This window comes from Protopterus annectens, chromosome 1.part1, assembly GCF_019279795.1.
Source record: "Protopterus annectens isolate FY-2018-M chromosome 1.part1, PAN1.0, whole genome shotgun sequence".
In the NCBI taxonomy this organism is placed as follows: Eukaryota; Metazoa; Chordata; order Ceratodontiformes; family Protopteridae; genus Protopterus; species Protopterus annectens.
The window spans coordinates 210,707,591-210,779,679 of NC_056726.1; the positions used below are offsets into that span (position 1 = coordinate 210,707,591).

The following is a 72,089-nucleotide window of genomic DNA, read 5'->3' on the forward strand; positions in this document are numbered from 1 at the left end:
ACCAGTCAGAAGAATCATTTTAAATTAACACTCATGAAAATATTAAGAATTATACAGTTTTACAGTTTGCAAATCAATACAATTATTTCCTTTACAAACGGTTAAAATGCATTTTACTGTCTTAAAAAAATATACAGCTTAAAATTTCTTAGAATACATCACAGCTTCTTGTTACAATATTGGAAATATGTCAAAATGACACAAATAATACATTAGCTAGAATAAGGCACATCAACAGTTTTTCACTTGTATAGCAATATCTCATTTACTGCTTCCAGTGGACAAAATTCAACATGCTGAGGATTAGAATCCTCAAACTGCATTCACAAAAAAAAAAAAATGTAAGTGTTTTTTTACAAAGAGGGTAAGCCCCCCTACACCCCCTGATGTGGGGTAGAACCCCCCCCACATCCCCAAACCTATATATACCATCTCAAAGAAGGAAGAAATGTCCCTTCCAGAAGGACATCACAGCCAGCAGCACTTCCCGAGTTGAACTTCTGTCCAATGATGCTTGAGAGCTCAGCCTTCATCCATCTGTAGATTAGTCTAATTTACCATCACAGAGCTTAACAGGAAATATATACTGAAGACAATTTGTATTAGTCTTTACTTTACAAAACTCTGGCTGGCCTTCAATAAAAGTGACGTTTATGTAAGAGAACTTGTTTACTGGTTTCGTAAGGGTTAACCACCCAGTGGGATGCATAGCTAGGCTTAAAAAGACCCTTATGATCAATAACCTCGTAAACACCTATGAACCTATGAAGTGATGTAAACTTTGGGTCTCGATGATTGTCACTGTTGAAATGATAGCCCGACGCCATGTGCATAAATGGGAAAAAGAGGTTATGGATGGATGGATGGATTAGTACCTTTCAAGTGAACCTCATTATGTGGAACATACCTCATTTTGGGTCTTAGAAAGTTCATGTTCCTCGAAGTTCTACATTGAAAGGGCCTGTCGCACATTCAGTGATGGGAATGTTTTAACTGAGATCCATGATAAATAGAAGAGAATCATATTAGTTCACTAAAAGAACTTTTTATAAGTAAAACCAGTGCGTTTTAACCATTCTTTGACCTTCCTGGTTGAACTTGTTAGTAAGCTGTTAGTATGTATTCCGCATTTTGCCCAGTTATTCCACATTATCAGGGCTAGTGTTCCTCATTTTGGAGATGGAAGGTTGATTCCTATGGTTCCAACACAGTGATTTATTTCAAGCACATCCTTCAGTGACTCTTAAAAACTTTCAGCACAATTCAATTCACCTCATTACCTGGAAAACTTTCCATATTAAAAATATACAATTATAAAGTGGCCACTTCTCTAGTTATTCCACCACTGTTGCCCAATGAAATGCAGTGTGTTAAGGATATCGTTGTTGTTTCAATCCTGATAATTATTAGCTACTTATGTACTCGAACCAGCTCATACTGTCTTCCTTGTCTCAAGCCTGAACAGCTCAGTTTCCCATACAGACTCTATCTCTTTCTGCTTCTTTCCTTGATGAATCTGTTTGTTTAATTACTTGAATATGGACTTTCAACTATGTATATTGACTCATCCCTCAGACAACATATCTGCTACATGTGATCTGTATTAGGTGTGACATGACAATGTCAAGTTAAATTTATGTCTTCCTATGAGCACTGTGCCCCATGAATCAAGATGTAGAAAGTACTGTGTTCTAGGTCCTTTTTCTGTTTTACAGTTGCAACCACCATCCTTGGTTAATTCATCCTCACCTTCCTTTATACCAGATTCACAATGCTCCAGCTCAATATTTAAGATTTTGCTGCGTTTCCCCTCTCTCAGTGGAGTGAGTGTACCTTTATTCTGGTTTAAATGCTCTGTTTCTTAAGATTTGCATGTTACATTTACCAGCTCTATTTGGAATGAACAGCACTGATTGCAACACAAGAACTGCATCTCCGCAGCTTCTGAAAAACTAATGAAGGTTAGTTGACTAGAAAACACTGCATCCAACAGAGAGGACCAGAAGCTTTGTTTATTATTAACCACTTGGTTCTGCATCCGGTCAGATAAAATGTATCTAGAACCAACGCAATAATGTAGTGAAATTTCATTGATATTAATATTAAATCTTTTACGTGTTATTTAAAAAGTTAGACACAAAAGTTATGAAGTTACTCAAAAGAAAACCGTGGTACTTAATAAAAAGACAGTAAATTATAATATGCAATAAAAAGACAGTAAATTATAATATGATAAGACGATAATTACCTACATCCCAGCAACTGCACCATCCTGTTCTGTACCTGGTGGTGTGCAAGAGTCATTTTTGGAATAATTACTACAGTTTGTAGACTTTCTTTTACAAAAACTAAAGTCATAAAGCCCTCATTAAGACAGCAGACTACAAGTTCCATCCCTGTCTAGCTCAAAGCTCTGACATCCCTGTTTACAGTTCTGCATTTGCCCATTATTTTAATTAATGTTGTAAACCCCTGGTTAAGACAACAGACTACAAGGTCCATCCATGTCCAGCTCGAAGCTCTGACACCCCACATAAAAGTATACAGTATAACAGCACATAATTATAAAGGACAAAAATATTTTCCAGATCATGAAGAAAGCATCCTATAAGAACGGGTTGGCAAAAGTAGCTGGGATGTAGAATGGAAAAAGATGACATGGAACACCAGCAAATTGGATTTAAATGCCTCAAGGTACCATGGGAGAAGCAGAGTGAAAGTAAAACTCAAGTATAATGCTAGTGCTATGTTTTTGGAATAATTACTACAGTTTGTGGACTTTTTTACAAATATTAGGGTATACTTAACTGCTTTTGTCTATTGGCTAACTCATGCACTCTCACTCGAATTAGAGATGATAGGCATGATAGCAACATGCAAGTGACTGCCTAACAATAGAGGGCTTTGTATTAGAACATTACCACACCTTGATTTTCATGCAGGAATAGGTGTGGCCTGTGTGATTGACAGGGCAATCCCGTGTGATGTTGCATGGTAATCATGGGTGAGTGACAAGCCATGCAGATTATCAAGTGGCCTGGTGAATATTCATCATATGATCGTTTTTTGGCGCATACCTCTCAACCTGTTAGAGCAAGAAATCTGGAGAAAGTCACCAATAATGGGGGGACAAAGGCCCCCAAATAGGGACACTTTTTAAATATTGCTCTTACCAACTTAGAAAATTGATAGAATAACAGGTTTTGCATCAGCATGAATTTTCTGAAGGGTATGAAGTCTGAAACTGAAATGTCTGTCATTATTTTCTGACACTAACCCTGAATACTTTGCCAGAAAGCCACAATTTTATGAGAAACAGAACAAAAGTATGAGGCAAAAATCTGGACATTCTGCGAAAATCTAAACAGTTGAGAGGTATGCTTTGGCGTTCTTCAAATAGGGCCATTCCAAGGGAGTTTTTCAGTATGGAGTTAAACTCAGTATGTACTATATGTTTGTACAGGAATTGATTTAGCAGGGGGGGGGGGTGAGCCCCCTGCACTCCCAATGTTTCTTTACTACATTTTTTTTTTTAGGAATTGGTTTTGCCGGGGGCCAGGCCAGCCCCCTGGCCTGCTCCGCCCATGTTTCTGTAATATACTGTTGAGCAGTTATTGCTTTTGTGTGTGTGTGTGTGTGTGTGGGGGGGGTGGGGTGCTTGCCACATTACACAAGCAGCATGAAAGTGCAGTTGTCTACCAGATGTCACAGCTGCTTAGGTTCATGCCTCGTGTGAGTTGCATTCAGGTTGTAGTCAGAAGCGTGAGGCATTTGGTGCTTGCAATGTACAGTATTGTATAATATCAGTGCACACTGAACGGTGATAGAATAGCAGATGAATCATTGTTAAAGTGTACTTTTTATAATATATTGCATTCCGTTTCTGTTTTTTTTTTATCTTTTTGTTATGTAGGTAACACTAACAGCTAATATGCGCATACTTTTCAACATTCTACCCTTTGGATTTACGTACCGCGCATATACAGCAGCGCCCACTTTCAACTCTTTAGAAAGTCTTGCATATTCATTCTGATGGCGAAGGTTTCACATGTTTATTCAGAGTAATACTAGCAAAAACAGTCATACGCAGGGTGGTGGGCGGAGTTTGGGCGGTCCTTGCTACTGCGCATCTGGTGGGGTAGTGTTCTAATACAAAACCATTAATTCACTGCCAGAACCAACTCCAGTTTAAAAGACATATGCTTTCCATAACTGGCGGGAACTGTAGCCATAACACTGGTGTGCATACTGTTGTTTGATCCAAGTTAATTACCATAGTCTAACCAGTTAGCTGTGTTAGTTTTTCTATTAAGATTGCAGCTAGTGTCCTACTTTTGTTCTTTTTCTTTATATGGAAGGCATAAATAACAGCTATCATTGAAATTGTAGCATTCTATGCATACATGTACATAGAAATGTATAGCAAACAGAGATACAGGTTATATATTCTGTTAAAGTACCGCATTGTGACATAATCTGTTAACAGTATTGGCTTATTTGCATAGCAACTGTGCTGCTTCATTGAATACCTGATGGTATACTTACACTGAATGATCATTGAAGATATAAATGTGTTCATTTTCTAATAGTCTCACTCCTTTTTACTATACTGCTAGATTTTCTGCCCAGCTCTTAGCATTCTCCCTTTCCTTACCAGCCTTAAGTGGCTTACTCACTAACACATATTGGCAAGCTTTTCTTTCTTTCTCCACACTTAGATATCTCTTCCTCTGTCTCTCTACCTGTTTCTCACTTTCTATATATGAGTTGTTTCACTGTCATAGTGGTCTCTTTCACCTAACACAACTCATTTCTCCACTCCTTTTATTCCTGGGTCAAAAGCCCTGGTTACGACAACAGACTACAAGCTCCATCCCTGTCCAGCTCGAAGCTCTGATACCCCTGTTTACAGTTCTGCATTTGGCCATTATTTTAATTAATGTAGGTTATTCACTTAACATTTAGCTGCTATATATCTGTTATTTTACTGCTGCCTGCATACCACTGAAGCACATATCTGCTCCATTCACACCCCCTTTTCAATTTGGCCTCTACTTTATGTGTACTGTCTCTCCTGTTATTTTTTCTCTACTTTCACATCTGTTCTTCTTGTCTTTACACTGAAGCCTAGTTCCATCCCAAATATATTTTATTGTTTACATATTGCTCTATCAATTTAGACATTGTTCATCACACTATTGATAAGAGTCATAGAATTTTAAGTAGTTATTTAGCTAGTAATATGATTAGTCTTGACTTATATAATTATTTTAAAATTACACATCCTATCATACCTGTTTTGAACGGTCTACCTAAAATACATAAATCAATGTACAGACCCCCTATGAGACCTATTGTTTCAGGTGGGGGATGGGCCACTGAATCTATATCCATTTTTGTTGAGAAAGAGTTAAGAAAGTTGATAGACAAATCTGAAGTGATCCTTAAAGATACTAGACATTTTATATCCTCTATGTCTTCGTTTCTAGGTTCTTGTCCTGATTTGAATGATTTTAGTTTTATTACGTTGGATGAGCAGTCACTTTTTACAAGCATACCCAATGAACAAGGTTTAAAAATATTATATGATGTTATAAAAGGGATAGTAGTTTTACTGATAGTAAGAATGTTTTGCTATGTGACCTACTTGGTATTATATTAGAACATAACTTGTTTTGTTTCAATGGACAGTATTATTGGCAACGGCAGGGGGTAGCCATGGGGACCCCCTGCGCCAACAGTTATGGTAACCTGGTTATGAGTGGTTGGGAAGAGAAACATATTCTTAGTCAACATATATATAGGAAACATATTGCCTTTTTCAAAAGGTTTGTGGATGACCTATTTATTCTTTGGTAAGGGCCATATGAAATGATATCATATTTTGTGCAATACTTGAATACAACCACTGACTTTCTCACATTTACCCATCACCACTCATATACTTTTATAGATTTTTTAGATGTTAAGATATATAGAACATTAGATGGCCAGATAGCTACACATATGTTTAGGAAAGAATGTAGGGTCAATGCTACCCTACACAGGAATAGCATGCATCCGAAGAGGTTTTTTAAGAATGTATTAAAGGGTCAGGGCATGCGGATGTCCAGACTCGATAGTGTTCAAGAGGTTTTTGACACAGATCTGTCTAAGCTAAAAGATGAATTTAAATTTAGGGGTTACAAACATAGTGAGGTAGATCAATTGGAACGTGAGGTTGCTGAATTAAGAACTACGAATGCCCGTCTTTTTCTTTATGCCAATAACTTTGTCTCTCACAATGAGAATATACAACAATCTAATGAACATCTAGTGAATTTTACGATGAATTATATTAGTGATCATAGAGTTTTTTGCAACATTATTAAGAAAAACTGGCCCATTCTTATGCCACATGAAAAAATTAGTCAGATTGTAGGATCACGACCAAATTTTGCTTTTAAAAATAAGCGTAACATTAAACAGGTGTTATGCTATAAGTATGACAATTCACGTAGTTCTACAAATAATGGATCTACTACTATGTGTGGCAAATGCAATTATTGCTCATTTATAGATACAGCGTCTAGCTTTATACATCCTATCACACACTTTAAATATACTAGCAATTTTCATACTAATTGCTGTAGTACATATGTGGTTTACCTAGCTAGTTGTTAATCTTGTCAAAATTTCTATGTAAGAAAGACCAAGAGACAGTTAAAGGAAAGGATACGTGAGCATCTATTAGCTATTAGGTAGAATGATTCAACAAATGCCCTAGCCTGTCATGTGAGGGACACAGACTCTACACACACATTTATGTTTAGAGTATTAGAACAGCTAAAACGTGGTAGCAGACTGGGAGATCTCAATAATATTTTAGAACAGAAAGAGAGCAGTTGGATTATTAGGCTACATAGCAATGCATCACCAGGTTTGAATACTTCCATCCCTTTAAAACCTTTTCTTAAGAGGCGGAGATTATTTAAGTGATTTTATTTTGTGATAGGTTAGTTTGCAATACTATGTATTATATAAGCAGTGTATGTGAATTTGTATTTTTATATGGTCTGAAGAAGTGCTCAGGAGAGCATGAAAGCGCTTACTGTCTATTAAACTGGTTTTTATCACATCTGCCTTGGTTTATCCTGTGGATTTATTGGAACTTTTTTGGATATTTTATTGTTTGTCTGTCCATAGGCACTCATTGTACCTACAATACTACCATTTCAGCTAATAGAACTATTTCCTAACCTACCTACTTTAACTCCCTCGACCTGTACTGGATTTATAAGTGTAGATCCCTGCCCTTCAAACCAGCTCCTCCACAGTGTTTCTTAAAATTAATTGCAAAAGCAAAGTGAGTGCTTTAACTGCCAATGAAAACTTACTGCTGCATTGATTGTTTCCTGTAGTCAGCTGCATTCTGGTCCAACAAATACGCAATACTAAAAATTTCTTCACAGATGCTTTTAAATAACTGCTCCAGAACTGCAACTTGACCTCATTAAAACATCTCCCATTAGATGCATCAGTCCAATACTTCAACAGTAAATTTCTATACATACTAAACACCCTGACCCCTATAAGCCACATTAGAACTAAAACAAATTACTGTCCAGCTGACAAAGGAAATTAGACAACTACAAAAACAGAGACAAACTCTGGTACCAACATCAGGCCAATAAAACCAAAGCATCCCTAGATAACTACCACCACATAAGAAATACTTGCAAAAAAAAAATCAAAACAGATAAAATACAGTACTACTCAAACATGCAGCGCAAACATCAGAATAACCCACAAAACATCTGGGGTATTATCAAACAACTTATACATCCAAGCCATACTTCAACCCCATCACCAAATACTCATAATTCAAAAGAAGGTATAGCATCCCAGTAAACTCTATATTCTCACTTATAAAAAACAAAAATAGTTCCCAAAAAATCACTCATCCTGTAGCCAATGACACCATCCAAATAGGCAAAATAAAGAAATTATTGAGCAAGCCAAAACTTGCAACTGTTGCTGCCGACAAACTACCAAATGGATACCTCAAACTAACAGCCAAAGCCATCTGGTAACCAGTATCTATCCTGATTAATAGATCCATCTCAGAACAGTACATACCTAAAATTTGGAAAATCCCCTACGTAATTCCTCTCCATTAAAGGTGCCTGTTCATTAGAACTCTCCAACTATAGACCAATATCAATACTGTCCCCTCTTTCAAAATTTTAGAAAAATGCATCCACTCACAGCTAATGGACCACCTACTAATTAATAAGCTCCTTGCCAACTCACAACATGGATTTCGGCCAGGCTATAGTACCACCACTGCCCTGTTTAACTTCACCAATACTGTAAACCAACTAAAAAACAATGGCCAAATGGTCTCCTCAATATTTCTAGATATGTCAAAGGCATTTGAAACAGTGTCCCAAGAGCAACTCCTACAAGAGCCAGCATCACTTGACATATCTAAAAATACTCTCTCATCGTTCCAAAATTACCTCTCAGATCACTAATAGGCAGTCAAGTGGCAAGATTACCTCTCTTCTCTGCTCCCTGTAACAGTAGGAATTCCTCAAGGCTCTATACTTGGTTCACTACTCTTCTCAGTCCTCACTGATAATCTCCACACCACCACAACTAACCTTGCTGCCATCATACAATATGCAGATGACTCAACTGTCATTTGCACCGCACCCTCCCTGCCACAGCTACAAGATGTTACCCAAAGATCGTTCACGGCCATTGAATCCTTCCTAAATAAATATCAGCTCATCCTAAACCCCAATAAGACCAAACTATTGTTATTCCCCAACAACAATCACAAAACAAACAACCTCATCCAGGACATTAAACTCACCTCATCCAACCACACACTAACTGAACCAATATCAGAAACTAAGCTACTAGGTGTCACTATTGATAATAATTTAAAATTTAACAAGCCTATACCACTTGCAATTAAAAAGGCCCACATTAAGTTAGCTTCTCTTTACAGGATTAAGGTTTATCTAACAAACTCTTGCAGACAAGCGATCAGCAGGACCCACCTACTATCCACCCTATTCTATGCCTCCCCATACTCATAAATCTTAGGAAATCTGACTTAAACAAAAATGAAACATGCTACCACAAGATAGCAAGATTTGCCACCAACCTACCCCACAGAACCTATCACTGTCTTGCTCAAAACATCTCAAATGGTTTAAAATTCCTAACCTGTTATCCTTAAATCAATTTACCCTAACCCACTCTACAGTATCCCTACCTGACAAATGTCCAGACTTACACAACCTAGTACAAATCCACCTGAATAACAGGACCCTGAGATCATTGAACAAACTACTACTAAAAGTTGCAGAATCTAACAATAGCTTTGGAGACTGTCTTTACTCTAATCAGATCTCTAAAGCAGGGAACTCTATCCTTCAGAACCGACCCAGCACAGCTCACAAATGTGCTGAAGATCCATGTAAATGATAACTGGTCATGCTCCAGCTCCTCACCAGGCTGAACTCACTTAGTATTTCCCAGCCTCAGCCCACCCTCAGACCCTCCTCCCAGTTACTACGCTGAGGTGTATATAACATCTGTCACAAGTATTGTATCTGATTGGACAAACAATATTGCATTGATTTTCCTTTTTAAGCTTTGCTTTCTTTAAGCTCTGCATAGTTTATTTCACAAACAATATTGTATACTGTTCCGTTCTATATCATGCTGTCTTTAAGATCTGTATAATTTTCTGTCCACCTTCTACTCTGATGTATATATAACTTCTGAAAATATTACTGCAAGTTATTTAGACAAACATTATTGAATGGTATTGTCATTGTATAGGATGCTTTCTTCATAATCTGTAAAAGTTTTCTGTCCTTTATAATTATGTACTGTTATACTGTATACTTTTATGTGGAGCTTTTCTCCCTGGGCCTCCACTAAAATGGGCAACTAGCTCAGTCAGACTTCTCCAGTAAACAAATGTTAAATAACTAACTAACTAAACAAGTAAATAAATCCTACACACACACACACACACACACACACACACACACACACACACACACTGACATTGAAAAGGATGTGTATTAACAACTAAATTTTTATTTTTAATCGAATACTGAAGCATATTTCACATTTGTGATATAGCAAGTCCTGTCGCTTGAATAAAAGTTCTAATCTCACCACTTGATAAAGAAACATTTCAAATAGTATTACCTTTAAATTACATGACTGTTTCCTCAAAGTTACAGAGAGATTTTTTTTTATTTTATAGTTGGGGAAATCATGACATGGACAGACAAAACCATACTGCTTCTCACACACTAAACATCAGAAATGAAAAAAGATGTTGCTTCTAAATGAAAAAATAGTAAGAAAACAATTTACAGAAGTCTGAGCCTTTATGCATCCAAAAACAAAAAGATCATTTATAAATAACAAACATTTTAGGGAGCATGTTCAGTGTACTTTAGCCAAGGCATTTACAATACTGTTGCTGCACAATAGTAAATCAAATTCTGTACAATGAATTTACCCTGCTACTGAATAAATAAATATAAAGACAGCAAATACATAAATTCAGATTCTGTTTTCATGTAGTATTGTTAACTAACAATTACCTTATTGATAGGTAAAAATACATTTTCACATTTCTGCAAGCCGTGAAACTGATAAATAAAACACTTTTTTGCATTGAAAAGGTTGAGCTATGTTCAGTTTGTGATCCAGACAGCAGCAAGACCATGTGAATATGGACACCAGCAAACTAGGGTGTCTGGTGGCGAGAATTTAGGCCTGCGGGTATGAGCTGCATAATATTAAGGTGTGTACATTGTCCTTCACATTTTCTAGTTAAGGTAGTTCCAGATATTTAAGTGCATTTGCGTTTGATCTTCTCTGTTGTTTCTACCACTTTGTTTCTTCTTTAACCATTTCTTTACATGTTTGCCTTCAGGATCCACACAGTAGAATTTAGTCTTGTAATGAAGCCTTTTGAGAGAAAGAATGGACTTTATCAGCATTGAGTAGAAACTGGACAGCACTACAAAGTCAGTATGTTATTACAAGGTTTATTTTATAAATATGTATGAAATATGGTTTATTTCTATCTATAGCTGTATATATATATGAAATGTATAGAAAAAACACTTTTTTTTTGGCAGGAGAGCGACCCCCCCTTCACCATCCACACTTCCTGCCAATTTTATATACAATCTGCGGGACCACACGACAGTGGGGAAAGGTCAAATTCACTGATTCCTGCTGTTGCACAGTCTCACACAGAAAAAAGCTGGTAATGTATCATCATTTTTCTATCAGCTGAATTTGCTTTTTTCTGCTTGACCACCTGAGTTTTTGATCACATGTATCACATCTGCGTGTGTGTGTCTGTAATATATATATATATATATATATATATATATATATATATATATATATATATATATATGTGTGTGTGTGTGTGTGTGTGTGTGTGTGTGTGTGTGTGTGTGTGTGTGTGTGTGTGTGTGCACACATTATTATTGCATGTTAGTTAGATTTCAAATTTAAAATTTTGCATTTTAAAATAATAATGGTTTTGGACTCTGGAGGGTTACTCATCCTAAGAAGCAATAAGAGGCATAGATATACATGTTCTTGGTTCTCTGGTTTGATTCGTAGCTGGAGCACCTTCTGTAAAGATAGATGAGATACATTTTGGGATAGAGGAGGAAGAAGAGGTTTTTTTAGAAAACCAACCTCCGTTAAGACGGTCAGACAGATTGAGGAACCGAGACAACCCACGAGATCAGGAGGTTCAGAGTCCACCTCAGGGACCAGGACGGTACACAGGGAACAATTGGAGGGATGGGCGACAGAGGAGGAACAACTCAAACTTGAACCCCACCTTCCACAACACCAACAACTGGCGCAACAGATGAACGACAACACTGATAACACTCCCAGTATTTTCTTACCTACTGATTCTCCTGTATCTTGTTTTGATTCATCTACTGATTTATGTCAGCATTCTCCCACCAGTATGTTAAATTCTCCTTTGGCTAACATTACTAAGGAGGGTCCTACTATTTTAGGAGACAACTCCTTTTTTGTTTACAATTTTTCTAGTTTGAAGATTTTAGACAGTCATCTTAGCTTATTGTCCCTGATTTCAAATATGACATCAGTAAGATTCTTATTAATTTAAAGCTCTTTACAAGAAAACTGAATTTAAAAGTATTTTTAGTACTAAACACAGGGTTGACAGTGAAGCTCAATTATTTACAATTAGAAGAAGTAGCACATTTATACCCCCACACCATCCTGCTGTGTTGACTTTTGAACGTTTATGTACAACACAAATTAGGCGACTTCTTGACAATAGACAGATAACATGTGACAACAACATAACACCTGCAGAATTATTTTGCTTAAAGGAACTTTCTGTTAACAAGGACTATAGGGTTATGAAACTGGACAAAGGTGGAGGAGTGGTTATTATGACCAACACTGATTATTTAACGCAGATGCAGAACATTCTAAACGACTCTGACACGTATGAGTTAGCTTCTAAATTTGATGTCCAGAAGGCGTACACCAAAATAGACTGGATGCTTTATGAGTTGCTATGTGAAGGTATAATAGATGCTGAGGAATATAAATATTTATCGGTAGAACACCCGGTCATGCCCACCATTTTTGGCATACCCAAAATTCATAAAAATTTAGTTAACCCACCTTTTAGACCCATAGTTGCAGCCAGATGATCAAAAACTGAACCTCTAGCTTCCTACATAGACATTATGACCAAGGACATCCTGGAAAGGTTGCCATATATCTTAAAAGATTTGTGGCACTGTTTGGACTGCCTCAGAACTTTGTCTCATGATGATCTGGGGGATTTTTTTGTTGGTCACTATTGATGTTATCAATTTATTTTCAGTGATTTCCCCCATGATTGTGGGCTCGACTGGTTTAGGAAGAGCTTGGACAAACATACCAACTTGCACCGGACCAAGAAGGACCTATTGGTGGATCTGTTGCAAATGGTACTGGAGAACAATTTTGTAGGTTTTGAGGATGAGTATTACAGACAGTCCACAGGGGTGGCTATGGGTGCTAAATGTGCACCCATTTATGCCAACCTTGTTTTAACAGAATGGGAAGACCAGTTTGTGTTGACATCTGATTATAAGGCTAAGATGCCTATCTATTTTAGATTTTTGGATGACATTTTGCTTTTTTGGAAGGGCACACTTGACAAACTGGAAGAATTTATTTTATATTTGAACAACACAACAACATTCTTAAAATTTACACACAAGGTTGGCAAGCTGTGTATTGATTATAGGTTCATAGGTTCATACTAGGCTATCTGCCCTAAGGCATTTATAAGCCTAGCCCAAAGTTATGTGGCTTACGCCACCCCTTATGTTAGAAATAATGTGCCCATTAGTTTGTTGTGCCTCTGTCCAGCAGTGACACAGAGATGATTCCCAGGGTAAACCTACGATCTCCCATCCACCGGTCAAGATTTCTCTTGAACAGAGCCAGGGAGGTGCTCTGCCTCACATGGACCGGGATTTTATTCCACAGCATGGGGAGTCTCTGGGTGATAAATCTATCCCTCCAGCACGTCCTATTTATATGCGTGCTAAGGTTTAAGTCACTTGCTCTAGTGGTTCTGGTGGATTTGGATTTTTTGAGGTGGAGCATGTCCATTAATTCCAGGTTGGTCATGGCCTTGTATGTCAGGCACAGGTCACCTCTGAGCAGACGGTATGCAACTGAATAGAGTTGGAGTTTCTTCAGTCTGGCAGTATATGACAGGTTTTGGAGTCCATTTATCCTTTTGGTGAGGAACTTTTGGGGTCTCTCCAATTGCTGCAGGTGTCGGGTGAGATACATCCCGAACGGGGCATTGTACTCGATCATTGGTCTGATAAGTGAAGAGTACAGGGGAACAATGACCTCACTTGACCTGGATGTGAATCCCTTCATGATCAGATGGGCAATGTAGAAGGTCTTTCGAACCACTTTAGCAACGTGAGTGTCAAACGAGAGGCCACTGTCAACCTGGGTACCCAGGTCCCTGATAACCTCTTCTGTGCTTAGTGGGTTGCCATCTATATGGTAGCTTGGGGTTACCTTGTTTTTCCCGAAGGGTATGACTATACACTTTTTTGCATTTAACTTCAGGCCATGGCTCTGGCACCAGCTATCAGTTTCCGTGAGACCCCTCTGAAGGATGTCTGTGTCCGATGTACTATCAACTATGGCACCCAGTTTGCAGTCATCCGCAAACTTTGTCAGCCATAGTCCTCCTATGTTTGCCTGTACTTCTGAGAAGTAGATGCCGAACAATAGGGGCCAAGGACTGAGCCCTGTGGGACACCACTTGTAACCGGCTTGGAGTCTGACATGGCTCCAGCAACTCTAACCCTGTGGGTTCTGTCCTTTAGCCAGTTTGCAACCCATCTTGTGACATATGGGTTTACATTTAAGCTGGTAAGTTTCTCTATGATACCCGAGTGGGGTATTGTGTCGAAAGCTTTTGCAAGGTCAAGGTAGGCTGTATGGACTGCCTTTCCCTCATCAATGGCCTTGGTAACTGTTTCGAAGAAGTCGACCAAATTCAAAAGGCAAGATCTGCCCTTGACAAAGCCAAACTGGGTTGGGTCCAAGGTCTGCAAGTCCCCTATGTCCTTGTTTATGAGTTCCATTATGATCCTCTCCATAGCTTTGCAGACCAGGCTTGTTAAGCTTATGGGGCGGTAATTACCAGGGTCCGTAGAGGCACCGCCTTTGTGGAGTGGGACCACAGTTGCCGTACGCCACTCCTTGGGCACATGTCCTGTGGTAAGGCTAAGATTAAACAGCTGCCTTATGTGCGGGTTTAGTTCTTCATTGAGTTCATGTAGCACACAGCCGGGGACACCATCCGGTCTCATTGATGCTGCGTTTTTAGCTTTAGAGAGAGCAGCTTTCACCTGCGCATTTGAGATGTCTGGGAGGCTACACTCTGTTGGGATAGTTATCTCTCCTTTTGGGGGGGAGAGGGGGGTGAAGTTTGCGCTGAACCTGTCTGCCAGTATGTTGGCAATGTCTGTGGGTTCAGTGATTTTTGTATCATTTTGGACTAATTCTGAGCATCTGGATTTACAATTATATACTAAAAATGGTAAAATAGAATCAAGATTATACAGAAAGAAAACTTACAGCAATTCATTTCTACATTATAGTAGTTGTCACCCTGCCTATGTTAAGAGAAATGTTGTTAAGGGCCAAATGATCAGGTTGTCTCGTATTATTAGTGAGGATGATGTCTTTAAAATTGAACTGGATATATTGAAGGACTTATTTGTCCAAAGAGGTTACCCCACTGATATACTTTTGTCGCTTCAACATGAAATATTTAGAAGAAGGTCTACTGACTTTGTTCCAATTTTGCATGACACACACAGGTTATGTGACAAAGTCACCAACCATAAAGATGTGCCTGATAGAAACAATACGCCAACAGGAATGGTATTACAACACAATAGGTTAGCACCTGAAGTTAAAGATGTTATTTACGGTGCTTGGGAAAGCCTCATCCCTGCAGACTTACACAACATACTTGGTAAATGTCCCACTTTTATTAATAGTAGAGGTTCAAATTTAAAAGACCTACTAGAGAAGACCCCTAGATCCTTTGGACAAAGACCAGCTACTATGGCCAAATGTGGCAATTGCAAGGCCTGTAAATTTATTAATGACGGTCCCTATGTTTGTCTAGGTAATTTTAAGAGAACTTTGAAGAGCCCTGGTTACTGCAACTGTAACACAAGTATGGTCACTTATGCTGCCACTTGTTTATCTTGCCCAGCGTTCTATATAGGTATGACTACCAGGAAGTTGAGACAAAGAATATTAGAACATTACAGGGACATAAAAAACAAGAAAACCACTAATTCATTGTATGTACACACAAATCATTGTTGAAACTTTAAAAAGTTTTTTTTTTTTTTTGTTATTGACAGACTATATACAAAGGATTTTGGGGGGGACTTTAAAACCATGTTGGAAATAAGGGAATGTCTTTTGCAACTGAGACTTGATGCCAGCAATGCTCCTGGTATCAATGATGCACTATCCCTAGCATGTATTTTAAGATACAAGGCAGCTTGTATATAATATAAAACTATGTAAATTTAAATATTTTAACAGATATGTTTTTTGTTTTATATGGAATGTTTATTACTGCACACACTGCTTTTTATGATGTTTTATTTTGGTTTATTTATTTATTCTGGGTAGCTATTACTTACTTGAGATTCTAGCAAACAAGGTATTGTTGAGCAGGACTTTAAGATTTGGTGAACAGGAACTTTAGGAGATAATTGTTTAATTTAACAACCCTCCTGCTTTTTCATCATTGATTAATCAAGCACTAATTAATAGCTGTATTTAAAGGTTGTTTTTACTGAAGTTAACTGACTCTGAAGATGCCCATGAGGGTGAAAGCGCTTAGTCAGTTCAAGTTGCTGTTTTTATTTTGTTTTGTTTTTTTTTTTATTTCTTCATTCATCAAATTGTGGATTCATAAAGGTTTTGTGAGGTTACCTGTTATGTTACCTTAGTGCCTTTTTGTTTACTAGTTGTTTTACACTCTGAGTACCTTCTGTAAAGAGTCTACATGTCCCTCCTGTGCCCATATGGGTTTTATGCAGAATCTCAGTTCTCCTTCTACAGTCTAAAGACATACCGATAACTAATAAGTGCCATTATTAAATTATCAGCAAGTCTGTGTGTGTATGTATGTGTCTGTATATTGCAAGACAGATTGATATCCTATCCATGGCTGGCTGTCTATCTTATACCCTTATTTTTCTTGTGGCACAAACAACACTGTTACCCTAAACAAGAAAAAATGAGTATCAGAAAATGAAGGAATTATTCTATGGTGCAGATGTATGACATCAGAATGGCCTCTATGTACTTGAAAACTGTACCATGTATTTTGATAAAGTATGATACAGAAAAAAGTGCATTGTTAATAATCTTATTTGAATTTATTGAGCATTTGAACTTTGAGTCAGTCTATGCAAGTAAAATTGGTTTACTCAATATCACAAGTGTTGGAATGACAATACGTACTAACCAATTCAGCCATGTAGCCATCAGTTCAAAGCTTACAAGGTGCCCTTCAGTAGGAATATTTCAATGTCTGTTTCATAAAAAAGCAATTACTTATGTTTAGATGTCTAATTTCAACTGTTCATGCTTCGAAAAAGCACAGAGACCTGATGCTGGACAAAGAAATATAACATTAAGAATTTGAACCTAAATGCACTCTGGCCAGTGACAAGTAAAACTGTCCATTTCTTTAGTCAAGAATAGAATGCAGTGTGGGATATAAGTGAATTAGTGCTAAAGGTAGTATGATGTGACATTTTTCATGTTATAACATATTCTGCTGTGTACGATGTAGCAGCAAACTTCAGGACAGGCTTCAGAAAAAAATATCATGAAGAACTGAAGCCTGCCTTTGGGTGATACTCTATAGATTAGGTAACTTAAAATCTACCAGTCTAGTGCCATTTAACTGGTTAATTTATTTTATTTTTATTTATTTATTTATTTGACATTTGTTGACCGGGAAAGTCTGACTGGGTTGGGAACCCATTTTCAGCAGAGGCCTGGGGAGAAAAGCTCCACAAAGTTTAACAATTGAAAATACAAATAAAGATAGACAATAGAAAACTATTTTAAAAAGATTAAAAATAATTATACAACAATAAAGACGTTTTACAAATTGATATGCAGTGATAGTTACAGTTCAAAGGAATCATGGTTTGCATAATATGGGTGGCTGTAAAGGCATAATGCTACTTAAGATTCCATCAGCATTGTGTCCTTCATACAAGAATAAAGGTTACTACAGGTAGTTCTGGTTACAGATTTGGAAAAGGGGTGATAGAGAGCAAGTATACTGAAGTTTGTGCAATGTAAGAAAGGGAGTCTACTGGGGTTTTCAGACAAACTGTAACATCTTAGAAGACAAGAAGAGATTAGAAGGAAAGGCTTTGGTAGGTACATCAATAACATTAGTGGTGAGTTTATTGAGAGAAAGAAAATTAAGTGGTGGGGAGCTAGGTTGAAAGTTATAGGGGTTGCTATGTTGATATGGAACAGGGGCAGATGTTGGTGTTTTGCAGATTTTTTTTAGTTTGAGTTTGAAATTTTTGTGGTTAGGAATTGTCCTGATACTGCTCGGTAGGGCATTCCAGAGTTTTGCTACAGTGTAGGAATATAGACATTGACTAGCTTTTTTGATTGGTCTGTGTAGGGCTACTAGTTGTTTGCCTTCAGAATGGAGATTTCTGGTAGGTGTGTAGATTTGGAGGAGTGAGTTGAGAACTGAATATTTATCAGATTGCTATATAACGTTGTGTGCCAGATTAAGTTGTAATTGGTCAAGGAGGGAAGGACGTTTTAACCAGCTGAGGGTTTTAAGAGTAGCCCAGTGGTGTGTGCTGTGTGGGGCATTAATAGCAAATTTTGCAATTTTATTGTAGCATGATTCTAGTTTATTTTTAAGGTAATCTGAATGTTAGTATGGGAGCACCATAGAGAAGACAGGGAAGCAGATATGTAGAAGCCAGAGTGAATTTGGTGGTTGGGTTCATTAAATTTTTATGCCGGTATAGCATTCCCAGTTTGCAGTGAGTTTTTTTGATAGCATTATGAGTATGTAGATTGAAGGAGAGCTTATTGTCTATGGTAAATCCTAGCAGTTTGGCATGAGTAACAACTTCTTGTTGAGTATTGTTTAGAGAAGTGATGCTGACGTTGGCTGAGATACTCGGGTGTGAAAAGGAGAAGTTTTGTTTTATTAGGGTCCAGCAGGAGCTGTGCCTTGTTTAGCTAGGTCTCGATGGAAGTAAATGTGGTTTGGGTTAGATGTTGGAGGTGATTTATGTTGTTGGAGGAGAAAATGTGGTAGAATCATTGGCATACGGTTTAAGGAAACTTTGGTTGGAGGCAATGTGAAGGTTGTTAACAAAGATATCAAAGAGTAATGGTACAAGAATGGGAAATGTTATTGAAGACCTTGGACAGATCGAGAAATATTACAGATGTTAGTAGACCAGCATCTCTGGCTTTGTTCACTACATCTGTGAAGGAGACTAGCGCAGTAGTTGTACTATGTGATGGTCTAAAACCATGCTGGGTAGGGGTAAGTAGTTTGCTTTGTAGGATATGATTAAGTAGTTGTTTATGTATGCATTTTTTTAATAGTTTGGCTAGGGGAGATAGGATAGCTATGGGGTGATAGTTCATAATATCATAGGATTTGCACCTTTGTGTAGGGGGTTATTATGGATTTTTTTTCCACAAGGTGGGAATGTAGGACTCAGAGACGGAGCAGTTGATGAGAATACTGACTGGATAAGCTAGGGCATCTGCGACAAGCTTTAGATATTTTGGTAGGAGATTGTCTGCGGAGGGAGAACAGGGTTTTAGTTTGAGGAGTAACCTATGTATGTAATGAGTGGGTATTGCTTGGAGAGTAAGGACATGTAGATGTTGGAGAGTAGTGAGAGAGTCCTGAGAGTGATGGGTAGATAATGAGGGTGTTTTAGATGTAGGTTGAGAGGTGATGGGCTTCTGATTAGTGTGGAAGTTTGAGAGCTGGTTGGAAGAATTGAGTAGATTAAAAATGCTGTTAATAAAATGTGAGTTGATTGCTTCAGCTATTTGGGATGGGGTTTTATCAGTGTCAGGGGTGGGTTTTCTTTGGTTCCAGGATTAAATAGTTGAGAGATAGTATGCCAGAATTTTTGAGGATTGTTTTTGTTGGAACTTTGTTGGTGTGTGAAATAGTGCTTTTTGTCTTTGTTAACCATTTTTTTGCTTGGTTGCGAAGTTGTTTGTAGATTGGGAAATTTGGTTCACTTTTTGTTTGTTGCCATTTATGCCAGGCTTTGTCTCTAAATATGAGTAGGCTTTTGGTGTCTTTGGTTAGCCAGGGAGCATGGTTTGCTTTTATTCTTTTTCTGCAGATGGTGCCTAGACTGTTAAGAGTATCTAGGAATGTTTTGTTGAAGTGGCTAACGGCATCATCTAATGGTAGGGATTTTAGTGGGGACCAATTCATAGATTTTAGTATTGAATTAAATTGTTGTTGGTTGAAGTTAGACACATTATGTGAAGTTTTATAAATGGGATTTTTACAGGCATGGGTTATGGTTCTTTTTTTTTTTTGTGAATTCTTTTTTATTGCAAATTTTCAATCTTACATAACATGACAAAAACCCTTACAGACAATACATCTAATTGAGAAATACATTATGCAACTTGTGTATAGGATAAGAACATCGAAAACACCAACTATGTACAATTCATACCGTGCCCATATCAAATCCTATATAATTCAAGTACAGCGTGCTAAGGACTATTGGTATCTGTAAGATAACCGTACTTATTTAAGTATATGTTCAGATAAGATTTCCCAAAATTCCTTCATACCTGGTTTGTGTTTAATATTGTGGAACAGGTATTTATGTGCCTTGAGGTAATTAATAGCTATGTGTTTAAATCCTTCCCATGATAGGGAGTGTCTGTTTTTCCAATTCAAGGAGATGTAATATTTGATTAACATAAAGATAGGAATCAGTACCTTGCATTTTCTTTCTGATACTCCAGGGGGGGAATATGAAGAATGGTAAATTCCCATGACAGGGTGTATTTTTCATAACCGATTTTTTCGAGAATCACCCTCAAGGCACACCATAGCTTGTAGGAACATTTGCAGCTCCAAAACGAGTGCAGGATATCATCCGATTGTTTCGGGCAATATTTACATTCAGGGGATAAATTAGGGAAAATTTTGTTCAGGGTCATGGGGGTAAAATACGCATTGTTTACGATCATCATTTGGGTGTATTTCATCTTCTTAAAGGGAATCGATTTAGTGCTTAGGTTTATAGCCTTTGCGAGTTGGTTTTGGTTAATATCAGGGTTGATTTTTGACCAGAATTTCGAAACAATTAGTTTATTCTGGTATCTAAGCGTCATAATGACTTTGTACACACTTGAGGTCATTTTTTCCCACTTAGCAGGAGATTTATTAGTGTTTTGCATGTTAAGATATCATTGTCTGAAACTAGTGGATGTTCTAGGTATTTACTTACTAGTTCTCTAATTTGTCGTAGTATCATTAAGTACTTATATGGTAAACCGAGACTAGTTCTCATGTCAGGTATTGATTGGTGTCTAAGGGGGAAAAGATCCGAGATAGAGGTATTTAGTAGTAGGGGGTATTGCTCCAGGTTTAGCATGTAACCGTTTAGCTTAAGATTAGGGTTTAGATGAAGTGGTTGTAAAATAACAAACGAGTGTGAAAGGTTCAGAGATTTAAAGATTGCCTGTAAGGATTTTATGCTAAATATTATGTTTTTTGTGTGTTTTAGGGTCCCTAGGTTATCTTCATTTAAAAATGGGAGAGCGGCAGGGTTGAATTTTAACGTTTTAATATAGTTATTATAAAAAGACATCCAAGGTGGGGCCCATACCAGTTTATTCTTCTTGTAGGATGCTATTTTAAAGATTCTACTAGCGTTAATAATCTCATAATAGGTTTTAAAATCAGGTAGGCCCAGTCCCCCCTGTTCCTTAGGACAGATAAGCTTTGAATAGCTAATCCTGACCGATTTAGGGGCCCAGATAAATTTAGAGATAGTTGTTATAATTTTTTTAAAAAAATTGTTATGGAGAGTGTTAGTAGTTGCTTGAAATATGTAGAGAAGCCTAGGGAGAATATTCATTTTAATCACTGTTGTTCTGGCCAAAAACGGGAGCTTGAGCTTAGACCATCTTATGATATCATTTTGTACATTTGACCAGTACCTGACTACATTTTCTTGATAGTAACTGTGGTTACCTTGCAAAAATTGAATACCTAAGTATTGAATTGTATCTTTGAATTTGATCTCTGTAGATGGTGTAATGTTAGGTAACCTCGAGTGGATGTTTAAAGGGAGTATTAAGGATTTTTCCCTATTTATCTTATAGTTTGCTAGGTTAGAGAATCTTTTGATAGAAGAAAGTATTCTACTTGGGTCAGAGCTGGGGAGGGTGAAATATATGTTCAGGTCATCCGCGTATGTCTATAGGGAAATCTTTAAGTTATATATATTAGGGGGGTGGTGAAAGGTAGCTTGTTTAATAAGCATGAAAAGTGGTTCCATATATAAGTTAAAGAGGAGAGGGGAAAGAGGGCAACCTTGCCTAACCCCATTAACAATTTTGATTCTGTTAGATATGTGTTTATTGATTTGTAGGGTGGTATATGCCGTAGAATAGAGAATTTTTAATTTGTTTATAAAAGAGATTGGGATATTAAAACATGGTAAGATAGCAAATAAGAATTTAGTACTTAGTCTATCGAACGCCTTTGATGCATCTACTACTAAAGCATATATCGGGTGTTTTTTTAAGTTAGAATGATGTATCAATGCTTCTAAAAGTAAGGTCTGATCATTAGTTTGTCTACCTGGAATAAAACCCGATTGTTCAGGAGAAATAATATATGAGATAACGGCCTTGAGCCTATTGGCAAGGATCGTGGCTAGAATTTTCATGTCTAAGTTAATCATGGAGATGGGTCTGTAGTTCCCCGGATTTTTTGCGTCTGTATTATGTTTGTGGATGAGGACGGTTCTAGAGGCGTTTAAATGGATATCTTTAAACCCATTACAGATAATATAATTATACAATAACTTTAAGATTTTCGCTATTTTCATATTAAAAGCTTTATAAAATTCTGCCGTAAAACCGTCTGGGTCGGGGGATTTATTGGGTTTGAGGTTTTTTATGACAGAAATAATTTCTTGTGTATTAATATCCCTCTCTAGAAATTTATTTTGTTTCTCTGTTAGTTTGGCAAAGGTTAGGTTATTAAGAAAGGAATGCATTTCTGTTTCATCAATCATATTCTCAGAGGGTCCATATGTTTGGGAGAAGATATATTCAAAGATTTTAATAATTTGAGTAGGTTTCTGTTAATCCTTGCCTTGGAATTGTATTTCTGGTATAAAAGTAGAGGATTTAGATTGGTTGATCACTCTGGCCAAAAATCTAGAGGGACTATGTATTACATCTGCGTATAATGCTAAGGATTTAATCTCATGTAAACTTAGGTTATCTGCTTGTAAGGAGATAAGTTCTTTTTGTAGCCGGATTATACGTTCTTCCAGTATTGTAGTGTGATTCACTTGGGACTGTTCTTCTGCTTTATGCAGTTAGGCAGTTAATTCCCTTTCTTTTTTGTTCCGAAGTTTTTTATAATATGCGGCTTTATTTATCAATGAACCCCTAATCATTGACTTAACTGCGGCCCATTCACAATCTATGGGAGATTGGAAGGAGTCCTTTGATTAGAGAAAGCTATCTAGATATTCATTAATTAGAGATTTTATTTCCTCTCTCCCTAGAAGGTTGGGGTTCAACTTCCAACTGATATCTGTTCTGATTGAAGGGTCCTTGGTATATTGGTGAATACTTATAGAGATGTTTGAGTGGTCTGAAAGTGTTCTCGGAGATCGGGTGAACGAAATGTCCATGTTATAGAATGCCAGGGATATAAGGAAAAAGTCCAGTCTAGACCAACTTTTGGTACAGCAAGAGAAAAAAGTGTAATTTTTCTTTTTCTGTACCTGGTCCGAAAATATATAGGGGTCAAATAAATTGAAGTCTTCTTTCAATTCAATAATGGTTTTGTGGGCTAAGTAGTTAAATCTCGCTTTGGGATTTGATCTGTCCGTTTTGGGGTCCTGTACTGAATTCCAATCTCCTCCAACAATATAATAGTGGTTAGGAAATAAGGTGATGAGGTTGTACAATTTTGTGAAAAAAGTTTCTTGGGATGTACAGGGGGCATATATGTTTATAATTAGAATAGGTTTAGCTAATACAGGGTGTTTTGTAGTGAAATAACACCACCTACCCTCCTCATCTGACCCCACCTTTTCTATATCTGTGCCAAAATTGTTTTTAATAATAATGGCTACTCCTGAACTATTCATAGTGCCTTCTGACGCTATGATCTTTTTGATCCATGGTCTTGATTTTTCTTGTTCCCATTGCTGATTCATCAAATGAGTCTCTTGAAGAAAGGTAATATTCGAGGAAGATTTCAAGGTTAAATGCCTTAAGTAGTTTTTTTTTTGGTGATTGTAAACCCTTAATGTTCCATGATTCTATGTTCCACATCATATGAGTGAAATAAGTACCTTAAGCTCTAGGGAATATCTTACAGAAAAGAAACAACACTGTATATTATTAACACACTGTATTATGAGCATGAGGGCAAGTATGCTAAGTCCTTCCCGTTTAATCTCGGTGCCTATCCACCTCCCCCTAAGCCCGGAAGGGTCTGGGAAACTAAAGTAACATGATTTTGGAATCACCAAATAAGATAAAGGTATTGTTCCCAGATAGTACTTTCTAACACACCATATACCAAAATGCATAGCAAAATCCATGCAGTGTTTAGCACATATTTAAACCTCTGCCAAATAAAGGTACAAACATGCAGAGTTACATATTTCGATTATCTCTATTCAGATCATATATAAGGGTGTTGTATATTGTTAGTTAAGGTATTGATCTTCTTACGTGAAGCTCTCATTAAATATACGAGGGGGGGGGACTTTCCCAATTAGGGACTATATGTAGATTAGGCAATTCGCCCAGTGATCACAGGTCAGTGCCATAGATTCTGGGGTCTTTAATGACTATTCCCTTCATGAAAGGGAATCTCCACTAACAAGTTTATGTATGTCCAAAGAGTTAATCCTGTGTAATTATTCATTAGTTTCTCCTCCTGCAGAATCGAAGGGTGTTTAAGGGGAGAGAGAAGAACTCAAATCACCACCACAATTTTATGAAAAATGGACCAACAATAAGAGACAAAAATCTGGACATTCTGCAAAAAACTCTGTACAGTTGAGAGGTATGTCCAGGACATCAGGTTTACAAACATCAGCACACATTTCAATAACTGATACTGACCCTATCTGGCACATATGCTTAGAAACAGCAGAATGCAGTATGAAAAGTAGTTACAGACACCACATAGTGTGTGTAAAGGCTAGAAAGCACAGTATGCAATGCAATAAGTGGTTAACGACATCCTCAAACATGTGACCATTTGTAGTTATTGACTCTTTTTCAGTTGGTTTTGATAATTAATACTTAGAGGTATTATGTCTTTCTGTCAGAAAAAATACTGCAGTATAAGAATACCTCTGTATCATCATGTTTTCTTGGCTAATTACTGTACATTGAGATGAAGCCAATGAAAACTGCTAAAGACTACTCTGCACTGTCCCAATTTCTGTCTAAATATGTGAGCATAGAAAAGAAAGCCAATATTACTGAGTGTGCATTAACCACACCCTATTGCACACTTATGGTGCACAAGGCATGGGTTATGGTTCTGTTGGTATAGGTGGGTAGGTGGTCACTTAAATTATTAGGTAGGGTTCCAGAGTTGTGGAGTATTTTTGGGGATCTGAAACAAGGATCCAGTCTAGTGTACATCCTTGGTCTTTATTTGTAGAGATTCTAGTTGGGGCAGTGATAAATTGGATAAACCCACAAAGATTTATACTGTTTGTGGAGTGGTTGAAATTTAGACTTTGCCAATCTAGCTTGGTATCTCCTAGGATGATTGTTTCTTTGGAAATATTTAGTGAGATCCAGGAAAGAAAGTATTCCAATATGAGGATGTTATTCCCTGGTGGAATGTATAGTACAGCAATGCATAGTTGTTTGGAATTATTGAGTTTTAAAGTAGCTAGGAGAATTTTGGCAGTATAGAAGGAGGGGATAGACTTAGGATAAGGGAGCAGGGTGAGAGTATAAAAATACATCAGTACAACACCTCTCCCTTTTTTGTGTGTTCAGTCTGCTATAATTATATTGTAGCCTGGTGGGAGTAGTTCTGTGTCTTTAATACGTGGCTTGTGCCATGTTCCAGTGAGTGATAATATATCTGGGGAGTGCTGGGTTAACCATGCATGGAGCTCAGTTGTTTTGTTACAAATGCAATGCAGGTTAAGGATGATGAGAAGGAGATTCTTAATGAAGTGACTGTTAGAGGATGAGGGTTTAGAGGGTGGCCTGGGGTTGAGGTGGATGTCTCCACATAGGGCTAAGTAGGAGAATATTATAGTGTGGTGTCTAAGCAGGGTTGTTTTAAATGGATGCTCTAGTTTTGTTGTCAGTGGAGGTGTGGGTTTAGGAGTGTCTTGAATAATTTTAAATTTGGTGTACAGTGCTATGCTAGAATTGTAAAGTGAGGGTGATATATTAGGGAAGGAGTCATTTTTTTATTTGTAGGAGGGTGTTGGTTGTGGAGTGTTTATATGGTGTGAGAAGGGTCTGGGGGTTTAATGATATAATGTAATAAATTTAATATAAAAATTAATTCATTTACTGATTTTTTGATTTTACTCAATCCTGATAAGGATCATAGGGAATCTGGAGCTTATTCAGTGTAGAAAAGGTACACAGGCACATACACACACTCACACATGCACACATGCACTCACGCACATGCGCGTGCACACACACACACACACACACACACACACACACACAATCCCATATGTGCATGCTCTCACACATAATACCCACCCACACAATCCCACACACACACACACACACACACACACTCACACACATGCATGCACACACAGACATACGAGCACAAAGCATATACACACACACACTCTCATAGACACGCTCACATGCATACACATGCACACACACACACACACACACACACACACACACACACACACACACACACACACACACACACACACACACACACACACATATGCACATATTGCATTCATAACCATGGACAATTGGAAGGCATGGCAACTTACTTATGATCCAAAAAATAGTCGGAAGCAGGTCCACAAAGTAGGTGTACGGAAATCTGTCAGCTCACAATAAGGCACCAGGCTCGAAAGATACTAAAACTTGAAATTTATTACAAAGCAAACGCCAACAATGTGTAACACTCGTTTTCATCAAAGTATGACTTCATCAGACAAAACAATCAAAGGAACCCACAGGTTTAAATACTCAAAAGTTAATCACACAACTATTGTGAGCTGACAGATTTCCGTACACCTACTTTGTGGACCTGCTTCCGACTATTTTTTGGATTATTGGTCTTTTTTGTAGAGCTTTTGGTGTTTGAACTTACTTATGATATTGTGATGTGGCAGGACACAAGACCACCAGCAAAAACTCTCACCATCACAGGAAGAACATGCACATTAGGCTAGGAACCAGACTCTAGCACCAACAACTGTGAGATAACAGTGCTACTTGCTGTGTCACTGTGCCACCTACACTTTAAAATGAATTCATGTTCTTTTTCAGAAAACTGCATCTTACTGAAGAGCCTGTAAGTTATCAAGCTGATTAACAGTTGCATAACAGTAGGTATAAGACATTCTCTATAACTTACACAACAGCTTTAATGTCACAGATGCCATCCTGTTTCTGTATTTCATATTGTTTCACATGTCTCAGCTGCATTGGATTGAAATCTTTGGCCACCTGAGTGCAACAGCTGATGCCGATATACATAGCTAGTGGAGAAACAGAGAAATATTACTTCTTTCTGGTAATTTTTTCAATGATGTCCAGGATTACACATTATTATTTGGCAGTTAAAGAATGTTTGGCATGGTTAGTCTGCCCCTCTTCAAGTCTAAATGACAAGATGTTAACCAATATCTTTACTTCTTGTATCCCACTATAGCTGTTTTATGTTAATCTTCTTTACTTACATCCTCCACAATAAATTTAATCAACATACCTGTCATTTTTGTCTGTTAAAAATGCTTCCTAACATAATCTCACTGCTATTTTTTCTTCATAGATTCATAGGTTCATAGGTAGGTACTAGGCTATCTGCCCGAAGGCATTTATAAACCTAGCCAGAATGTGTTGGCTTTCGCCGCCCCCTTAGATTAGTTCCCTGTGCCTCTGTCCAGCAGAGCCATTGAAGTGATCCCTGGGGTAAACTTTCTGTTTCCCATCCACTCATCAAGGTTTCCCTTGAAGAGGGTTAGCGAGGAGCTCTGCCTAATGTAGATTGGAATCTTGTTCCAGAGCATGGGAAGTCTCTGGGACAAGAATCTATCCCCTCCAGCACGTCCTATTTATTGCTGTGGTGAGGTTTAGATCCCTGGAGCGTGTGGCTTGAGGGAATACGTTTTTCTTTAGGTGGAGCATGTCCATCAATTCTGGGTTGGACATAGCATTGTATGTCAGGCAGAGATCACCTCTGAGTAGGCGGTATGCAACCGAGTAAAGCTGGAGTTTCTCCAGTCAAGCTGCATAGGGCATCTGCTTGCAGCCAGTGATCCTCTTAGTGAGGTACTTCTGTGGTCTTTCCAGTTGTTGCAGGTGTCTTGTAAGGTACATCCCAAATGGGGCATTGTACTCTATGATGGGTCTGATGAGTGATGCGTAGAGGGGCCCAGTGACCTCTTTCAATCTGGATGCAAACCCTTTTGTGATTAGGTGGGCCACATAGAAGGATTTTCTAACCACTTTGGCAATGTGATCATCAAAGGAGAGGTTACTATCTACTTAGGTCCCCAGATCCCTTATTATGTCTTCCATATTTAGGATGCTACCAGCTATGTGGTAGTTTGTGGGTACTTTGTTTTTTCCAAAGGGGATGGCTATGCACTTTTTGGCATTTAGTTTGAGGCCATGGTTTTGACACCGGGTATCTGTCTCAGTGAGACCCTTTTGGAGGATGTCTCTTTCAGCCAGAGAGTCAATTATAGCCCCTAGTTTGCAGTCGTCTGTGAACTTTGTCAGCCATAGTCCTCCTGTGCTTGCCTGTGTCTCTGAGAAGTACATGCCGAACAGGAGGGGTCCTAGGACTGAGCCTTGGGGAATGCCACTTGTAACCGGTTTAGAGTCAGACCTAGCTCCCGCAACTCTTACAATGTGGGTTCTGTCCGTGAACCAGTTGGAAACCCATCTCATGACGTAGGGGTTTATGTTCAGGCTGGTGAGCTTGTCTATAATACCTGAGTAGCAAATGGTGTCGAAGGCCTTTGCGAGGTCTAGGTAGGATGTGTGGACCACCTTTCCCTCGTCTATAGCCTTGGTAACTGTCTCAAAGAAACCCACCAGGTTTAGGAGGCATGATCTTCCCTTAACAAAGCCGAACTGGGTAGGGCCCAGTGTTTCGATGTTCCCAATGTCTCTGTTAATGAGATCCATGATGATGCACTCCGTAGCTTTGCAGACCAAGCTAGTCAGGCTTATAGAGCGATATTTCCTGGGGTCCATTGTGTCTCCATCTTTGTGGAGCAGAATAACCGTTGCTGTGTGCTACTCTGTGGGCACGTAGCATGTGGAGAGGCTGAGTTTAAACAGTGTGTTTAGGTGAGGGGTTAGTTCATCTTTGAGCTTGTGTAGGACGCAGACTGGGACACTGTCCGGTTCCATTGATGCTGTGCTTTTGTCTTTGGAGAGGGCTGTTTTAACCTGAGTGTCTGTGATTTCAGGGGCACTACATTCTTCTGGTGTAGTTATGGGCCCTTTTGGGGGTGAGAGGGGGTGAATTTTGCACTGAACCTGTCTGCCAGGATGTTGGCTATATCGGTCATTTCAGTGTATTTTGTGCCATTCTGCACTAACTCTGAGCAGATCTGAGAATTGCCACTTAGATTCTTGACATAGCTAAAGAATGCCTAGTGGTTATCTTTGGAGTCCATGGCAATTTTTCTTTCGAAGCTAGCCTTGGATGATTTTATGAGGGAACACAGTTTCTTGCTGATACTGATCAGGGATGTCTTCCCTTCTTGGGATTTTACTCTTTTCTGTACTAGTTTCCTCCATCTATTGTATAACTTGTTTATGGCAGAAGTCCACCAGACTGGTTTCCTTTTCTTAGAGGAGTGAGTCTTGGTTTTGTTTGGGATAGCACGATCCATACATTCTTGTACGTGCCCATAGAGTGCATTAGTAAAGCATTTTTCAGCTTGGACAGTGTTATCCTTTAGCATGGGAGTTTTGAAACTTTCCACCTCGGTCTTAAGTAACGTGAAGTTTGCTTTTGAAAAGTTTTTCACGGTGGTTTCTTTGACCGGGGGTGGTGGCGGAATGTGGATATCCAGATTGATTAGTTTATGGTCAGATCTAACCAGCGAGGGGCTGATCTCTGGTGTGGAATACCGGTCACCCATGTTAGAGATGACCAGGTCCAATATGTTATCACCTCTGGTGGGGGTGTTGACCAGTTGATCCAGAGCATTTGAGTTTATAAATTCTAGGAAATGTTGGGCAAAGGAGTTTGTACTTGAGTAGTTCTCCCAGTTAATGTTTGGGTAATTGAAATCACCCAATATCAGAGTGTTTGGTCGGACCTTTATGTTTCCAGGAATGCGGAGTGTGGGTCCTGGGACATGGTGGGTAATCTGTAGCAAGCTATAATTTGAATAGCACTTTTTACCATTGTTAGTTGCATGTGGATGATCTCTGAAGCATTGTTCTGTGCCACTAACCTGGAGGTGTGGGTATCCTTGATGAATATGGATACTCCCCTGCCTTTCATATTTCGGTCTGGGTTTTCTGGCCAAAATGTATTGTATGCTGGGATGCTCTCTGGAGCCTTAAACCAGGTTTCTGTTACTGCACATATATCGATTTTCTCCATACTGAGAAGTGCCTCGAGTATGTGCATTTTGAGGTTTAGATTTCTGGCATTGAGTAGCATTACCCTCAGTTTTTTGTTACTTGTGCTATTTACGGTGGTAGGTTTGTCTTTTGAGCCTTGCCTAAAAAAGGCACTATGGGGGTGGCAAGAGCCTTGGTCAGTATTCGAAAGCCTAAGGGTGACAGATGAAAGCCATCTCTAGCGAAGCAGCGTGGCTTGTCGAACATGTCATCCCAGGCTGACAAACACTGGATCCCCTTTGAATGACACCAGAAGCTTGGCCAATTGTTGAAATTGATAACTTTTTTCTCTATACCATGATATCATTCTTGTTGAGGGCAGGATGCTACTTGGGGTCAGGGTTATACCAGCCTGGGCTACATGATCAGAGAGCTCCTCCATGTCTCTTTTCATGTAGTCCAGTGGGGTACAGCTCAGGTCATTCACACCAACATGGACAATGACAAAGTCATATGTGTACTTGTTCTGGAGTGACCTGAGTGCTTGTGTTATGTGACGGATCCTGGCACCTGACAGGCAGCTAACAGTAACCTTCTCCTTGTTCAGCCTAGTGAGTGGGATGTCAGTGTGCCTGATTATAGAGTCACCTATTACTAGTGTGTTGGGTATGTTATTTTGCCTTAAGGGCTGTGATTGCATGGCACACTGGTTTTGTGAAGTATGTGTTTCATAGTTTGTGTTAGGGGGTGGAGGTTGCTTGGATGTCTGCTTTGGAGGTCTCTGTTACTTTTGCAGATTTTTATTTAGAGCATCTGAGTATGTTTTCGTGTATTTATGTGTGTTTTTTGCCGTTGCTGGTTTCATAGGTCTATGTGAGACTGGTGGTGTGATACAAGTAATTCCCTTCTCCTCTTGACTGCCTGGTCAAGTCTTGGGTTGAGAGAGCTTAGCCTCCAGTTTGGCTGTATAATTGCATCTCTCACATGTATTAGTGTTTGGTGGAAGGAGGAGAGGTTGTCTGTGTACATGAGGCAATTGTAACATTGCCTCAAAATGCCTAGATTCATCAGTTGGACCGGAGAGTACACCTGAAACTGCCCTTTGGACATGCCTGGCTAGGTACAGTGAACTGTTTTACTGATTGTCTGGTAAGGCCGAATAGAGAGCCTTGTCCTTCTAAGGCCGAATAGAGAGCCTTGTCCTTCTCTACAGTATGGGGGGGGTCTAGTGCTAAGGTTTATTAGTGCTTGCTATGAGTTTTGAGCAAGTGCCGGGATGAGAAGTGATGAGAAGTGCCATTATTTAAACATCTTTAATACACACACACACACACACACACACACACACACACACACACACACACACACACACACACACACACACACGCACGCACATATATACATACACACACTTATTATATGCTTTACTCTGTAATATTCTGCCCACTTAGACTTTGTTAAATCCCCTGAGTTACTTTATATTTCTGATCATGTTTAGCTTTTCTTTCTTCTGAGGTTTCCATATTACCTTCCATTATTAGTCGTATGGTACTCTTACTACTATACCATTTGTCTGTCTCTGAATTGTTTTTGTTCTGTTATTGTCCTTGCAGAAGTCTTGTTTCCAGGACTGAATGGAGCAGCTTAGGTGTGATTTCAAAACCTCTCTGCACAAACAGTAACTTTCTTTTTTAAGACAATGCTATTCCATGTACATCCTATATTCAGGAGTATTCCTTACTGCCTTCTTAGTTTGATTTCCCATCTTTAAAACATTTAATTTAATTATACCAAATCTCCTATCTCCTTTTACTTCAGTGTCTTATCTACCTTTCTGTGTTTTTTCCTTGGGTTCTTCTTATCTAGGTTCATTACTCCAAACAAAGATGCCTCACGTTTGTTACCATGCAGATTCCATTCTCATCTTAATCACCCCACCTTCTATATGAACCCTGTTGCAAAGCATTTTGATTTGTTGTTTTGTAAAAAGAATACTTTTTTATCAGTACAGTCCATATGCAGTGTCACTTATATAGATATGCAAGTCCATTGCTCTCTGGAATGTGCCCCTCACTATACCAGATGTAGCACTGAATTGCTCACTGTCAAATTTGTTTACTTTTTTCTTCTGTTTGCCTTATTCAAAATTATTCAAAATTGTTTTTTATCCTAGCTAAATGAGAGAAATAGAAAAAGGAGGAGAGAGAGAGAGAGAGAGAGAGAGAGAGAGAGAGAGAGAGAGAAATGAAAATAGTGTTCATAGGTTCATAGGTTCATACTAGGCTATCTGCCCTAGGGCATATATAAGCCTAGCCAGAATGTGTTTGGCTTTCGCCACCCATTTTAAATTTATTTTGCTATGCCCTTTTTCGAGGTTAGTATACTGTGCCTCTGTCTAACAGTGACACAGAAGTGATACCCAGGGTAAACCTACGATCTCCCATCCACTCATCAAGATTCCTCTTGAAGAGAGTCAATGAGGGACTCTGCCTAACCTGGACTGGGATTTTATTCCAGAGTGAAGGGAGCCTCTGGGTTATGAATCTGTCCCTCCAGCATGTCCTATTTATTTCAGTGCTGAGGTTCAAGTCTCGAGCATGTAGCTCGATGGGATTTGGATTTTCTGAGGTGCAGCATGTCCATTAATTCCGGGTTGGACATGGCTTTATACGTCAGGCACAGATCGCCTCTGAACAGGCGGTATGCCACTGAGTAGAGCTGGAGTTTCTTTAACCGAGCAGCATATGGCATCTGTTTGAGCCCTTTGATCCTCTTGGTGAGGTACTTTTGGGGTCTTTCCAGTTGCTGCAGGTGTCTGGTAAGGTACATCCCAAAAGGGGCATTGTACTCAATTATGGGCCTGATGAGGGATGAGTAAAGAGGCACGATGACCTCCCCTGATCTAGATGGGAATACCTTCATGATTAGGTGGGCTATATAAAATGTTTTTCTAGCCACTTTGGCCACGTGGTTGTCAAATGAGAGATTGCTATCAACTTGGGTCCCCAGGTCCCTAATTACTTCTTCTGTACTTAATGGATTACCACCTATGTGGTAATTTGTGGCACTTTGTTTTGCCAAAGGGGATGACTATACACTTTTTGGCATTTAGCTTGAGGCCATGGCTCTGGCACCAGTTGTCTGTTTCTATGAGGCCCTTTTGGAGGATGCTTGTGTCGGCTGGAGAGTCGATTATGGCGCCCAGTTTGCAATCATCTGCGAACTTGGTCAGCCACAGTCCTTCCATGTTGGCCTGTACCTCCAAGAAATATATACCGAACAAGAGAGGTCCGAGGACTGAGCCTTGTGGGACACCACTTGTAACTGGTTTGGAGTCTGACATGGCTCCAGCAATTCTGACCATGTGGGTTCTGTCCTTGAACCAGTTTGCAATCCATCTAGTGACATAGGGGTTTATATTTAAGCTGGTGAGCTTATCTATAATGCCCGAGTGGGGTATTGTATTGAAGGCTTTTGCGAGGTCCAGGTAGGCTGTGTGGACCACCTTCCCCTGGTCAATGGCCTTGGTGACTGTTTCAAAGAAATCAACCAGGTTTAAGAGGCAGGATCTGCCCTTAACAAAGCCGAACTGGGTAGGATCCAGTGTTTGTAGGTCCCCAATATCTTTATTTATGAGGTCCATGATGATCCTTTCCATAGCTTTGCAGACCAAGCTAGTCAGGCTTATGGGGCGATAGTTTCCAGGATCCGTTGAGGCACCACCTTTATGGAGAGGGAGCACTGTTGCTGTACGCCACTCTTTGGGCACATATCCTGTAGTAAGGCTGAGATTGAACAGTAGTTTTATGTTTGGGTTTAGCTCTTCTTGGAGTTCATGTAGGACGCAGCCCGGGACACCATCTGATCCCATTGATGCTGTGTTTTTTGCTTTGGAGAGGGCGGCTCTTACCTGAGCATCTGAGATGTCAGGGGGGCAGCACTCTGCTGGGATAGATATTTGCCCTTTTGGTGGGGAGGGGGGAGAAGTTTGTGCTGAACCTGTCAGCTAGGATGTTGGCAAAGTCTGTGGGTTCGGTGTATTTTTTGTCATTTTGGACTAATTCTGAGCATATCTGGGAATTACCAGATTATTATTAACATAACTAAAGAAAGCCTTGTGATTATCCTTAGTGTATTATGTAGTGTTATTATGTCAGCTTAAGGTTCTGAAGAACAGCAGAATATATAAAGTTTTTATACTGTTAAAACTGCCTGCACATTAATGCCTTACCAACTGTTGATTTAATTTTCAGTCAGTGAACTTTACTTTCTTCAAATAATAATATAGTTCTCTTACGTAAACTAGAGAATTGACATAGGAAATATACTTGTTTTCCCTTTAGTTATAAAGTTACTCAGCTATTGACTATTTACTTTATTAAGATGATGGACAATTAACAGTTTTAATCAACAACCAGGCTCTGTGAATGTCAACCCTAAGTCTGCACAGCTGATTCAAAGTGGTTCTCACTTTTCAACAAATATTGAATGAAACACTGATATACGAGAGGAAGTCAATGAGCAAATAATTTCCAGCTTATCTATAAGCAAAATTGTTGATTTTATCAAGAAATAGACATAAAAAAGTTGTGCAAATGAACACAAACTGGTTTGAAAGATATCCCTCATGATTCAGAAAGAACCCTTTGTGTTGGCTTTCAGAGCTGTGATAAAAAGTGGCTGTTAACATAATGCAGTGATTTGTGATTCAAAGACCTGTTAGTTCCAATGGGAAATACCTCATTATCAGCTAATTTGCATGTCCCTGAAACTATTGCAAGTGCTAATAAACACTTTCCTGTGGTAATTAGCACTGGCAGCTCACCCATTGTGTTGGCACTGGCACCCACCCATTCACTCGTGCACACACATCTACACACAGTTAAACACAGACAGACAGACATAGACACACTCATACCTCTTGCCTGTCCCATAATTCACTGAACACCCCTGATGCATTGTCTTGTTTTGCCCCTGCTCTCATAAGTTATGGTTCCTTACAGTCAGTAAATAATCGCAGACATTGCAGTTTCATTTGTTTTAGTGTTCATCAAGTGTACAGAGTGTAGAGCTGTTGCTCTATAAACTTTTTAATGGAGTCCCAGTAATAGTTTAAATATTCTTCCTGGTGTCGCCTAGTGTTCCTCGTGTCTTTGTTCTGAAGCCTCCCCTCATGTGGACATACTCCTGCTGTTGGCTCATATATGTACCTTTTCATCATAACTCAGTGTTGCAAGCATTGAATCATGCCAGACATATGAGTTTCGTATTTCTTATTATGTAAAATAACCCTCTCTGCACTAACAGATTAGTTATTGTAGTGAGTTAATTCTGTTACTCCCTGTATCATGGGTGTAGGGTTGGAATCCTTTCTCCCTTTTACTGTACATGTATATGTGTGTGTGTGTGTGTGTGTGTGTGTGTGTGTGTGTGTGTGTGTGTGTGTGTGTGTGTGTATGTATATATATATATGTATATATATATATATATATATATATATATATATATATATATATATAGTTTACTATTAAAAGCATGAAAATCACTTCCACGAATGCTGATTTCCGTGACAAATAACGTTGACTCATACATATTTAGTAGGTTACATGATTGACGCAACAATGTCAACAAATTCTGTCGACCATAGTGTCTAAATACCCCATTCACAGCAATGCTGTGAATCCCTGCCCTGTGTACGTCCTTCTGAATGGACGTATTCATGAACATCGACATTCTGACTGTCGCTCCTACCATGGTCAAGGAGGTGGTTGTCGGACATGTCAATGTCGACCTTTTGACTGTAAACTTATATATATATATATATATATATATATATATATATATATATATATATATTTTTTTTTTTTTTTTTTGTGATAAACACTTAGGTGCTATTTTGACATGCCCTCTAGTGTTTATTGGTGGTGCATAGAATTAAATAAACTCTGTATATGGTAGTCGGGTACAGGGCTTGAATCTTTTTAGTGACCTACAGGCATGCTATATAGAGTATCCCTGGTGTTGTGTTCCTCTCCCAACCCATTTCATCTTTCTGATTTAATTTTCAAAGTGACTTTAAGCACAATATGCAGGGTATCCCTAGTGTCCATAATCCATTGTCCCCACCCCAAGAATATTGCACAGTTTGCTCATTAGTTTAGGGCAGTGTGCAGGTATGACATCTATCCCCCACCCACATACACATATTCATGCTTACACACACACACACACACACACACACACACACACACACACACACACACACACACACACACACACACACACACACACACACACACACACACACACACACACACACACACACACACACACACACACACACACACACACACACACACACACACACACACACTCACATCATGACATAACCTTCCCCTTCACTTAACCCCTACTGTGAACTCCCAGGCAGACACACACTCATGCATGCACTCACATATGCAGCCACACATATACACACATGCACACACACCTCTACACAACCTGTTTGGTAAATTCCCAGGCAGTTACCTCTACTGCAATGGATGAAGATGAGCTTTTGGCTGTGTTCATTAGGCAAGCAGCTGTGAACGGCTGTGTTATTTTATACATGCAGTTCCAGAGGAAAGAATGTGGCCCATTAGAGTATGCCACAGACGGCCTCATTAGCATGTAGCACAGTGACATAGACTGCCCAGTATGGTGCTGCATATCTTCATGTTAAAGCACCATGGTAGGGTTGTCTCTAAATAGGAAATGGTTACAGAAAAATGCTCACATCATGTACCCAAAGAGAGGCAGGCTAGCAAGTACAGTAGGTGCACGGGCCAGACAAACTGTAGCAAACATCAAAAAAAGAGCCAGCACCTTGGGAGAGTGAAGATTTATTCTAAGATCCAGACCGGTTTCAGCTTGTAGCTTTCATCAGTGGTACATTAATTAATGTACCACTGATGAAAGCTACAAGCTGAAACCGGTCTGGTTCTTAGAATAAATCTTCACGCTCCCAAAGTGCTGGCTATTTTTTTTTATGTTCACATCATGTAGACCTTGAAGTAACCTTTCTGAATTAGCTCCCTCCTCTTCAAAATGCATGATTGCTTCTTCTGTCTACATAAATAATGTACCAGCTAATTTGACAAGATTCAGAAGGAAAAAAGAATGCTGTGTGTCACATAAAACAGGAGAAACAAGAAATGCAAGTGAAAACCATACAGCAATTATACTTGCAACCCATTACAGCTTAAAATTAATTTAAAATAGCATGAATACCTCTTAGCCTCTTAGTACAAAATATCTGGACCAAGTACAAAATAATAGGACAAAGATCAAAAAAAGGGACAGATTTTAAATACTGCTCTTATAAACTTAGAAAGGTGCTAGAATAATAGGATATGCATTAGTATGCATTTTCTGTAGGTTATGATGTCTGAAACTCAAATTTCTATAATTATTTAATGACTTCAGTCCTCAATGATTTGTTAGAAAACTACACATTTTTTGACAGTCTAAAAATATGAGGCAAAAATCTAGGCATTTGAGAGTTATGCATAGCTCATAAGATGTGATGTGTTGCACCATAAGGCCTGTCACATTTTGTTTCTACTTTGCTGCTTCGTGCCATCAGTGTAGGTTAACATATTGTACTGACAAATGCTTGTTTTTGCTGCTTGCCTAGGTACAAATCTTTGTCATGATTTCTTATGTTGAAATTGAAAACATCTTTCCAGTTATGAATACGACTTGTTTATAGCTTGTTAGAAATAGTTTTCCCATTTTATTACCTGATGTTAGTCGTCAGAGTTACACATTCGCTGCTTTTCCTTACTTGTGCACTTTGCATCTTTGACTTATTATTATTATTTTTTTAGTGAGCAGTCAGCACAGAGCTCTGCATCTTGGATTTATCTTTATTTCTGAGTTCAGCATAATGCAACAAATGTGCTTTCTTGTAGAAGACAAAATCTAAAACATATGACTGGTAATTTCATTACTATTTTACAGTGAACATGTATTTTTAATTTGCCATCTGACAATTTCAGAAGTGCAACATAATGTGACAGACAAATACTGACGAGGATGTATCTTTGTATATAAGCAATCCTGTATTGTTGTGCACATTTTTGAGTATGTTCCCCATTTTAAGTGCAGCCTGTTTTACAAAGGAGCCAACTAAGAAATTGATAGGGCAACAAACTGATCATTGTGACGTATGGACCCTTTGTGAAGGCTGTGTATAGAACAGAACAGTCAGGGTTGGTACTGACCTAAACATCTCCTGGCATCACTCTGTGGTTACAGTTAACTGATAGTGGCCATGGCTAAAATGCAAGAAGCAGTTTCTGCAACACCAGGCAGCCTAAAATAGCTGTGTAAAAAGCTTTATAGTGGTCTTTACCTGTGTTACACAGATTTGAAGCAGCAAGGAACAAACAACATTATACCTATGACATTTTCAAGTTTTGAAAATCAAGTTAGAAACAGATGATGCAACATTTAGTGCTTCTGCCCCCACATATGGGATATCATATTTGAATACTTTCATTGTTGTAAAGCTCTCTGTACTTCAAAGACAAAACTAAAAAAATTACCTTTCTGAAAATGCCTGTTATCTATGTACTGTAGGTGTTGCTTAAAGCAAATAACCCACTAAAGCAGACAAGCCTATTGCTTTAAATCCAGTAATAGACATGTCCATGCCTTGTACAAATGTAAATATGGTTATATACACAAAAGGAAGGATACTATGGAGCTTAAATACTTGCTGCAAGAAATTAGCAACAGTGACCAGAGTTAGCAGCAGATTTCAATAACTCATATTTTTGCCTGATTAATCTGTGTGAAGTTTGAGTCTGCAGCTTTGCATAACTGATAAAACAATAGTTTGTGTTGTGAAATTTGTTCTTCTGTAATTCTGTAATGTATGACGAATGTATTTGCAGCTTTCGAGTCCTCATTCTAAGTCTGCCCAGCAAAGGTACTTTTGTCCAGTGATGCTTTGCCAGCCATCAACACAAAAACAAACAAATAAGTATTTTAAGATATGTTATATGAAGAACATCAACCATTTTATGATGAGATCTAATATGAAGAAATTATTTCATATAGATGGCAAAACGCTTATAAAGTTTTTCTGTCATATCTCTTAAATAGGCACTCTTTGACCCATTTTCCAGGTTCAACAAAGTAAGCTCATGTAGAAATGAATGCTTAACTTGATACATTTTTTTAATTTATATTAACAGTCAGTAGGATTGTATGACATGCATGCTTATAAATACTGATTTAGTTCACATGCATGTAATGTGTTTTTCTAGCCATTTCTCATGCAGTCACATGGAGGCTATAAAAAAACTGTGGTAGCGTCTCATAGATTTATTGTCTTGTTTTACTGACATTTTATCTGTAGGTCTCTGCTGACTCCTGGCTCTACATGTGGGTTACTAGGTCAATAAGATCATTTATAATGAGGTGAGGTACTTCTCAATGGGCTTTGCCTCCAGCCCCAAGTTTTGACTTACTGAAGTGCTGTTACTATAGCACTTACAGTGTGTACTAATGTGTGTGCAAGTGTACCAGGATGTGGTGGAAACGGAGCTAAAACAATTCTGGTATTGAGTGGGGCTCTCACAATACATACTATTAAGCTGAGATCTTGCTGTGAAAAAAGTCGATAAGATGCAACTTGGTTGTATCACTCAAAGTAGTAAAAGAATTATTGTACTATTGGGGAAAAACATTTTTACCCCTTGGTTTGCTAGGATATGTCTGCAATATTTAGCTATACCTAGCATAACTCCTCAAACTTTATGTCATCTCTCATCAAGGGAAAATAGTCTTCCAGTGAGTGGTTTACAAACTGGCCATAAGGGGTGCAGGGGTTTGGGTAGAAGTAGCGGTAATGAAGGTAAATTATACCGTGATGCTGAAGGTGTGTACTTACCCATTCTGTTTACCTAGTATTTACATGCGTCATCATTCTAAGCATGCACACATGTTGCATGAGCACCCATTTCCCCAGAGTGTTTGTCCACATTCTGGTACCCTAGCAGGATAATGTACTCTATCCATGTCCAGCCTTAGAGGGCATAGCCTGAAGTTCTTTTATTTTTCATCTTGCCCATGGGAGATAGAAAAGAGCAGGCCTATAGCATATTTGGATTTCATCTGTTCGCTGGACACCTGAGCCTTGGGTCCTGCATGAGCCCAGAGTTTCTACATAATGCTGAGGTCCATTCATATCGGTTAATGCACACTGAGCTATAAAACTAGAGACACAGTTTGAGCCACATCACGCCACATGCACACAGCCTGTCATGAGAGAGTTACTTAAGCTTTTCTGCTCTTAGGACCTCTGGAAAAAAATGACATATGGGCAAGTTTGATTATGAAAGCAAGAAACAGAAATGCCCAAGTTAAAATCGAGCCTCAGGTACAGTCCTAATAAAAGAAAAGTGTGGCTTAAAGGCAGTCAATAATGCCAGATGTTAGAGTTTTGTACTTCTTAAAACTGTTAAAAGTTTGTTTTAAATTATCTAGAAATCATGAAACAACAGTATGAATAATAAATAAAACTTTCATGACAATTCACAGAACACTACATAAATTACCCAGTACTTTGCCCTGTAATCCACAATTTCTATGAGCTAGCAATTGTCTGAGAAGCAAAAAAGAGTGAATGTCATGTGGATATTAAAAGAAAACTCCATCCCAAAGTCAAATGTTTTTCTTTCCAAAAAGTGTTTTTCCTTCCCTGTAATCCAAGACTAAACACTTCACATACAGAAAAAAAAAAAAAAACATAATTTAATAATTATGTTTGCCTTTCTTTCCTACATTTGTCTCATCTGTTATATCACAACAGCTGCTAAGAGTGGCACAGTTATTAGGTTAGGTCACATATCCCAGCAACAGCTCAAGTAGTGTAGTGGTATATTGCTCAGCCTATAGTGTAAAGGGTCCTGGGTTTGAGACTTGGAAGGGCTGATAAGCATACTGCTTAGAGCAAAAAAGCTAGCTAAAGTGATGGAGAGACAGATTTTAAATGTTGCACTTACAAACTTAGAAAGTTGATAGAATAATAGGTTTTGCAGTAGCATGAATTTTCTGAAGGATGTGGAGTCTTAAACTCAAATATTTGTCATTATTTAATTACTTCAATCCTCAGCTATTTGCCAGAAAGGTACAGATTTTAGGAGGAACACACCAAAAATATAAGGCAAAAATCTGGACATTCTGTGAAAATCTGTACAGTTGAGAGGTATGCTGATTAGTCAGGCACCAGTGGCCTAATGGATAAGGTATTGGCAGCCTAAGTCAGGGATTGTGGTTTTGAGTCCCCATCTGGGGTGATGTAATCTTGCAGTTCCCAAGTAGCTCATTGTAATGAGAAATAGCTTAGTCAATTTATATAGGCCATGGAAACTATCGCACCATTAGCCTGACAAGTCTGATATGCAAACCCATGGAACGCATCATCATGGACCTAATAAAAAAATATATAGGGAATCTCCAAACTCTGGATCCCCCACAGCTTGGTTTTGTGATGGGTAGATCATGCCTGCTCAACTTGGTCGACTTCTTTGAGTCAGTCACCAGAGCTATGGATGAAGGCAAGGTGGTTCATACAGCTTACCTTGATCTGGCCAAGGCTTTTGGTACTATTCCCCACTCAAGAATCATAGAAAAACTCACTAAGCTAGGCATCAACCCCTATATCACTAGGTGGGTTGCAAACTGGCTCACAGATAGAACCCACAGTGTGAAAGTAGCTGACTCCAAGTCAGACTGCCGACCAGTCATGAGTGGAGACACACAGGGATTGGTCCTGGGTCCTCTCCTATTTGGTATCTACTTCTCAGAAGTCCAGGCCAACACGAAGGGACTCTGACTGATAAAGTTGGCAATGATTGCAAGTTGGGAGCCATTATTAATTCCCCAAGTGATGTTGACATCCTATAGAAAGGCCACACTGAGACCAACGACTGGTGTAAGAACCATGGCCTTAAGCTCAATGCCAAATATGTGTCGCCACCCCCTTTGGGAAAAACCCAGTTCCCATGAATTACCACATCAATGGTAGTCCACTGAACACAGAAGGCATTATAAGAGATTTGGGAACACAGGTTGACAGCATCCTCTCTTTTGACCACCACATTGCCACTGTGGTCAGAAAGTCCATCTATGTGGCACATCTCATTACCAAGGGTTTTGCATCCAGGAAGAAAGAGGTCATTGTCTCCCTCTACTCTTCTTGCATTACGCCAATCATCGATTACAACACCCCATTTGGCATGTACTTCACTAGACACCTGCAACAACTGTAGAGGCTGCAAAAGTACCTCACAAAGAGGATCTTAGGCCTTAAACACTTGTCCTGTATGGATAGACTCAAAAAACTCCAACTATTCTCTGTCTCATATCTCCTACTTACAGGCAATCTCTGCTTGATTTACAAAGCCATGTTTGACCCAGCTCTGTTAGAAATACTACATCTAAAGATATCCCAATCCCTCCACACCACATGCTCCAGAGACCTCAACCACATTACCACAATCAACAGAATGTACTGGAGGGACAGGTTCATAACCCAGAGACTGTCTATGCTATGGAATAGACTTCCCATACATGTCAAACAGAGCACCTCACTGGCCCTCTTCAAGAGAAATCTTGATGAGTGGATGGGAAATATAAAATTCACCCCGGGGATCATTCCAGTGGCTCTACTCAACAGAGGCACTGGGAACTAAGGTCGGGTGGCACAATGCTAGGGTAATCCTATGGACTAGAATTGTAAAGGCTCCAGGGACATTAGCCTAGTACACACCTATGAACCTATGAACAACAGAGCCATTAAGAAAACAATTACATTTTAATGTGCCTTATCAGTTACAGCTGGCCAGCATCACATCTCAGATAAATAGTGCAGCCTGGAGTTTGAACAAAGGCAAGGCTTTCAAGCTTAGTTTTCAGATGCAAATGTCTTTCCCTTTAATCAAACTCAGTGCCACAAAGAAAGAAAGAAAGCAAATATGTCAATCCAGCTCTTCTTACATTCTGTCACTATATGATTTTGCATTTTTTTCAACATTGTAATTTCTGTGAAAGTACATGTTTCTTCTAAAGCTGGGAAAATAAGATTAATATCAAAGACTTTGATTCTAGCTGCAATATTTAAAATGTAAAATTGTGAATCCAACACAAACAATTTCAGCCCAAGTAACATCTATTAATCAAAGGGTCAGATTTCTCACACTTGAACACTGAACTACACGTGTTACTTTGGAAATAATAATTAATTTAGGTATATTTTCAAGCCTGTTATTCAAATATTCAACTGCAACAGAGATAGCCACTAATGGAAACCAAAGGAAGCAAAGAATTAAAAATGCAGATTGATGCTGACAGTGCAAAGCAAGCAGTCGCAGCAATGTTGTCGACTGATGACAGAGAAAACTACTGTAAATTATTCCCTCGTCATAAGATTTCTTTCTTTCCCTCTAACATGACATCAGGAAGATGAAGGCATTCACTGTAAAACAAAATAATGCTGGCCATGGCAGTCTCCTTCAGGTCATTTTTGGGTATAAAAAAATAGAAAATAACAGTAACCATTTACTTTGACACAAATGTATTAACAGTGTTTTCTTAATAGCTCTGTTGTTGGGATATGTGACCTACCCTATTAACTGTGCCATTCTTAGTAGCTGTTGTGATGTACTGGGTGAGACAAATGCAGAAAAGTAAGGCAAACATAATTATTAAATTATGTTTTTCTGTATGTGAAGTGTTTGATCATGTATTACAAGGAAGGAAAACACTTTTTGGAAATAAAAACTTGACTTTTGGGTGAAGTATCAGTTACAGATGGCCAGCATCACATCTCAGATAAATAGTGCAGCCTGGAGTCTGAACAAAGTCAAAGCTTTCAAGCTTAGTTTTCAGATGCAAATGTCTTTCTTTTAATTAAACTCTCAGTGCCACAAAGAAAGAAAGCAAATATGTTACTCTAACTCTTCTTACATTCAGTCAGTATATGATTTTGCATTCTTTCTACACTGAAATTTCTGTAAAAGTGCATGTTTCTTCTGGAGTTGGGGAAAGAAGATTAACATCAAACACTTTAATTCTAGCTACAATATTTAGCACTTAAAACTGTGAATGCAACACAAACCATCTCAGCCCAAGTTACACCTATTAATCACAGGGGTCAGATTTTTCACACTTGAACACTGAACTGCAGTTGTTACTTTGAAAAGAACAATATTTTCAAGCCTGTCATTCAAACATTCAACTGCAACAGAGATGGCCACTAATAAAATCAAAGGAAGCAAACTAATTAAAAATGTAGATTGGTGCTGCTAGTGAAGAGTAAGAAGTGACAACACTGTTGTCAGCTGATGAGAGAGAAAACTACTGTAAATGATTCCCTCATCATACGATTTCTTTCTTTCCCTCTTAACATGACATCAGGAAGGTAAAGGCATTGAATGTAAAACAAAATAACGCTAGCCATGGCAGTCTCCTTCAGGTCATTTTGGGTATAACAAATCAGAAAATAATAATAACCATTTACTTTGATACAGAGGCATTAGGAATGCAGACAAGTTCAAGCTTGGCTGAAAAAATATGCTTTTTTCAGTATTTGGATGTGGTTCTCCCTTAAATATACTAGTTTATGTTGAAATGAGCTGCCAGTAAGCTGTGTATGACTATTTACAACAGTAATATATTGTACAGTTATCAGAAACAAATGACAAAGAAGACAGATTGTGAATAAACATTAGATTGGTACAAGTCAGAATCTAGCAAGAAATAAAAGAATATATAGCTCACCATCTGTAGTACAGACAAGTATGACTGTTGCCGTTGTAAGCAGAAACAGAATCTTAAGCTCCATTATTTTAGGACAGTCAGAGTTTATGTGTCTTTGGCTTGCTGAAAGAAGTACTTTCCACAAGCTGGTATTATATAGCCTGTGAAATCTCCTCCTATGTTAAATTTAGCAGATAAAATAGCAGGAAGTATTACAGGGACATAACTTCCAAGTTTCCAGATTATTTTATCATTTCCAAGTTCCCAGATTATTTTATTTACTTCTCTCTAATTTAAATGCATTAAGAATAGTTAATATAACAGAGGCTGTGTTTGTGTGCCAAAAAAAGCATTCCCTGCAGAGACTTGTTGCATAAGGATCACTGTGCCTGGATTGAATCCAAGCAGCTTTGCAAGTTATCATTTTCCAATGTAAAGGCAACAAGAATTCAAAAACTATGTTGTGAATACATTACACTACCAGTTTCCAAAAAAATGACATATTTTGAAACTTCCTCTGAACTTTCTTTCCCTGTAACTTCCACTGTGGTACAATAACTGTTATTTAATACAGCCAAGTAATAATATGTGATACAAAGTACTATGTAATCCAAAAGGCATATTTGGAAATATTGCTGTGTTTTTTCCTTTCTACTAAAATCCATTCCCTGTTGCAAGGTAAGTGGTGCAGTGGTTAGCGTTGTTGCCACACAGCTGATTCTCAGCTGGGGTGCCTTCTGTGTGGAGTTTGCATGTCCTACCTGCATTTGTGTGGGTGTGTGCTGGTTTCCTCCCACACTCCAAAGGCATGCATCTGGAGTGCTTCTCCCTGGGCCTCCAGTGATAAATGACTTTGTCCCAGTTGGACTTTCCTGGTAAACAGGAGGCTTTCAATAGAAATCTACCCAAACAGCAGAGACCTGCAAGGCAGAAACACACTCGACCCATAGGCGGCCTTAGGCATAGGCCAACTAGGCGGCCGCCTAGGGCGCCGCTCTAGCAGGGGCACTTTTCCAGTATTTATTTAATGTAGGTAGACCAGGATGGGGGCACCGGGGGTGTGGTAGGGGGCACCGTGGAGCCCTTTTGCCTAGGGCACCAGTTGACCTAAGGCCACTGTCTCGACCACCACAACACAGCACAAACCACAAGACATATAGCTCACATACACAGTGTGCCCCTCAACCTAAGCCCCTAAGGCAAAACGCTTGCCCAATAATGTAATCATAGGTGATTCGATAATGAGGCACACTGATGTCTCACTCACTATATTGAATAAGGAGAAGGTAACAGTCAGCTGTCTATCAGGTGCCAAAATCTGACACATAATACATGCACTCAGGTCACTGCACAACAAGTACAAGTATGACTCTGTCATTGTCCATGTGGGTGTGAATGACCTGAGACACACCTCCCTGGACTACATGAAAAGAGACATGGAGGGGCTCTCGAATTATGTGGCCCAGGCAAGTATGACCCTAGCCATGAGCAGCATCCTACCATCGCCCAGAATGATACCGCAGTACAAGCAAAAAATGACTGACTTCAACAATTGACTAAGTTTCTGGTGTCATTCTAAGGGGATCCAGTATCTGTCTGCTTGGGATGACATGATTGACAGACCTCAATGCTTTGCCACTGATGGCCTGCATCTGTTACCTCTGGGTTTCTGGATACTGGATAAGGTTCTTGCCATCCCTATAGTGCCTTTTTAGGTGATGTTCCAAAGACCAAAATACCACCCTAACAGCTATAAATAACTGCAATCTAAGGAGCACTCTGCTCACTGCTAGAAGTCTAAATCTCAAGATGCACTTGCTCGAAGCACTCCTCAAAATGGAGAACATCGACATTTGTGCTGTAACAGAGACCTAGTTTAAAGCAGCAGAAAGCACCCCTGTGCTACCAGGCTATAATTCATTCAACACCTTTCGGCCTCAGAACATGGACCAAAGCTCCAAAGACAGTGGTATCTCCATATTCATAAAGGATATGCACACCTCCAGACTAGTAGCCTACCATAACGCATCTGAGATTCTTCAGGTACAACTAACATTGGGTAAGATGGCAGATCAGGTTATAGCCTGCTATAGCAGGTCCCCAACCATGTCCCAAGACTCTCACTCCATGTTTCTAACCACCCTGGAAACTATTAGGGTCCAACTCAACACTCTCATACTAGGTGACTTCAACTACCCCACCATCAACTGGGAAAACTACTCATGCAACAATACACTGGCCCAACACTTCCTGGAATTCATCAATTCCAATGCCCTGGACCAGCTCATTCTTACGCCCACTAGAGGAAGCAACATCCTTGACCTGGTTATTACTAACATGGGGAATCATTGCCCTACATCAGTAGTCAATTCAGCCCTTGTTAGATCCGACCACAAACTAATCACTATGGAAATCCACATCTCACCCACACACCCCAAAAAGGTAACTACCATGAAAAACTTCCTAAAAACAGAGGTGGCTAACTTCACGGCACCCATGTCAATGGAAAAATAGATGCATGACTGCCGAATCATACACCAATGCACTGTACGAACACATATATAAATGTATGGAACTAGCCATACCCAACAGAACCAAGATGCTCTCTTCCAAAAAAAGGAAGCCAGTCTGGTAGTCCATTGCCATTAATAAACTCTACAATAGCAAGAAGAAACTGTTGCAGAAAAATGTGAAGTCCCAAGACTGGAAAAACTCCCTTATTAGCCTCAACAAAAAGTTGAGATCCCTCATCAAAACCTCTAAAGCCAGCTATGAAGGCAAATTTGCTGCAGACACTAAGAACAACCACAAAGACTTCTATAATTATATCAAGAATCTATACGGCAATACCCAGGTTTGCTCTGAGTTACTGCACAATGCTACCTCCTATACTGAGCCAACAGATATTGCCAACATTCTGGTTGAAGATTCAGTGCCAACTTTACCCCTCTCTCCCCCCTAAAGGACCAATCACAATACTGTAGGAATGCCAGGCACCCAGCATAACTGCAGCACAGGTTAAAGCTGCATTGTCCAAGGCCAAGAATACAGCTTTCATGGGACACGGCAATATCTCTGGATGTGTTCTACTTGAACTATAAAGTGAACTGGCACCACATCTGTGTGCCTTGTTCAATCACAGCCTCACCTCACGCTTTGTTCCTACTGAATTGTGCACTGCAATAGTTATCTCTCTCCATAAAGGGGGAGTGACTACAGATGCTGGGAATTATTATCCCATTAGCTTGATGAATCGTAAGGCTATGGAGCGCATCATCATGGACCTAATTAACATGGATATAGAGAATCTCCAACTCCAGATCCCACACAATTTTATTTTGTGAAAGGTAGATCATGCCTGCTCAACCTGGTTGACTTCTGTGAGTCAGTCACCAGAGCTGTGGATGAGGGCAAGGCAGTTCATACAGCCTGTCTCGATCTGGCCAAATCCTTTGAGACCATCACCCACATAGGAATTATTGATAAACTCACCAAACTAGGCATCAACCCCTATATCACTAGATGGGTTGCAAACTGGCTCACAGATAGAACCCACAGTGTGAAAGTAGTGGACTCCAAGTCAGACTGCTGACCAGTCATGAGTGGAGTCCCACAGGGATCGGTTCTAGGTCCTCTCCTGTTTGGCATCTACTTCTCAGAAGTCCAGGCCAACACGGAGGGACTCTGGCTGACCAAGTTCACAGACGACTGCAAGCTGGGAGCCATTATTGTCCCCAAGTGATGTAGACATCCTACAGAAAGGCCTCACTGAGACCAATGACTGGTGTCAAAACCATGGCCTTATGCTTAATGCCAAAAATCCGTTGTCATCTCTGTGAAGGCTGCCAGCCTAGATAGATAGAATTTTGTAGATAATTCTATGTCATTGTAAATATTAATATACTCCACAGGTGTGCGTTCACAAATGTAAAAAACTAAATATAAGAAAACTGTGTTATATGCTGAACTTCAAAAATGTAGCCACAGTGCACCCTGCTGGAAGAAAGCTGTTAAGAAAAGAATTACAACTGCGTTTGATCTCAAGCTCGGAGACAGGATGTCTTAGCTAGCAAATTATTTCTATTGTTATTAAGACAGAGATAATTACTAGATGTTACACGTAAAAGTGCCTTTTTTTGCTGTGGCTTCCTGGCCAGGTGTAGCTTACAAAGAAATGTAAATTTTGAGTTTCTGTTAACCTGGGAACTAAAGGAAAAGTGATAAAAATGATGTAATGTGAAATGACTCAGCAGTACTGGGTGCTATCAATTTAAGACTTTCTCAGAGAGAAAGACTGAGCATTTTGTGTCTTGATCTAGATCTGACAACAACTTACCAGGCACTTGTTTTGCTCTGTATGTAAGTAACATTTAGAACAGTGACTTCTGTTAGAGTTAGATAGGAATTTAGCCAGATTAGTCTAGCTGTTTTCTATATTTATGTCAGACTATCCTACAATATTGTTTTAAAGTTCCTGTGATTTCTGAACTCTTGATTAGCACTGTGTGGAATTGATGAGATTTGTCTTGTGCTTTTATTATTTATTATTAAATATTTTTAAACCTTTCAACTGTGGCTGTTTTGTGTAGAGATAATTTAAGCTCTTAGAGAATACTTGCATGTATTTGGTGATACTGTCCAAGCCACTCCAATAGTCTTGCTGCTCAGTCACACTTACTATTTTGGATAACAGTAACATTACACAGTGAAATTGGTCACCCTTTTGGAAGGGCCTTATAGTAGCTGATATTAGTGGTTGGTGGCAGTTGGTACTACCTTATAGTCTTGGCAGAAAGGGGGCACAGCTGGAGAACCTGTGCCAGCCTTCTCCAAGAGTGTCTGTATATAAATCAAATCTTAAAGTGTGTGTGTGTGTGTGTGTGTGTGTGTGTGTGTGTGTGTGTGTGTGTGTGTGTGTGTGTGTGTCAGATACTTGGGCAGGGACACGAAGCACTGATTGGACAGAGAGGTTGCTGGAGGTTTTAGCTTGACCACTAGACTGAGATCTGGACCCTATAGCTATGCCAGTGGAGAGTCTTATTGGGGATCTGGAGAGAAAGGGAGAAAACAGCCCCAGAATGACTGTGATCTCTGCGTGTTCTTAAGGAAAATTGTAGTTTACTGTGTGTGTACTTGTTATCCCCCCAATGTGCATGCCCCTCACTGGTGCTAATGGTAAGGATTGAGGCTCCTTGATTACTGGGTCAGTGCACGGGTGTCACAATCCCCTTTGGGAAAAACTCAGTTCCCACTAATTACCACATGAATGGGAGCCCACTGAACACTGAATTCATTATAAGAGATCTGGGGACGCAGGTTGACAGCAACCTCTCCTTCGACCACCACATTGCCACTGTGGTCAGAAAGTCCTTCTGTGTGGCACATCTCATTACCACGGGTTTTGAATCCAGGAAGAAAGAGGTCATCATCTCTCTGTACTCTTCCCTCATTAGGCCAATCTTCGAGTATTATGCCACATTTGTCATGTACCTCGCTAGACAGATGCAACAGCTGGAAAGGCCACAAAAGTACCTCACAAAGAGGATCCTAGGCCTTAAATACATGTCCTACGTGGACAGACTAAAAAACATCCAGCTATTCTCTGTCTCATATCATCTACTAAGAGGCAATCTATGCTTGACTTACAAAGTCACGTCTGACAGAGCTCTGTTAAAAATGCTACATCTAAAGAAATCCCAATCCCTCCACACCACATGCTGCAGAGAACCTCAGCCTCATTATCACAATCAACAGAACATGCTGGATGGACAGGTTCATAACCTAGAGACTGCCCATGCTCTGGAATAGACTTCCCATATATGTCAAGCAAAAAATGTGCAAACAAAATTGAATCCTTCCTCCTAAGGTCACTGCTCTACCAAATACACCAAATAAAGTCAGAAATAAAGAGCTGCATCCACCAGGCCATTTAAAACTTTTAATAAAATGACTATTGTGAGCACTTTCAGGCAAAGCCCTTCTTCAGACAACAATGGTAACAATACAATAGAATACATCTTTGTAGTCTTTATACAAACTTAACAAACAGCCATCCAATCACTTACAATATTTGTCTGGCGTATTTGGTAGAGCAGTGACCTTAGGAGGAAGGATTCCACTTTGTTTGCATGTGTTTTCTGATTTGTTCGTATCCTTTCCTCACATGGCTGAAAAACGGAATGAGGATATAAAGTTGGGTTAAAAGTTGGGATATAAACAGTCATTTTTTTAAAAGTTTTAAATGGCCTGGTGGACACAGCTCTTTATTTCTGACTTTATATATGTCAAGCAGAGCACCTTCAAGAGAAATCATGATGAGTGAATGGGAAATAGAAAGTTCACTCCGGGGATCACTGCAGTGGCTCTACTTGATAGAGGCACTGGGAACTAAAGTCAGCTGGCATGATGCCAGAGCACTTCTATGGGCTAGACTTGTAAAGGGTCCAGGGCCATTAGCCTAGTACACACCTATGAACCTATGAATAAATAAATAAGGGCTTATCCTGTATCATTCCCTAATCTAAGGTCAATACTTCTTCCCTAGGGAAAGACTGCTTGATATCTGGTTGAAGAAGAGAGTGGTTAGCAGCAGTAGGGCATTACTATGATCCCTGCATCAAAAATGAACTGCAGCTTGTGAAGTGCTATTGTGCTGTCAGCAGCACCACAGTGAAAACTCAGATATTGTTTCAGCCTATAAGGCATGGTGAGAGCTTAAATACACTTAAATCTCTTATTAACAATGAAAATACAATATTGCTAAGATAAGAAATCTGCAAAGCCTTTTATGTACATTATATAGCCAGATTCAATATGGTTCCTGTACAGCTTTTCCCAGCATTCACCTCCTTTACACTGCACCAGTCAGTCTTACCCTGCTTATGACTATCTCCCTAGAGTCACTACATACTAGGCTATGAGTTGCTTTGATCCAATGTTTGTGATATAAACTCATTTCTTATTACTGAAGCTTTGATCTGCTTCCCACAATGGGTCAACACTAGCTTTCTGCAGGCTGCTTCAAAATGCTGTAGCAGGCTTGCCTACCTGAATATTTTCATGTGAGTTATTGTCCAGGATAAGGACCACTCTCTGAAATATGATTCTTTATATTACTGTGTTTAAGAGCAATATTTTTTATTCGTTAGGCTTTTTATGGCAAATTCCCCTTTGTGGATTCATAGTTACTTTCTCCTTCTTATTTTTAAGGTGTTACTATAGGGATAGTCTTTGCATTTCATGTAGTAAACCTTCACCTGTCCTGTTCTGAGGGACATAAAGTAATAACAGAGATAATCCCCAGATGGTAGGCTGACTGAATGTACTACATGTATGAACTAGTATAGCATGAGTGGTTGTATGCAGCATCCCTATCAGATTATCGAAGTTTCACAACTTGAAAAGTCATATGACCGAGACCGTATGATCGAAGTTTTGAAACTTCAAACTTCTTGACTGGAGATCATGGTACAGCTCGGAATGGAAAATATACCCTTTTCTGCAACATAGTGCGATCTCGGAATTGGTATATTTAATTAGCAGGGGTGTGGGGGGAGCAGAGCAGCTTGCCCCTTGCAAAAACATTAAAAATAGAATTTTCTTTTGTTTTTTATTTTATTATTTTTTTTAATGTTCAAAGTTCTGGAACTTTGATCATATGGTCTCGGCCATATGGATTTCAAAGTTTCAGAACTTCAATAATCTGGCATAGATCCGGTATGCAAGCTGTCCTACCAAGGTTGCGTTCTGATTAAACAGTGGCAAGATCTGAGCACGACTTTAGATATAATAGCACTGAACATTTTTTGCTGTTTTTGTTACTGTTCAGAATCTGTCTAATGTACAATAAGAACAAAAATGGCAACTCTAAGGTACAGTGCCAGTATATAAAATGTTCATACAAATGTAAAGAAATGCACATATTACATATACACAAGTTAAAAACTTTTTTAAGCAATGTAATTTGAATATGCTTTAGTGAATCCCTACTTCTTCAGATCTCTAAGGTTTTTTTCTGCTAGTTAGTACCACCAGCAAGGATTTCTTTGATGTCTGATTGCTAGATACAAACTACTGGTACTAACATTTTAGGTATTGTATCCTACATTCAAAATCAACAGCAGGAAGTTTTTTTATGTGCCTTTATTTTATCTTTGTTGACTGCCTAAAAGGTGTTTTGCCTGTGTCCTTATTAGTGAAGGCTCTATTACCTTAAAACTCCCCTAAGAATACTTTTATCACAGCATAACACATGTATTACAGCTCGCTGCTTCTCTGACAGTTATAAATAAACATGCATTTGTTATTTATGTTATTTGTAAAGCAGCTAAGCAATAATGCCTGTCAGAGTAGGTATTATAAGGAAATAATGGACCAACCAAAAGTAGTGTGAGGCCTGATACTGATACCACAAAAGGAAGGACTCCACTCCTGGAAGGGCTTTCATTTCCTTACAACATGGTATAGCCATGCTGGACAGTGTCATTCTCTGGCAGTAAGTGCAGAGAATTAAGTGAACTCCTTTCCTGAAGCCAAGGTTGCTGGGTATGATTTATTCCACCCCCATTTCCTTACTGTGAGACTGAGCAAGTCACTTAACTAGACAGTGCACCCATGTTGCCCTTGAAAAGGGGTACTTTGTCCAATGGGCTTTTCTTATTTGGTTAACAAATAGATAAAATAACATTGGGCTGGATTATATAAAGCTTGCTGAACCTATTTGTAGACAGTGCAGCACACCAAAGGAAGACTTCCGTGCACCTGGTGCAGACATGATTCCAGAATTCACATTGAAGGTCGACCAAGTAGTAAGTATTCAACGTAGGATAATTAGGGAATCTGCACATGCTGGTCTAATTCCAAAACACACCGTGTACAGACAACGCAACTTAAATGTGACAAACAGTCACTCTGACTCTGTTTCTAAATTCCCCAATATCAAGGAATTCAAGCGAATAATACGAATTATGACAAAATCTGTAGCAAAACTGGAAAAAAAATATGCAAAAATGCAACCTGCTGTTAATATACTGAAACAGGCTGCAGTGATGCAAGTCATAAATGAGGCTGTGGCTATGCATCCTCGAAGACAGCCAGCTAGATTCAGAGAAAGGTTGCAAATGCCATTTGTCAGACCAGCAAATAATTGACAGATATTGTTTAGACAGACAACTGGTGCAGGCTGCCTGCAATGTGTGCCTTACACATGTCTGTGCAGACCCTGCAACCCTGCAAGGAAATGCCATTCCTCTTGAAACCAAAGTGTGTCCCAGCGTGGGCATACTTACATCTGCTATATTCCAGAGATACATGGGGGATACTGGTGGAGTATCACAGACAGCTGCCATATGTATCCTGGTAAAATCACTGGAAGCAATGTGCAGCTAGGTGGATAACTGCATACACTTTCCATCTACCACCATGGAGTGGCCAACTGTAATACACCAGCTCTATTACATAGCAAACTTCCCACATGTACTCGATACAATACATTGCACACACATACCTATCAAGACAGTAGTACATCCACAAGCAGACTGATACATAAACAGAAAGAGATGTCTATCCATCAACTGCCAAGCTGTGTGTGCAGCAGATGGCAGCATAACAAACGTCATGTGCTGCCATTTGGAGTGAAAGTGGATTGAGGGCTGCATTCAAGCAAGGTGAAATACCTAAGGTACTGCTAATGAGTAAGTATAGGAACATAGCTAGGATGTAATTTATGAATACCCTTCTCAGCCATATCCATTATGGACAAAAGTGTTTTTATTCCTCACAGCAGGCGACTGTGGTTATGCACATGGCTAAAGACCCTACAGAGGAGGCCTACAATAGAGACACACCATAACTAGAAACACCATAGACTGAGTGTTTGGTGTATTGAAAGCTAGGTTCAATACACCCATCTGGGGGTGCACTGCAAAGGCAGCAAAGATGACGACAATATGCTCCATCCTGTGCAACATGCTAATTAGAGCACATGACAGTCTTCCAGCTGCAGGTTTGAGTGAACTATGCCAAGAACCCCAGGTGTCTGAAGATGACATCCCACAGGTATCAGAGGAGGAGCAAGAGGACATAGGGGGACAGAAGACACAGGCATAGGCAATGCAGGGTGCAACCACAAGTGTAGGCTTAGGCAACAAGCCAGTGTCTGACACACAACTTTGAGTCATGACAGGTGACACGTACAGGAGCACACAGAATGAACATTGATATTCAGGTGTTGCCTGACCACAGCAGCACAGATTGCATCTATTGGCAAGCACCCACTAGATGTACACACTGAGCATCGCACATGACATAATCATAACATATTCCAACATGAACATATGCAAATGTGTCAAAACAGGGATTATCAACTCAGGGCACAACTGACACAGGTATGCCAACATTCAGATTGTTGTATAACTGTATGGGAAACAATAAGGGACACACATCAGTGCTACACATACATATCTCTACAATATAATAATATGAAAAAAGAGATGCAGCCATTTTAATTTCAGACAACATATCACAGTACAGTGGTATTACAATAATATGAGCCAGCTATGTGTACTACACTATTGGACACATTCTAATGTAGTCTCAGGTGACCTTGCTGACACCTCACATCATGGTCCACTCTGCCTAGACCATATACAGACACATCTTTTCCTGGTTGCTCCACAAAGGAGATGGACAGGGTTACAATATCATGTTGAGATGAAGGAGCATGACTGGGATTTGAAGACCTTGCGAGTTGTAGGACCTCAGCAGAAGGGCCAGCAATTTAACTCTGTGCAGGCTGGACCACAGACACTGATTCTTGATAGCCAGTGGTGGTTCTGTGGGCAGGTGACCTGCCTCTCACAAGTTGCAGTCTGCTGAGCACAGTTATGTAACATGGAATCCTGCTGGCAGTATGACCCTGCTGCAGTACTGTGGAGGCCAGAGTTTCACTGACTATGCCACAGTTAGCAGACTCTCATTCTGAGCAGCCAATGCAGCCATAATCTCACCGTGTCTGTGCTCTTGTCCTTCATGCATGACATGCAGCTGACATACCACATGATCTATGACACAGGCAAGTGCACAGATGTCTGAATGATGCTGTTGCTGTGACCATTCATTTGCCTGTAGCAGGAGGCGGGCATCCTCTGACACCTGGCCATGCACAAAATCTGCTCACCTATGTCTACAGTGACACCCTGTTCCTTGGGGTTTGTGTGGAACTGCCATCAGCAGTGCTCTCAGCTGTGCTGTGTTGGGCAGTGGCCTCACCCTGTTCAACATCCACTGTGACAACATCATCTGAATGGCTAGACAAGTGGACCTCCACATCTGAGACTACACCTGCTGCAACATCACTATCAACCTCATGAATGGACCCTCTGAACAACTCAAGTTCCACTGTGACATGGGCCATAATGCTATGCTGAGACACATCATGATCTCTGGATGGGCTGCTTGATGATACAGGTAGCTGATGTGCTACAAAATACAAAGACATAGATCAGGACAATGTACTTACATCACATGATGACATATAACATATATATCTCATTGCAGTGTTACAAATAATAATCACTTCACTTGCACTCTACTGTATGGATGTTTCATGGACTGTACATAAAATGAGTATATAATCTATTTACATGGCCAACATACATGACATATATGAGGCATAAAAAAAAGAAAAAGCACACACACACCTGGCAAACACTCATGTGAAGATGGAGGTGTTGAACAGGGATGAGCTTCAGCTAGTGTAGGGGAAAAACACAACGTTACTGATCACATCATTTATACCATTAACCAGGAGAACACAGTTAAAACATACAGGATGTCTGAGGTACACATACCACTCATATGTACACTTGAGGATGTTGATGCAGACTAACCTAGGAATGATAAGAAGGGCACAGCATTAATGGAGGTCAACTTCAGGATTAACCGCAAGGACAGGAATGGAACTTACTTAACAGCAACGACTGACAGACTCCTGGTATGGAGAGGTTGTGGGTTGTACTGTGGATCCTGCAGTGGGAAATTAAAGAGAAGAACAGCACAGTCATGTATTTAGCGAAAAGAATACTGTCTGCACCATGTATACAACATGTAATATTGGCTGCAAATGCTCATGTGATGGACTTTGCAACTTTACACCAAATGGGCCAGATGGTATTGATAAATATCGACCAAAATGTCAGATATGACGTGTGCTACACAGTGTTGAAAGCTATGCCAATTTTGCTGTAACATACCTGGTCTGTCTGCACTTGAAAATACATGACTTGACCCTCCACTGGATGTACCTATAGTGTACAATGGTAGGGAAACAACAATACAACAGTAAACAGCAGTACCATCAAATGAGTTTGAGGCACTAACAAGATAGTGTTCACAGTAACGGTACAGAGACACTCACCTGCTGATCCCTGGTTTAGGCCTGAAGTAGATGGACCTGTGAATATGAATGTAAACATCATTGCAAATGTTATTTGGACTGCTCTTTCTGTAACTCAGTTGTACCAATACATGTGATTAGACTTATGTTCATCATCCTCACCCTGTGTGGAAATGTGTTCATAGCTCATCTCTGCTGCTGTAAATCAAAAACAGCAATACACGAATATGCATGCTACAATAGTATGCAGTGACTATCTCAATACAAGTCCCTGTAATGGAAATAAATGCATACATGTTCATTCTAGAACTTCAGTTTCAATTTCACCACCAGGGTGTATGCAGTGAGGTCAGAAATATTGTGATGTCATGGGGTGGGTCAGTGGTGGTCCATCACTGGTGGCATTCCTTGATTTAATGTGTCACTCCATTGGCTACATGAAGGATCATCTTTGAGGAGCATCATCTACAGGTCTCACATGATCTGTTGTGGCCTTCAGCTGCATTGATCGTATTGGTGAGGTCCAAATATATTTGATTTCTCCAAACAGAATCATCTGAATGGCCTTGGAGAAGTTATCACCCCCTAGAAAGGTTGGCCATCTGAAAGACATTGATACACACATGATAATACCCATGTTTGACCCATTTAGGCATTTCATTTTGTGAACAACCTATGTCAACACAATCAGTATGCATTCTGGTACATTGAAAATGTCTGTATAACACTGTGTGTGATAAATACTAATGTGACATATTACAAGTAACAACGTCTTCATACATAACATTGGTAAAATCAATATAACATATATCTTTACAGTTTGTGAGTGGGATTACAACCCTTGATGATACATATATTGTACATGGAGGTCAAAGACAATGGCATTATGCCACATGAGTCTGCTTGCATGTCACATTCAAATACTGCAACGAATAACAATTTGAAGAACTTACGGAGCACTTTGGTAAACCTCAGGATCCGTAGCCAGACCACAGACAGTACAAATCCTTAGTATAATGAGCCAATACTGATAATAACTTTAAGAATCATCATTATATCTGTAACAGCAACAGCCCATGTTTTTAACAGTTTTGTTAGGAGACAAGAATTAAGAAATATCCATAATATCTACATCACATACTTGATATGTATAGTGTCGGAATTTGTAGCTTTCTGTAGTTACACCGCAGAATGCACTGAATTACCAGTAAGAATTGCAGATGATCCATAAATCAGCCTTCATATACTGTTAACATTTGCAATGGAAGTCTATCTATACAACTGCATATGGGACTCTGATAAACTATTTAGCACAGCTACATCTGTGTGCATAAAGTTCAAGACAACATAATTTCAGTAACTTATGACAACGTCTGTTTAAAATATAATTTTGAGTAAATATTAATTTAAACATATAACTTTTGAAATGATTAACTTTAAAAGATTTACTAATCACCACAATAGAAATGCTATCAATTGCCAGTGTACCTCTAACTCAAAATCAAAGAATCAAAGTGCACCTTGTGTGCACCCAACTTTAAGCACCATTTGCCCAATTCATAATTAATGATGTTAATTAAAATGTAAGTTTTTGGAATCTGTGTAAATTGCTGTTATGCACCAAAACACCCAGTTATACCATGTAAACACTCAATAGGTAGCAATAAATAGTGTCATGCATGGTACTTTCTTGTTATCTTCCAATGATCTGATAACATGACATTAGCTCCACTTTCAAATATTGATTTTGATACATTTACTAATCAGACTATTGCTAACTGCAAACTGAGTGGTACCTCAGTAAGCATGCCTCTGTTTCTGTATTTTTCAGACTTCTTCAACTTCAGGATCATGATGGCTACTTTGAGGAGGCTGAGACATGTCCATTTGCCAAACTGGACTGACAAGGAGATGACCCAGATGTTGAATGTGTATGCTGGATTGGAGCAGAGGATAAGAGTTATACCCAGGAACTTTGCCATAATTGACATGTGGAAACAGATCGCAAGGGAACATCGGTGGAGGATAGGGATGTACTGCACTGGAGTGCAGGTTCATCACTCCCATAATGACCTTCATCAGGGAGATGCAGAGGAGCTTTGAAGGAGGGTCATTGAGGTGTGGAGGCAGCCCGTAGATTCCCACAGTAAGTACCAATATTTTATGTATACCTGAGCATTGCTATGGATTTTACAGATATTTCTGTGTACCATAAATATCAAATAGATGTTTTTATAACCATGTATTAGCTGCTCTGATAATTAGCTTGAGAACATAATTAAGTGGACTTGGTAAATACTGTCCTCTTAACTATGGGTTTGATTCCCATGTTGTTAATTTATTTTAATAAAGTGTTTAATATCCATATTCTTCCCTTTTAATTTCTCCAAATCTTTTGGGTTTCTAATAGGATGACTGGACTGGACCCCATTCCTATGCCAAAGTATGATTAAAGTTCATGAAATTAGTATTGTTTCATTCTTTGATGGCAGCCAGAAGTGCTCTTTGCAGCACCCACAATGTGCCCAGTAATAACTCCTTTTGCAATTTGTACGGAATTACATGTATTGGTAACATATCTAAATATGATTGTAGTTTCTTTTTTTTATAAGACCCGTTGCTCCTACTACTATTGGAGCTGTCTGGTTATCTTTCTTCCACATTGTTCTCATTTCTGCTTGCAAATCCTGATATTTTATGTCTTTGTGTCTCTCTGTACACAAGACACTGTAGTCACTGGGTGTAGTGATTTCAATGATCAATGTTACTTTTGTCTTCTTTACATGGACCACTATGTCTGGTTTTCTGGCATCAGTCTTTTGAACTGTTGGTAATGGGTGATCCCATGTGATGTAGACTTCATAATTTTCTATGATGCTTTGCGGCTCATGTTTCCAGTGTTTTTCAGCTACTTCAATATTATAATGTTTGCACAATCCCCAGTGCAACAGTCTTGCCACATTATTATGCTTTTCAGTATACAGCCCTTCTGCCATTAGTATATCACAACCAGCAACAAGGTGTACGACTGTGTCCAATTCTGTTTTACAAAACCTGCATTTGTCTGTTTCTCCCACATGTTCAATTGGCTTTGTAAACCAATGTGCATGTACCCCACTATCTTGGGCTCCCAATATTAACCTTTCATCCTTTGGTTTGATTTCGCCTCTCCTTAACCATTCTTGAGTTTGATCCTGACTGACATGGGGTTCTTCCAGGAGTTTTCCATACTTGCAGCTATATTTATGCATTTTCCACATTTCTTGCCTTCTCATCTGATCCTTAACCTTATATTCTTTTTTTTTTTTTTTTTTTGGCACATTCAGTTACTACCTGACTTTTATCTATTTCTGGCTTGATTTCCATTCCTGCTTGACACTGATATGCTTCTGCTAGACCAAGAAGGGAAGTCATCTTATATTTATTCTCCTCATGTTTCAAAACTTTCACTATATTTGCATCCTGTGAGGTCAGCAGATATGTATGCAGTCACACAATTGCAGATCTATATGGGTAATCATTTTCAAGTAGGCCTACCTCCCTCAGAATGGGGAATATATAATCTTGGTATGCACTGATTTTTATAAATTATTTAATGAGCATGAAACATCCTTGTTGTTTTCCTGTCTAATCTATCCAACACCTTTTGAGGCCAGTCAATCACTCCAAAAGTGGAAGTTAGGACAAGAAGAGCAAATTGGTTTATAGCTTGAATTTTGTTCCTAAATGTCAACGCTGTTTTCAGGATTAATTTAAGTCTTCTAAAATATTCTTTACTAAGTTTTATTCGCATCTGTTTATGTTTTATTGTTGATCCTTCATCAGTTCCCAAATATTTATACACTCTCTCTTGCTCAATTTCTTTTATATCACATTTTTGTCTCAAACTGATGTTTTCTTGGTGCTGCAGATTTCCTGCTTTGAAGGTTGCTCTTGCACATTCAAGACCAAATGACATTCTTATATCAATTGAAAAAGTTTTGACTACTTTCAGTTGTGCTTTCAGTTCCTCATCTGATGAGCTATACAGTTTTAAATCATCGACAAAGATAAGATGAGAAGTCTTTGCACTTTGTTGCTTTCCATGAGCCAAATTATAGCTATGACCTAATCTTTTAAGCAGATACCATTTTATCCATGAATGTGGGATACTGTCAAATGCTTTTTTGTAGTCAATCCATGCCATACTTAGATTCTTCCCCTTTTTATAGTTCTCCACTATGACGTTATTTAACAACAAATGATCCTTTGTTCCATACGACTTTCTTTTATTGACCTTTTGTTCTTTTGGCATAATTGAGTTTTCTACTAAATGACTATAAACTCTGTTGGCATCAATTTCAGTGTATAGTTTATATGTCACTGGAAGGCAAGTTATTGGTCTATAATTTTTAGGGTAGCTTGCAGGTTCACTCTTAAGTAGCAGGATTGTTTTTCCTTTTGTTAGCCAGGTTAAGGTCCGTTTGGGTATGCATATAAATAGTCCTTACTCATGGCTAAATCTTCATGCAAAGATGTTAATACTTTTAACCAGAAGTTAGGGACTGCATCTGGGCCTAAGGTTTTCCAATTAGAGGCTTTTCTTAACATTGTTTCAGTCTCTCTGGATAGGGTTATTACCTGTCCCACTTTGTGAAGGACAGTCCCTCTTTGCGCAGTTGTGTCCCGTGAAAAAACTAAAAAATTACAAAAGTCTTGCGATTTTACGATAAAAAATATTTCCTGATTTTTTTTAATAGTTGCATAAAGCCATTATTTTTCATCTGAAACACCTTAATGTTATATGAAATAGCATAAACAAGTCAAATGCTACAAAATAAGCTTTTATTTTGACAAAAAGTGAAGTTCTGTCCTTTGCACTGGCTGTGGGTATGTATTGTCCTGCAAAATCTCACCTTTCTACAAAAAATTTCCACTTTGGGCATCTGAAAAGATAGCAACCCAATCTCTGGCTGTTACTTCATCCCATTTTATATCCTGTACCTTTGAACTTTTTATTGTGCTGCGGTAGCGTTGTTGCCTCACAGTAAGATGCTGTCTGGTTTGATTCTCAGCTAGAGCGTCTTTTGCGTGGAGACATGTGTGAATGGGAGTACCTTCGTTGAAGGTTGTGCGTCAGGGCTGGTAACTCGGCACGTAAAAATCAACTACCAATCATTAGCGGACTGGAGTTCTGCTGTGGCGACCCCTAACCGGGAAAAAGCCGAAAGACACAACAACAACCTTTGAACTTTTTATTCTTCCTTTTACTTCTTCTATCCATTTAGCATCTTTGTTATGTTCCACATGATCTTCATAAATTCTTCTCCAAAATGTATCTATTTCTTTTTTTTTTTTGTGGTCTTTCAATTCCTTTTACCTTCTTTCCTAATTCTCTATAACATTTTTTTGGTCATCAATAAATTGCTTATTTTGTACTTTTCCTTTATATTTATCTGTATATTCTCTACGTTTTTCTGCCTGTGCTGATATTTTTAGTTTATTATTTGTGATAGTGCATGGTAAATCCTGATATGTTTTAATATTGAGCATTGCTTTTATCACGTCTGTCTTTCTGAGTATTTTTGTTGATCTGTTCCCTCTTCTATATGCTTCTAACAGTGACATTTCTTGTCTTAATCATTTTACAGTTTTCCATATTCAATACTTCCATAATGGTATTCGATTTCTCCCCTTGCTTTCCCTTACTACCCTGTGTTCTTGTGGTAGAATTTTATCTGTTATTAATTTAGCTGCACAGTAATATATCCTGTTTACTTCAGTTATATTGGCTGGATCTCTATGGACAGTCCTAATTACCTTGCTCATTTGTTTTATCAAACTTCTAACTTTTTGGGTTTTATTGACCTTCTGCCATCTTTTTCTTTCATTGATCTTAATTTGTCTATCTGTCTCTATTAAATCAAGCAACTCTGCTCTTAACTCATTTTCTTCTAAACTGAGGGCACATTTTTGTTCTCCATTTTCTGTGGGCATTCTGTAGCATCTTCTTGTGGCACATTCTCTTCAAGTTCATCCTGTGTCATCCATTGCTCTGTCATATGGAAACTCACTAGCCTATCGCTCCTCATCATTGACTGTGGGGTTGCCACAATTTCCTGTTCCTTCCCTTGCTGTCCAGGTTCAAGTGAATGTTTATACTGGTGTGTGTGTGTGTGTGTGTGTGTGTGTGTGTGTGTGTGTGTGTGTGTGTGTGTGTGTGTATATGTATATATATATATATATATATATATATATATATATATATATGTCTATATATTTTTTTTTTTTACATCATATAGCAACTGACCAGTTCCTTCCCATTCCACTGGTTTCCCCTTAATTTGGATGTCTGTTGCTCTATCCTGCTGTGAAGCTTTCTGAATTAGATTTTCTACACTGAATCCTTCACATCACAGGTTCTCCATAACCTCAGTTTCTATTTTTTTTAATTCTCTGTTACTAATTTTCTTTTCTACATTTCCCCTGTCTTCTTATTTTTTGTAATGTAAAGTTTTCCATGTCCAGATTCCTTTGCCTGTATTTCTCTTCAAATATCTTTGATGCTGCTCTTTTTGTATTGATTAGATGTTCATCATGTTACACTGCTGCAGTCATCACACTTGGGTTATCCTGACGTCAGGCGGTCCCGCAGTCGGCCAGAGTTCCAAAGTCTTGGGCCGGCATCGGTTGCTGTCGCTTCTTCCCTGACGTCAGAGCGCCATGGGTATATAAGATGCATCCAACGCCATTTTCTCCAGTCTTTCTTGCCGCGCGGTGCCTGAAGCAGAAGCAGTTCGCAAGTGCCGGTCAGCCGACTCCTGAGATTTTCAAATCGAATTTCAGACCGAAGTCTTCAATAAAGCTAAGTACCCCGTTGGGGAACCTTTTCTTGCCTCAGACCAATGTCAGAAAAAGTTAATTGCTTTTCTTGTGGGAAGCAAATAACTCATAAGGATTTTCATTCTTATTGTATTCCTTGCCTAGGCCCAGACCACGATGTCACAGGTTGTCAGTTTTGTGCTAGGTTTAACAAACGAACTATTAAACGTCGGTTTGATTTCGCCCGACATTATTTTGGTAGAAAATTTAATTATACCATGCCATCGACCGGGATGCATAAAAAACGCAAATATAAGGACAAGCAGCCGAGACCCAAACCAGACTCCGAGGCCTCTGCTAGGCCAGTCGCCGGTTCTCCGGTTTTCAGTGAGGTGCCTACTGACGACCGCTGATTTAGAACCCCAGGCTGCATCCGACTCCTAAGTGGAGATTGCTGGGCCTCCAGAGCCTTTATCTTTAGGCCCTTCCGACTCCATGACTGAAGGGGATTCCAGTGCAGTTGAAACGCCTTCAGTTGCAGAAGGTGTCTTCAGACCGACTACACTTACTATTAAATCCTATGCAAAGCTGAAAACTCCTTTAAAGGTAAAGAAGCCTGTACAGCAGTCTCCACTTCAAGGTCCCATGCCTAAGAAACAGATGGTTAAGATAGCTGAAGACTTAATTACCCTAATCAGGAGTTCCCATCCCCCTCCTGACAAAAAGCTAAGACAGGAGGAGGACTACGCTTCGTCTGACCAGGTTTCCATTTCCTCAGATTCTTCTGAGGAACAGGAATACTCTTTTCCCCCTTATGAAGACTCTGATGCTGAAGAGTCTATTCCTTCAGCATCACCCACAGAAGACTACTCTTTTGGGGAAACTTTACATACCATGAGGGAATATTTCCACTGGGAAGGCCAGGATTACTCTGATTCTAAGAAAAGGCTCCGAGAGTTCCTTTTACTATCCCAGCACAGACCACTTGCTATTCCACCCGTGTTAGACATTGTGGATGATGTTTACTCAGAATCTAGCCTTAACCCAGATTCACTACCTCCTGCACCAGCCAAACCAGACAGTTACTACAGAGTCCCTGACTCACACAAATTCCTATATAAAAGCCCTGTTGCTGACCCAGAAACTATTTCCCAGAGTCCCAAAGGGGTTAAGACCTCTATTGCTAAAAATCCTGTATCCTCTGAAAGGGATTCTAGAGCACTAGACAGATGGGGAAAGAAAGTATATACCTAAGCTACTCTAGCTATGAGGGCCTTAAATTGCCAGTTTCACATGCTGAAATACCAACAAGATTTGATGTCTCAATTAAAACAAAAAATGACCACACATACAGAGCAGCTTACGAGGAAATGCAAGATTTGTTGCATGCAGCTGAACAAGTGGGAAAGCATACTTTGCAATGTGGATTTGATTCTTTGGGAGCTTCTTGTAGAGCAGCAGTGACAGGGTCTGTCATCTGTAGGCATGCTTGGTTAAAAGAACAAACTTTGCCTGATCATGTTAAAGCAAAATTATTGGATGCACCTTTACAGCAGGATGTTTTATTTGGTGTAAAAGCAGAAGAGGTATTAAAGAAAATGGAGGATAAGGCAAAATCTATGCAGACGGTCAAGGATTTCTTACAGGTTCAACCCCCTCGTTTCAGCAGAAATTGGCCAACCAAAAACTGGTCCTTTCCAACTTCTGACAGACCACAGAGGGGCAAATACAGACGCCCAAGGGGCAGAGGTCAGCCACAAGGCTCTTACAAGCCTCGACAATGGGGTGCACAACCCAGAAAGGAGGAGAAGACAGGTCTCAAACTATCAGAAGACAAACACAATGACTTACCCCTCAGACTGCCAAGCAAATCCCTCTTGGCAGCCCCCTTGGGAGGAAAACTAGCACTTTTTGCAGGCAACTAGCACATCATCACAAAAGACAAATGGGTCCTAAATATTGTATCTCAAGGATACAGGTTCCACTTCCACACTTTACCAAGGATAAAAGGAATGCCAAACCTGCCACCAAATCAATGGGCAGAGGCTCAAAGACAAATTACAGCTCTCATGGACATGAGAGCCATTCAACAGGTTCCTACACAGGAGCAAGGACAATGATTTTACTCAAGACTCTTTCTGGTTCCCCAAAAGGACAAAGCCTGGAGACCCATTCTGGACCTTTCAATTCTAAGCACATACCTGGAAGTACCCAAATTCAAGATGCTCACACTACAACAACTTCTTCCCATACTGGGCAAGAAGGCTTGGCTAGTAACGTTGGACCTCAAGGAGGCATACCTGCATGTCCCTATCAGACAAAATTTCAGAAGATACCTCCGATTTATAGCAGGTTCAACTCATTACCAATTCTCTGCACTGCCCTTTGGCTTATCTACTGCGCCCAGGGTCTTCACAAAATGCCTGGCACCAGTAATTGCATACTGCAGACAAAGAGGAATTCAAATCTATCCATACCTGGACGACTGCCTTATTTAAGCAGCAAGCAAGGACATTCTTTTAAAGCATCTTGCATTTGTCAAAAACCTATTATGTTGCCTAGGGTACACAGTAAATGAAAAGAAGTCAAAACTAGTGCCCTCATAAAACATAATATTCCTGGGTGCCAGCTTAAATACACCAGCCCAGATGGCTTATCTCATGCCAGACAAGCAAGGACAACTGACTCAATACTTCAAAATGATGACAACAAAGACCCAACTCCCTGCAAGAAAAAATCTGCAGGCCTTGGGATTCATGGCATCTTGCATACTACTAATACCATATGCCAAACTGCATATGAGGAAATTACAATGGTACCTGAAAAGCGTATGGACTCAGCACAGCCACAGCTTGGAAACAATAATACCACTCATTCCCTGCCTTCAACAGGAGTTTCTATGGTGGGCTCAGGCATGTCACCTTAACAAGGGTCAGCCTTTCACCTTACCCACAGCCAGGCAAACAATAACAACAGATGCTTCGGATTACGCCTGGGGAGCGCACATGGCAGGACAGTGTATTCAGGGCAAATGGTCTGCAGATCAAATGCATCTACACATCAATCAAAAAGAGATGCTAGCTGTACAAGATGCCCTAACAGCTTTCAAGGACCTTCTACATCCAGGACAACTCCTAATAAAGACGGACAACACTACAGTGATGTGGTACATAAACAAACAAGGGAACACACATTCCTACCCCCTATGCGGGCAAGCAATGACCTTGTGGAACACAACACTGACCTACCAAGTTCAACTACAAGCACAATTCCTGCCAGGAAAGAAAAACACATTGGCAGATGACCTAAGCAGAAATATCATGGATCCTCACGAGTGGAAACTAGATCCGCAGGTATACACAATGATAACTCAAAAATGGGTGAGCCCAGACATAGATCTGTTTGCCTCTCCCCAAAACTACCAACTACAGAAATTCTGCACAAGGACATACCACACACTAGCTTGGAAAGTGGACGCCCTCTCATTCAGTTGGAAAAAATTAACAGTGTATGCCTTTCCTTCACTGCGTCTTCTGGCAAAGGTGCTGTTGAAAGCCAGATTAGAGAGGCCACAAGTGATACTCATTGCTCCAGACTGGCCATGCCAACACTGGTATCCAATACTAAGGAACATGCCTCAAGGCCCACCATGGATTTTTACCTCAAATTCCTCACCTGCTGACTCAGCAAAACAATCAGATTCTACACAGCCAGCTCAAGACTTTAAATCTGGCTGCATGGCAAATTACCTAAACAACCAGTCAACACTTCTCTCTAAAGCTGTTATGGATGTCATTCTGGAGGCCAGGAGGCCCAGCACCAGGAAAACCTACTCAGACAAATGGAAAAGATTCTGTGTCTGGAACCAGGCTAAAGGCCAAAATCCTCTTGTCCCAAATATTCCTCGGATTCTGCAATATTTAACTGAGATGTTGCACAAAGGCCTTTCCTTTTCATCAGTTAAGATCCACGCCTCAGCTATTTCAGCTCATTACAACACAGATCCTCGTATATTTTCACATCTATTACTAAGACAGTACCTCAGAGGGGCTAAGAACATAAGACTGCCCCAGAGAGCACCAACACCAACTTGGGATCTAAATTTTGTTTTGGAAAAACTTACACTACCGCCCTTTGAACCATCTTTTATGGCTGATTTACAATTTCTATTATGGAAAACTGCCCTGCTGCTAGCAATAACTTCAGCATGAAGAGTCTCAGAGCTACAGGCCCTAATGGCAGTGGAGCCTTTCATCATTTTTCATCAAGACAGAGTCACTTTATGAACTAACCCTTTCTTTATGCCAAAGGTGGTATCCAGTATGGCTCTAAACCAAACCATTAATTTACCCACCTTTTATCCAAACCCCCAGAATAAAGAGGAAAGGCTCCTACACTCTTTGGACATTCACAGGCAACTACGTTTCTACTTAGATAAAACTAAGGCTTTCAGAAAATCTGACCAGCTCTTTGTATCCTATGTTGCAGGATCACAAGGAAAGGCTATCTCAAAACAGACCATTTCAAAATGGATAGGACATTGTATCCGTTTCTACTACACACACCATGGGAAACCTGTGCCTGGCAACATTAGGCCCCATTCCATCAGGGCTGCAGCAACATCAGCAGCCTTCCTCAGAGGGGTACCAACCAAGGATATTTTGGAGGCTGCAACTTAGAGTTCAGTGCACACCTTCACCAAGCACTACCACTTACCTCTATACTCAAAAACCAGAGCTGGCTTTGCCACTGCAGTTCTGCAGGGCCTACTAGATTCTCCAAACCCTGTTTAGTACCACTGCCCAGCCTTAGCTTTGGGATTCAACCCAAGTGTGATGACTGCAGCAGTGTAACACGATGAACATAGTACAGTTTTGTACCTACCATAAATGTAGATGTTCGAGTGCTCACACTGCTGTAGTCCAGGTTACCCTCCCTCCATCCCCTCTGACCTAACTGGACTTATCTATGCCTTTCTATCCTATACAACCTTTGTGGTGTATTTGCTTGTAACTGAAGGTATTCTTTTTATTTCTTTTATATGTTTTATTAGCAATATGTATTGCCTACCTACTTGGGGGCACCTGACATCTGGGGCAAGAAAAACTGAAAAAAATGGCATCGGATGCATCTTATATACCCCTGGCGCTCTGACGTCAGGGAAGAAGCGACAGCAACCGACGCTGGACCAAGACTTTGGAACTCTGGCTGACTGCGGGACCGCCTGACGGCAGGATAACCCAAGTGTGATGACTGCAGCAGTGTGAACACTCGAACATCTACATTTATGGTAGGTACAAAACTGTACTTTTTGTTTTCTTCTTCTTTGCATAAATATTACATCATATTAAATCTTTTTTTCTTTCCCATGTTATTGGACAAACAGTATTGTATAGTATTCCATTGTATAGTATACTTTTTTCTGATCTGTGTAATTTTGTGCTGTTATACTGTGTACATGTATATATATGGAGCTTTTTTCCCAGGCCTCCGCTGAAAATGGGCAACTAGCCTAGCTGGACTTCCCTGATAAACAAATGCTAAATAAATAAATAAATAAACAAAAATGCCTATATTTCTTCTTCAGATGTCTCCCGATCTTCCTGTTTCTCCTTACTTTGGGCACTCATTCCATTATGGTGGGATGTAACCTGTGTTAGACCTTCTACACCAAATCCTTTACTTCGCAGACATTCCATAACTTCAACTTCTATTTTTTTAACTTCTGCTTTACTAATCTTCTTTTCTACATTCCCTCTTTGTGATATTATTTTTTTATTGTGAAATTTTCCATATTGGAATCCCTTTGCCTGTATTTCTCTTCAAATATCTTTGGGCTGCCTTTTTTGTATTGATTAATTTGGCTTTTGACTTTGCATAAATATTGCACCATATTAAATTTCTCTTTCTTTCCCATGTCCACATTTCTAATTTATACTTTTCAAAAATCTCTGGGTTTTGTTGTTTATATTTTTGCACTTCCTCAGATGTTTCTTTTTCCAAACAGATCAAAGTTTCTTGGTCTATATAAAGTTTTTTTACAAATTTGTTGTATTAATGAACACAAATTTTTTATTTGAAGCTTCTGACAGTTTTTCTTGTGGAAGAATTTTTCATACGTTCATAGGTAGGTACTAGGCTATTGGCCCAAGGGCCTAAGTAAACCTAGCCAACAAGGTTCCCTGGCTTACGCCACCCAAAAAAGTTATTTTCCTGTGCCCCTGTCGAGCAGAGCCACAGACATGATCCCTGGGGTGTATTTCCTATTTCCCATCCACTCATCAAGATTTTTCTTGAAGAGTGCTAATGAGGAACTTTGCTTGACATAGATGAGTAGCTTGTTTCAGAGTATGGGAAGTCTCTGAGACAAGAATCTATCCCTCCAGCATGTCCTGTTTATTGTGGTGACAAGGTTTAGGTCCCTAAGCATGTAGCTCAAAGGGATTGGGATTTCTTTAGGTGCAGCATGTCCAACAGCTCTGGGTTTGACATAGCTTTATATATTAGGCAGTGATTACCTCGGAGTAGACGATATGCTTCGGAGTAAAGCTGGAGTTTTTTGAGACGGTCAGTGTAGGGCATATGTTTGAGGCCAGTAATCCTCTTTGTGAGGTACTTCTGTGGCCTTTCCAGCTGCTGCAGATGTCTTGTGAGGTACATTCCAAAAGGGGCATTGTACTCTATAATGGGTCTAATGAGTGTCGAGTAGAGTGGTACAATGACCTCTTTTTTCCTGGATGAGAACCCTTTTGTGATGAGGTGTGCCATGTAGAAGGATTTCCTGACTACTGTGGCGATGTGATTATCAAAGGAGAGATTACTGTCCACCTGGGTCCCAAGGTCTCTTATCACACATTCAGCATTAAGTAGACTGCTGCCTATGTAGTAGTTCATGAGTACAGAGTTTTTACCAAAGGGGATGACAATGCACTTTTTGTCATTGAGCTTGAGGCCATGGCTCTGACACCAGACATCTGTCTCAGTGAGCCCCTTTTGTAGGATGTCCACATCATTTGGGGTCCTCGACTATGGCTCCTAGTTTGCAGTCATCTGCGAACTTCATTAGCCAAAGGCCTTCTGTGTTAGCTTGTACTACACAGAAGTAGATACCAAACAGGAGAGGTCCCAGGACTGAACCCTGTGGTACTCCATTTGTCACTGGTGGTCAGATTTGGAGTCTGCAACTTTTACAGTGTGGGTTCTGTTAGTGAGCCAGTTGGCAACCCATCTTGTGATGTAAGGATTTATACATAGTTTAGTGAGTTTATCTATAATTCCAGAATGGGGGATGGTGTTGAAAGCCTTGGCGAGGTCAAGATTGGCTGTGTGAACCACCTTACCCTCGTCTACAGCTTTGGTGACTGCCTCAAAGAAGTCGATCAGG

The 72,089-nt window shown here is 39.5% G+C and overlaps 1 protein-coding gene across 1 annotated transcript; it reads right to left on the minus strand.

The window, feature by feature from the left end:
* Positions 1–10,088: 10,088 nt before the first annotated feature.
* On the minus strand, positions 10,089–45,664 carry LOC122804351 (C-C motif chemokine 28-like). Its single transcript, XM_044074167.1, has 3 exons — positions 45,532–45,664; positions 27,521–27,644; positions 10,089–10,992 (listed from the first exon to the last, which is right to left on the minus strand). The coding sequence occupies exons 1-3, from the start codon at positions 45,593–45,595 to the stop codon at positions 10,851–10,853; spliced, it is 330 nt and encodes a 109-aa protein (XP_043930102.1). The 5' UTR covers positions 45,596–45,664; the 3' UTR covers positions 10,089–10,850.
* Between the last annotated feature and the right edge of the window lie 26,425 nt (positions 45,665–72,089).

What these genes read in the sequence shown, in the direction of transcription:
- LOC122804351 (XM_044074167.1), bottom strand. Translation starts at nt 45,595, where the DNA reads ATGGAGCTTAAGATTCTGTTTCTGCTTACAACGGCAACAGTCATACTT. An exon ending in ACTTGTCTGTACTACAGATG is followed by an intron (nt 27,645 to 45,531) that starts GTGAGCTATATA and finishes TTTCTCCACTAG; the next exon opens with CTATGTATATCGGCATCAGC. An exon ending in TGTGACATTAAAGCTGTTGT is followed by an intron (nt 10,993 to 27,520) that starts GTAAGTTATAGA and finishes TTCTCTCAAAAG; the next exon opens with GCTTCATTACAAGACTAAAT.